At 35.6% G+C, this 72,089-nt stretch overlaps 4 protein-coding genes across 8 annotated transcripts; 3 read left to right on the top strand and 1 right to left on the bottom strand.

Annotated features, from left to right (window-relative positions):
• Positions 1-3,333: 3,333 nt before the first annotated feature.
• On the bottom strand, positions 3,334-8,776 carry CNX2 (cofactor of nitrate reductase and xanthine dehydrogenase 2). 3 transcript variants are annotated; one of them, XR_016300868.1, is made up of 8 exons: positions 8,418-8,570; positions 7,320-7,898; positions 6,581-6,748; positions 6,294-6,485; positions 5,683-5,751; positions 5,030-5,131; positions 4,862-4,942; positions 3,334-3,665 (listed from the first exon to the last, which is right to left on the bottom strand). XR_016300868.1 is itself a non-coding variant. In XM_089624291.1 (8 exons), exons 2-7 carry the CDS (start codon positions 8,481-8,483, stop codon positions 5,048-5,050), a joined length of 1,158 nt encoding a protein of 385 aa, XP_089480417.1. In that variant the 5' UTR covers positions 8,484-8,505; positions 8,646-8,776; the 3' UTR covers positions 4,619-4,942; positions 5,030-5,047. The 3 variants fall into 3 exon arrangements, 1 of the variants encoding a protein (XP_089480417.1); XR_016300867.1 differs by having other exon boundaries at positions 3,334-3,677; XM_089624291.1 differs by lacking the exon at positions 3,334-3,665 and adding an exon at positions 8,646-8,776 and having other exon boundaries at positions 4,619-4,942; positions 8,418-8,505.
• A 20,233-nt stretch (positions 8,777-29,009) lies between these two features.
• LOC149389257 (cold-regulated protein 28) lies at positions 29,010-32,294 on the top strand. Of its 3 annotated transcripts, none has more exons than XM_089621785.1 (5): positions 29,010-29,374; positions 30,510-30,659; positions 30,753-31,023; positions 31,661-31,744; positions 31,883-32,294. In XM_089621785.1, coding segments are annotated over exons 1-5 (648 nt in total). In that variant the 5' UTR covers positions 29,010-29,233; the 3' UTR covers positions 31,885-32,294. The 3 variants fall into 3 exon arrangements, with proteins under 3 accessions (XP_089477911.1, XP_089477909.1, XP_089477910.1); XM_089621783.1 differs by having other exon boundaries at positions 31,951-32,294; XM_089621784.1 differs by having other exon boundaries at positions 30,513-30,659; positions 31,951-32,294.
• Positions 32,295-34,785: 2,491 nt separating this feature from the next.
• LOC149389258 (uncharacterized) lies at positions 34,786-38,628 on the top strand. Its single transcript, XM_089622589.1, has 5 exons — positions 34,786-35,048; positions 35,882-35,995; positions 36,475-37,521; positions 37,828-38,490; positions 38,565-38,628. The coding sequence occupies exons 1-5, from the start codon at positions 34,786-34,788 to the stop codon at positions 38,626-38,628; spliced, it is 2,151 nt and encodes a 716-aa protein (XP_089478715.1).
• Positions 38,629-53,347: 14,719 nt separating this feature from the next.
• Positions 53,348-57,089, top strand: FUT11 (fucosyltransferase 11). Its single transcript, XM_089624107.1, has 7 exons — positions 53,348-53,924; positions 54,330-54,490; positions 54,973-55,214; positions 55,401-55,505; positions 55,672-55,828; positions 55,942-56,169; positions 56,545-57,089. Exons 1-7 carry the CDS (start codon positions 53,541-53,543, stop codon positions 56,798-56,800), a joined length of 1,533 nt encoding a protein of 510 aa, XP_089480233.1. The 5' UTR covers positions 53,348-53,540; the 3' UTR covers positions 56,801-57,089.
• Positions 57,090-72,089: the final 15,000 nt, after the last annotated feature.

A 72,089-nucleotide genomic window follows, 5' to 3' on the forward strand; every position in this document is an offset into this window, starting at 1 on the left:
CTATTTCTTTGGGAGAGGAAAAGTCAGAGTAAGATATATGCACAATGTTTTAAGTTTTAAAACTTGTATGGGGTAATATTTTTTTTTATCTTTACTTTCTCCCTCCTCTTTTACATTTGATCTCACAAAGAAATTTAGGTTTTCTTATTCCTCAACCACCATCCCCTTTCTAAGAGAAAATAGGATTTTCGTCATTTTCTCTAAACTATTAGTTTTGGAGTATTTAATGTCACTCTCGCCGATTTTCGGCTCTTCCATCTCGCTGGAATGTGCCTCCTCCGACGGCGTCATCCCAGTGGTTCTCTCTCTCTGCCTCATCTGCCTCTTCCGGCTTCATGTCCCATTCTATCCAACCCTTCCCCTGTGCATTGGTAGTGTTTGTTATTTTTTTGTGGTGAGTTTGTTTTTACGGATGATATTAGCTTTAAGATTATAAATAATTTTTATTTCTTAAAATAGTGTGCTTTATCTTTGATGTTAAGAGTCTTGGCCAATTTAGTTTATTATGCAATTAATTTGTTAAGATTTATTGTTTTATTCATTATGGTGATTTTTTTGTTCCGGAGATGATTTAGGTTGATATATATATATATATATATATATATATATTACTATTAGTTGGGGACGAATAATCTAGAGAAATTGTCTCAATTATCATCATTTGATAAGTTTTTTTTCAATTTCCCACAAAAATTGACATGATGTCAACAATTTTACCTTGTACAAATACAATTTTACCTTCAATATGTTGTCAACAATTGACATCTATTGTTGACATCTGTGAATTATGAGTTCTCTGTTTGTTGACATCTGTGAATTATGAGTTCTTTGTTTGTTGACATAGATATCAACAATCAACATCTATTGTTATCTATTGTTGATATCTATGTCAGCAATCGACATAAATTATTAACAAAAATTGTTGAGGATAAAATTGTATTTCTACAAATGGTTTAGTATTATTTTTTGTCAAATTAAGATTTTAATGGAAAATTGGAAGAAAAAAAACTTATAAAATGATGTGATAATTGAGGCAATTTATCAATGATCTATCCATTTTTTTTATTGCGTGAGAAAGGAGTCGCAAAAAAAAAAAAAAAAAAAAAAGGCCAAAATGGTGGGAGTCTATAAGTACCACGTGTAGAGCACTCATTGTTTACTATGTAAAATACTATAGGGACTATATCGTGGGCCCAGAATTCCTTTTATTTTATTACAAAAAACAAAAAAATATCGATTACATAAGTGGCCCAATCATGTACTAGTTTCCTTGATTAGGTGGGTTTTTGTTCCTTTCTAGTAATGGTATACTACTTTTTCTTCTTTGGTACTAAAGAATACTTGTTTTCTTATTTCTTTCCTTGCTTGTTTTGATTGAATCATTGAAACTCAAAACAATTTGTCGCCTCCAAATTATAGGGCTTAAGATAACAGGATTGATTAAATTAGTAAATTTTCCCAACTGCCCATGTATACGGATTAGTTACATCAACACAATCCATGCAAAAAAAAAAAAGTTACATCAAATTATAAAACAAATTGATATGGTGACACAATTTATTTTCATACGCTAATGCACCAATTCTGATTAATTCCGATAATTTATGATGAAATTTAATGTTTTCTCTAGTTTAAAATATATTACAAATTAATTTTTAAAAATTAATTTTAATGTGTTTATCGTAGATTGACGGACACCATCAAAGTCGAGAGAGAGTTTAAATGAGATATCAAAACGAAAACTTATATTCAAATACCTGAAGAGTATTTTGGTCTAAGAATAAATTAAAATTTTAATTTTCTATATTTTAAAAATAACAAATCTACCACTAATATTTATCTATTTATTAGGTCCACTCGATCTCTTGTATAGTCTCAAACAACGAAAACAATCATGTCACTTCAACTCAATATTCCTGTAACTTATATCGTTGTTGCTAAAATAACATTTGTGATTTTTGATATGGCTTTCAAATGGGTAGAGATTAATAATTGTTATACTTCCTTGTTTTGTGGCTACAAATATATCCGTTGTTCCATACAACCCCCAACGACAAAATAAATTGATTTATATCTAGGTTGCAAGCCAAATTTTATTTTATTTTATTTTTTCCAAATCCACAAAAGTTGGTTAAGGGATGACAATGTATCTAGACTTATCCATATCTAGACATCATATACAATTTGTATGTAATATATGATTGTATTAAAACGATGTTAGAGCACACATCTTGGTGTTTATTTGGTGATGATAGTAATAACAAGCTGATGACTACTCATGTTTGAACACTAAATGCATGTAGAAAAATAGATTAGTTACAAATTATGCTTGGGATGTGTATCAATGAATTGACCATGAATATCACTAAATAGATATAAAACGATATAAATACTAGAATAAACGTTTATTATAGTTTTTTTTAGAATATTTAACGCATTATTATTTAAACTCCCTTGTATATCATATGAGAGAAATGAATAAATATTTTTTTTAACAAAAAAACTATGACTCGAGTTTATGAACTCCAATTTCAACAAATCAAGCGCTTACGGAGAAAAGAATCCATAGACACTTTGCAATACTAATTGGGATTTCATGCAACATATATCGATTCGCTAAGAAGAAGTGGTTTATGCATGAACTTACTTGTGTGTCTATAATGATATTAGTTGTACACAATGGATTTGTGATGACTTTGAGCCAGGTACACTTCTTCATTGTGAGATATATATATATATATATATATATATATATATATATATATATATATATATATATATATATATATATATATATATATATATATTGGATCAAAGAAATTCCATTCAAAATAAAATGCTACTAATGAGCAAAATACAACGAAACAAAAAAATCGAAATAACTAAATTGACTAGACAAGCCGAAGGTAATGCCTGAGAACCACCGAGACAATCATGAAGGACTAGGTCTACTCAGGATTTGCCAAAACATCTCTTTGTCTCTCAAACAGAGATAAACTCTTACATAACCAAAGATGCCACTCACCCAAACAACCATCCATGAAATGCCTTCCAACCACTCACTGGAGGGCTACCTCCTCAAACCTGACCCTACAGATTAAGCAACCTGTCACGGCCGGAGCTCGAAATCATGAGGTCGGCAACCAATCCACCATCTTAAAAGTCATTTGGATAAAGTCATGAGGTCACGAAAATACACTCCTCGTACTATTTGCCCCTTGATTTATGACGATCACGAGGAGTGTATTTGTCCCTTGACTTTTGATGGTCACGAAAATACACTCATCGTACTATAAAATCGATCGAGTTATCATTCGATATCAATTTTTGTAACGTTTTGATCCTTCTGTGTATTTTGAGTCTAAACTATCAGTTAAATATGCACACTTTTATCACGTGCTAAAGTTAGGAAATTTTCATTAATGCCGTTAACATAATATTTAATGAAAATAAAATATGAAAGAAATAAATTAAAAAAAAAACAAAATGAATTAGAAAAAACTGCTCTCTCTCCTCTGAATCTCATAAGCTTCTCTCTCTCCTTCTTCATCATCTCTCTCTCTCTCTCTCTATCTCTCTATGATCGCCTGTCACTTCAACGTGAACCACTAGAAGCTTGTCGGACCGAATTTCCTCAAGATCTGCATTTTGATTCCCCTCCAAATCTGCACCAATAGCTTTGCCGGACCGTGAACAACCAAAAATAAGCAAGGGCTTTGATTCTTGTTGTGTAGATTGAAATACTTTAAAGCAAGGTGGTGAAGTAGATCTGTGATATATGAAATCCAACTATTTTTTGTGATTATATTGTCGTTGATCATGATGGTGATGGAATACGTTAATGGTGGTGATTGATTTAGCCGGTGGTGTAAAAAAATTGGAGATGGGAATGAAATATAATGACAAAGGTGAGGTTGGAGAATACCGTGGGAATTCTTACATGGGAGAAACAGAGACGGCGGAGGGGTAGTCGTGTGACGGGGGTTTTAATGAAAGTGATGGTGTGATGGAGAAGAAAATGGGTTGATAAAAAATGTTTTTTTTTCCCTTCAATTTTTTTGGTAAAATTATGAATTTATCCTAGCTTAGAAAATCACGTGACTAAACTTCGAGATACTTAACTGACGGATTCAACTCAAAATACACGGAATTGCCAAAATATTACAAAAACTAATATTGATGGGCCAAGTGATCTATTTTATCATACCAAAAGTGTATTTTCATGACCGCCAAATAGTTGGGTGGGCAAATATATCTTTTCTTTTTCTTTTTTAAATTGATTAAGTTGACAACCTATTATTTTCAATTAAATGTTTACATTTTGACAAGTTATCACTTTCAATTTTTCAAATATGACAAAATATAATCAGTTTCAATAACTCATTTAAATTATTATTTATTATACGGTTCATTTTTATTAATTTGGCATTATATTACCTGCCCCGACTATAGAGGGTTCATGGAAGACGTTGCAAATGATTTTTTTTTCTTCTTTCTTTCAGAATGGTCATCACTCATGACTCATCACATCCAATAATGCAAACAATTTATTTGCATCTTGTCACTAGTGGTGCCTCACCCTATAGTCGACGAAAAAACCAGATGACAAGAACTTGGCTGTCGTGTAAGGAAATTCTTATTGTTGTGTCAAAGTTTTCAAAATAAGAAGATAATCGATAGCATGAATATTATTTTGATATTTTAGAATTAGAACTTAAAAGAAACTGTTTTCAAAAACCAAAAAAAAAAAAAAAAAAAGTCTATGTATAGCTGACATTCGAGTAGTGCTTATGACAACAGTTCTTATATTCTTTGGAAGTGAAGGATAACTATAAATTACAGAGGCGAAAACAACATTTACCAGAAGTGCTTCACCAACAGTGAACTCGGAGCTATTCTTTATTAAGTTATGTAAGCTCAATATCCCAGATAACACCCGGGTCTGCAAAATATGGCAACCATATTAGTCTTGGAAAATAAATAAATTCATATCTTCGTTTGAATATCATGGAGAAAAAAATCTACTCACCCATTTGTGGACAACTGTTTAGCCGCCAATGTGTATCATAGGCCTGTTCGATGTCTTTGCAATCTCAAACATTCCAGCGTGTGAAGCTTTCTTCCTCTTCACCTGAGCCAAACGAAAATCGGAAGATTTTAACAATATTAGTATGAGTTTGATTTGCGAATTCTCAAGGGAGTTATCATATATAATGCGAAAACATAAATTCTATGCATTAAGAACTCAGAACTCGGAAAAATAAAATAAAAAACAGTTATATTATAGCAGACACATAATGCAAGGGACGATAATGCTAATAACTCACGCCAGCCAACTGATTTCAAGGCACGCGGTTCGTAAAAATAATTTTTAAAAGAAAACAAAAAATTGAGATTGTTGATTTTGGAATAATATTTACAGAAAAGATAAGCTACGATGACCGGTTAATTATTTTGACATTCAAATATGTCACAGCCGAAATTCTTTCATCTCAATAAGAATACAAAAATATGTCATGCCAAGTGCCAAAAAACGGCACGTTCATGCGGTTCACCTTATTACTACTATTATGTCCAGATAAATTCCAGATATCTTCATTGTATTTGACTGATCAAAATAATAATTTCAAAGAAAATGAAAATAGAAGCACAGTAATATAGAGGAAGTTTTGAGTGACCAACCGCTGCCCCAATTATTTCTCTTAGCTCATTATCATCAGCACCACGTCGAAGTGGGTCTCTTAAGCTAACCTGCAAAAATATGGGTGTGGGTTCAGCAATGGATACATATCATAGAAGCTTATGAATTGTGCTTAAGCTCCTCCTTTTTTTTAATCATCAAACCATTGCACTGTGAAACAGTACAGCTTTTCTTTTTTATTTAGATTTACTTTTTTTTTTTTTGGGATAAACGAGAGCAATTACAAATAGAAAGAAAAGAAAGGATGAGAAATTCGGAGAGACGAGAGGCTAATCACTAAAACATAGAGCTATATGTAGAGTGAAACTATTCAAACTTACAAACTAGACAGCCTAGTATGATTATTATACTAATTAGATTTTTTTTAATGCATCAAGAGACACAATAAAAATACCTAATCGAAAGCATACTTAAAAAATATGCGCGTTTCCAATATCCACGTTCATGTTATTAATATCATTAAGAAATCAACATTAGCGACATGGTGTCCGTACGATCCAAGAGATTTAAAAAACACAAAAGAAAGCACGCAATCACAAGAAGCTATTTACCAAGTTAAGAAGAATTGATGCAAGTGAGAAAGAGAAGTCACCTCTGAAGGGCCAAATAAGCAGACTTTGAAATTCCCATCAGCTAAAAGCCGCAATCTGTTGCAGCCAGCACAGAAATGCTCGGACATTGAAGTTATGAACGAAACTGCACCTTGATGCCCGTCTATTCGGAAATTCTTGGCTGTCTCCGAAGGGTGATCTTGATGCCTCTTCATACTTGGAAATCGTTTTGCCTGACATCGACGACAGTGATTTACTTTTAGCGTACCGAAAATATAACACGAGAAATTTACAAAAAAAAAGCATTTACCTTCCAGAGTTACCTTACCACTATATCCAACATTTCTGAATACGGTACGAGTTTTTTAACATTCCAAACGTTCCCATCAAACGGCATGAACTCGATGAAGCGGACATTGATCGGCCTGTCGCGCGTCATCTCCACAAAATCACATATCTCGTCGTCATTGAAACCCCGCATCACCACACAATTCACCTAAACACACCAAATTAAGGATAGATGAAGGGTAAATAAGTAACTTAAGTCATTAGGGTGGCTCATTGGAGTTATGAGAAAAGTAGACAAGTATATCATTTCATTGTTCTTAGTAGTAGAATAGTGTAAACAGAGAGCACGATTCACCTCTCAAATTGCGAACCAAGTTTATCAGTAGTATTCGTTATTTGTGTTTGGAAAACCCCCAGGTCGTATCAGTCTTTCCTTCCCTCGCGATTTCCTCACAGTTCACCATAATCCCACTTATTTATATACTCCCACACAGTAATGATAACTTCTAAACTATCCGAATTCCACCCTTTACCATTCTCTAATAGTTATTGTTTTCCTCTATTCCTATAAGGCTCCTTTTGAAACTAGAAAATAGCAACCGGAAAATAGGAGAAAAAGGAAAATGAAGTTTAACTAACGAGTATATTCAAACACAGTTTTCATTTTGTGACTTTTTCCTCTCATATTACACTGACTTCCAAACACAACATATACTTTTGATTTTCCCTTTAGCACGGAGCCTAAGATCGTAATCATAAAACAAGAAGAAGGGACATACTTTGACCGGATTGTAGCCGAGCTCGGCAGCAGCGTCGATCGACTCGAGAACCTTGTGGTGGCCTTTGCGCCTCGTGAGGAACTCGAACTTTGCCGGGACGAGCGTGTCGAGGCTGATGTTCAAAGCCGTGAGCCCGCACCGCTTCAGCCTCGGAAGCCTGGCCGCGAGGACTATCCCGTTCGTGGTGATCGCCAGCGTCTTCAAGCCTTCGAGCTCCGAGAGCCGCGAACAGATCTCCTCGATGTCTTTCCTTACGGTGGGCTCTCCCCCGGTCAACCGAATCTTGTCCACCCCGGAGCTCGTGAACAGCCTCGCGATCCGCACGATCTCGTCCCCACACAGGATTTGGGGCTTCGGACTGAGCTCCACCCCCTCGGCCGGCATACAGTACTGACACCGCAAGTTGCAACGCTCCGTCACCGAGATCCTCAGGTAACTGTGAAACCTCCCGAACGAGTCGACCAGCATTTCAGAACACGGCTTCGCGGTGGAAGTGGAATCTTCCGGAATCTTGGCCAAACAAGGGCCCTCATTTTCGATACTCCTGGGTGCTGTACTTAGCCCTCGTCGAGAGTTGGCCTAATCCAAGAAAATTCATTCACAGAGAAACAAAATATCATTCTTTTTTTTTCTCAATACTTTTCAGTACGTCAATAGCTAATTAGCAATCTAAGTCTATAGATTCTCCATCAATAAGCAGCGGATTCAGTAGAGCTCAAATATTGGTGAAAAGCCATATTTTCTTAACAATGTCTTCGTTATTTGATCTAATTGAGTTCCGTTAGATAGGAACAGCTTTGATGGAAAAAAAAAATTTAAAATAAAAAACACCACCATTAGAGATAGAACATCACGAAGTAGCGAACCTCGGAACAAGTAAAGTCAAGCTAACAAGAACAGCCACAACGAAATACGAACTTAAAGTCAAACGTCTACGAAAGCGCAGAGTTGACTCTGTTCTATTTACATTTTCTAAAGCAATCGAATACCTAGAAAACTTCACATAAAGTCATCTCTCGCTTCTCGTTGGCCATTGGATTTCACGGACCATTATTGAAGAAACGAACAGAGGAAGTACATTAACGAAACGAAACGTACCGATAGGTAATTGATCTTTGCGATGCGGAGAGTGGAGTCGGTAAATTTGGAGATATGGCGTCTCATAGTCGTAGATAATCGCCGAAACCTTTGAAAATACAGAGCAATATATACAAGCGCATACACTGAATATATGTAGAGAGAAAGAGAGAGTTAAGAAACTTAAAAAGACAAGAAGAAGTGTTTTGGGATACTAACAAATAGAAACGTTAAACTGAAACGACCCACCATTTGTAAAGATACAAAATATGATTTGGGCTCTTCTTCCTTCTTACAGCTATCGGCTTTATCAATATTTGGCCTGACACGTACTTCAGGGCAGGCGCCGCTAGGTGGAGGCTTGGGGCATATGCCCCCTCAACTTCTTGAATTTGATATTTTGTATTTTTGTTTTTGCTATTTAGTCCAATTTACATATATATAAAAATTCGGGAGTGAAAATATCAAGACTATCCTCGTGTTCAATCGAAATGCGAGATTTATCCCCTCTATATCTAGAAATATCAGACATATCCCTTTAGTTTAATATAAATGACATATAACTCCCCTAAAAAAATGTTATATTACAAATATCATCATTTTCATTTACTTTTTATAAAAAAAAAGTAATTTAAATTCCCCAAAAGACCCTTAATAGAATAAATATTTATTTACTATTTTATTAAAAAAAATAAAAATCTCTCTTTATATAAAAAAAAATCCTTAACTTTTTATGAAGACATTTTTTAATTTAATTTTTTTGTATATAGAATAGAAAATAAAAATTATTTCATTAAGGGTATTTTGGGGAGTTCAAATTTTTTTTTTTGTAAAAAATAAACGAAAAATGGTGATATTTGTAATATAACATTTTTTGGGGATGTATATGTCATTTATATTAAACTGAAGAGATATGTCTGATATTTCTAGAAATAGAATGGATAAATCTCGCATTTCGATTAAACACGAGGGATACCCTTGATATTTTCCCAATTCGGAATGCTACCTCTTGAAAGAATATTTTAGCTCGCTGATATCAATAGAGAAACTTGTTTCTAACCGTCCGAACCAAAAATTAAAATATTGATATCGATAGTGGTATCGAAGTTCTGATTTTACTAATATATCGACTACCGACTCATATATTGATGTGGAAATGGCCTTCAATAATCATTTTTCGTAATATTTTTTTAATATTAGCCGATGAACCTTTTATTTTTTTTATAAATAACCGTTTTAGTTTTTGAATTATTTCAATAATTATTGACCAAATGTCAATCAATGTTAACCAGATTTCAATAGTTGTTACAAGATTTCAATAAATGTTAACTAAATTTCAATAGTTATTGATCAAATTCAAAAATTGTTGACCAGGCTTTAATAACTGTTGACCGGATTTCATTAATTGTTGACCAAATTTCAAACATCAAAGGTATTTTTGTCCGAAGAAATAGGAAACGATTACTGCCTAAATGTTTTGAAAACGTGAGCGAGATATGAAAAGTGACACACGTTTTACGCTAATTATGTAATTTTTCTTAAATATATTGATATCCTATAAAAATATAATATCGACAACCTATTATACCGATAGTATTTTTCTGATATATCGGTTACCGATGGGTATACCGACAGATATCTTATAACAAAATATAATTGAGAAAACTCAAAACATGATTATATGTCTCCAAGTCCAAATCGTAAAAATAGTTCTCAAATGCTACATATTCTAGACAACAAATTAACTCATAGTACACACTACATATCATAAAATAGTTCTCAAATGCTATGAATTTCAAGAAGACAACAAGTTTAATTATAAACATGTAGTTTAATTTGTAAGATCAAAACACTAATAAATTAGAGAATGCAATTATTTTTCTTCAACAAACGTACGAGCCTTATAATTTTATGGGCCTAGGGTATTTTTTTAGTTACTAATTATAAATTGGCCATTATCAAGGATCAGAAAACATTACCAACGGTAACCTGTAAATAAGGGGTTCTATAGGTTTTTGTACCGTCCCTCTCAATTTTCCGATATACCAAGATATAAAGTCGATATTTTAAATCGTGGTCAAAACTCATAAGAAATTATAAGCTTAGTTAAACATGCAAATATTTTATTAGTTAAAAATTTCATCATAATCATAGTCTTTATATTGTTCATTATCCAAAGAGTTATCTGTAGGGTCGTCATCCAAGTCAATTACCCTTATTGCTTATACAGGTTTAATTTGTTATTATAATTTTATACTTGCAAATTAAAAAAGATAATCATCCTCATTGACTTTTTCTTAAAGTTCTTTCTTCTTCGTTTTATTTCACCTCTTCAATTGCTCACGCTGACCTTTCGTCATAAAAAACAATGATTGAAAATACTGTTACCGATGTCGTACTATAACAAACGTTTTCGGTATACCGAGATATACTAATAGTTTACCCGGTTATCCCGTAAAGAAAAGAGTAAATTGTACCGATGAATTTATCATTACCGACGAAATAAACTGATAAATACCGAATTTACCAAGAAATTTCCAGTGAACAAATAGTTATCTAAAAATATTTCTATATATTATATCTTAATAATAATACTATGATAACATTATATTATCAATGTCTAATATATTATATTTACATATTATTATTATTATCTAATCACATATAATATAATTTTTATGTTTCATGAATAATTATCAAATTTTTAACCAATTAAATATTTAAAATATCAATTTCCCTCCAGTAACGTTATATAGTTACATAATCAAGTGCACAATATTCCTCGATAATAACATTACTCAAGTCCCGCACTTTTTCAATTGCATAAGTTGCCCAAGTCGAGAACATCATTTTTTTCCTTCGAACAAATAACATCATTTCATTTAGTCTCTCTCTCTTTTCTCTTTCTCTTCTTCCTCAAATACGTATAACAAAATGTTTTAAACCACCATTGAAGAACACATTGAGATCTAAAAATTTAAATTTTATTTACAATTTTCGTACGTAAACAAGATGAAATGAACTTTAGAAGCTCGAAAAGTGTCTGAAAATCGAGGAATTGGACGTTTGCCGGGAACCAGTTTGCTTTTCGACCGGTTTATCCCGATTTCTCAATAATACCGGCATCTGTCCAAAACTCGATTTCCAATCGGTTCCTAACCGGTTTCCCGGTATTTCAATCCTTAATAAAAAACCGTGTCGTCAACAACCAAAGGATCAAATTCCCCGCCGTTGCTACTTTGTCGATTAGTTAATTCCTAGCGTCGATCTTTCAATCATTTATTAAACATGGTGAAAGCCAACTTGTTCATCCTCAAAGTATGTAGTTGATTCATCTTCTTCATATGAATTTGGTTGAAGATTCTCCAGTTACGACAAACTTGGATGTGGAAAAAATAAGGCTAAAACCATCTTCTATAGAGAACCCTATAATTTCATAAATGGAGTTCAAGTGATCTAGTTGTAACACTAGAGCACTATATTTGGTATAATTTTTCAACCAAATGAATAGTCTTACACCAAATTAACTTAAGCTATAGTTTTGGTGTAAAATCACATCAAATGTTTAACCATTATTATAATCTAATGAATTCATATCAAATAATTAAGGTGTATATATTTTAGATTAGACAAATAATAGGAGATAATTAAATTAAATTGAAATAATTATAGTAAAAGAATATTATAATGATATTCTCTTTGCTGTAAAATATAGTGGAGTATCATTGGAGTAAAATTAAAATATGGTGTAAAAACTACACTATATTTGGTATAAAAATCACACAAAAATAGTGTTAATATTAAAGAGAAAGTTTGAAGTTCCAATGCATCATTATTGAATTGGATCTATACCAACACTATAGATTAAGGTAAAAAGAATGTTATAGTTAGCAAAAAATTATATTGAGTTTAAAGTAATATGTATTAGTGTACACATATATATACCAGGATATATCGTTTCGTAGCATGTTTGAGTTGGTCTCATTGAAAACAACCTATTCTTCAAGTGAAAATCTTCAAGTTTATTATTAGATTTTAGAAAATTTGCATCGGGAATAAGCATATTCATGCATGCATTAAGATTAACCTTAACCTCTTTCTCAACAAAGAAATTAGGGTTATAATGAAGCTGTGGGTTCAAGTAGTAAGTCGCCATGTGCAACTTGTGATGTAATTGGCACTCCCATTTCGTATTTATGATATTCCAAATCTCTTTGTAGACAACTTCTCTATATTATTTACAGCAATACCCAAAGTCATGTTCTTTAAATTCATTCGCTATCTCTTGTTTGTCGTATTTATCTCATCATATATGAATCTCATTACTGAACATTACCGAACCCTTTCACCATTAACGATCATCAACACTTTAACAATAGGTGTTGTGGTCTTAAGAGCATAGCTTACTCATCGTCGAAAGATATCATCTTAAGAAATGATCTTCTTCAGTTTTTCCCATCATGTTTCTTTTCCGACGAGCTACATCCCATTCTATAAAAAGAAAACATGGTTTCTAAAAGTTGCATCGAGTCCTTAAATCTTTGCAAAGTTAAATAGGCAATGGAAAATCTTGTGGTCAAATGATTTATCTATCAATGAACTTTCTCATCAAACTCAATACCACGAGTAATTGCACATACACTTGGCCACACCTTTTGCTTTATGTATAACGTTTTGATGGTGCGGTAACTCTTCAAACTTCTCAACCATTGTATTAATACATAGAGATGTGCATGTCGTCCAATCAAGCCACTTCTCTCCATAAGCAGTTTTCCCATAATTTTATATGCACTGGCATTGTTAGTTATGACTTGGCATAAATTTTCTCTCTGCCTTCTTTGACAACGTCATCAAGCATCTTTGATGACTTTTTATTAATTGTTTGTTTAAGTAAAATTGGCTAGAGAGATGTGCTGATTTGGATGATAAAAATATGTTCCTTCCAAGCTTTTAGCAGCAAATATCTCAATTAATAAGAAATATTCAACAGTTTAATCGTTTTCAAATTCTCTTATTTCACTGCACTTTCTTTCTTTTATGTTCACAATCGCCTTAAACAAATATATACCTTTATAATTGTTATTAACATATATTAACTAATAATGCCATAGACATAGAAGATGTGAATTTTTAAAGGATTATTTTCTTTTGTGGGATTTTAAAATTTTGAATTTTTAAAAGTCATCCTTTCTATTTCACTTTATTTTTTATCCATTAAATTTTAAAAAAAAAATCCATATTTATAATTGGGCATACTAGATATCTAGCCCAAACAGCCCCCTATTTTAAAATTATAGCCCAACTATTTACATATTTAGGAAAATAGTCAATTTGTTATAATAACATTACAATATTCCAATAATACATTTAAGAGTTGTTATTATTAACTGTCAGAGTAAATATATTAACTGTCATCTCCGCCGTCTCCGGCGCAGGAATCGGAGTTTTCATCAAAATTTTAAATAGCGAAATCTCAACCCTAGCTTCAGATCCGAACGCCGCCGTTAACTGGATCGCCTTCAACGTTGCTCCATTCTCCGACGAAGTCTCGTTCGTGTACGTCAAAAACGAGGTCTTGACATTCGGCGACGAAGCTCTCAAATCTTAGCTTCTTCCGGCGATTTCAAAACTGGACCTGCGACCTTCAAACGGTGGGATCGGTGCAGTCGCGAGACTCGCTGATGTTCGAAATCGTTTCCAGAGGAGGATCGTCACGGTTAATCGAATTAACCTTCACAGTTAATCCGATTAACTATCACAGTTAATATGTAGAACTGGACTTGCGAAATTCAAACGGATGGATCGGTGCAACGCGAGACTCATCGATGTTCGAAATCGTTTTCAAAAGAGGTCTGTGACAGTTAATCGGATTAACTGTAACAGTTAATACGATTAACTGTCGAACGAAAAACCCTAAAATCTGAAATCGCACCTCCACAGCCGCGTGCGTCGGCCCCGCCTCCGCCGCCTTCAAGTTCGACACGTGATTCAACTCGGAATTCGGCGACCCGAGCGACAACCACGTTGGAATCACCGGTGTTGAGAACCGGTGCGAGCTTCTCCGGAAGGGACGTGAGGCGGTGGCGATCGAGTCCGAAGTTCCTTCTTCGGCGCCAACGACGGCGAAAATCCGGTGGATCACAAAGGAAGATTGTGGTATTGTGTTTGGGTGTGGGTGTGAGTGTGTTGTTTGTGTTTTTGGGTTTGGGTGTGGGTATGGGTGTGGGCAGTGACGGAGCAAGGATTTCAATCAAGGAGGGCAAATTTGAGAAATATTTTTTAGGAGGGGCATTATTGAAAAAAAAACTTACAAATTTGGGTAAAAAACATAATTATTAGTAAAATTTAGGGGTAAAATTATAAAAAAAATATAAAAATTTGGGATTAAAAAAATAATTTTCAAAAATTGAGGGGGGGCATTGGCCCACCCAGGCCCTCACCTGGCTCCGTCACTGGGTGTGGGTGTGGGTGTGGGTGTGGTGAGAGAATGATATTTTTGGGACTTTAATCAATGTTGATTATATTTTAAAATAAATTGATAATTTGACTATTATTTTAATCTCCCCTCTTAATAGAGGTTAGATACTAATAAATCTTTTTATAGTTTATAAAATTATTTTATTGAATATGGATGAGAGATTTCATCAAAATATTCATGATTGTTTCCGGTCTTGACACGGGCGGAATCAATAATTCAAGTTGAGAGAGCCGATGATAAATAATAGGAAATATCAAATTCACTAATTTCAATGAAACATAATGCATATGTAAACATATATTAATAATATATCAATAAATCAACTCCTTGCCATTTTGGAGCACGATATTTACAGTGTAAATGTCTATTTGTAACGGAAGATTCAATACTTTTTTTCTTTAAAGAATGAATTAATGGTTGATCCGTACATCTGAAAAAAAAATGTACTAAATATAAAAATGAAAGTGTAATTATTAGAATGCTTTTTACAAACCACTAAATAAATCATTAAATACATTTTTGAACTAATTTAAACAGATGTCAATTAGTCCATCCTAATTGATTTTATGAATTCGTTCTTTGTTCTACAAGAGACGTTTTTCTTCAAATGATATACAATATGGCGAAAACTAATGAAAAAATTACAATCTATATGATATTTCATTACTTTTAGAGCTGTTATCGACTTATTAAATATTAAATACATCTATATCAAATAGTCGAATGCCTACTTTCAATAAAATTATAGTCTAATTATTCAAATCTTAAGAAAATAGCTCACCTCGTGCATATGTATCATGTTGTATGGCGCATGCACTTTGTCTCAGTTTGAGCTATTTTATAATTGTTAGATAATCGAGCTAAAATTTTAACGTAATGAGTCTAAAATAGCTATATGCATAACTCTCAAAAAAAAAAAATTGAAGACCAACCTACGCAATAATATGCATGAGCTTAGGATACACAAATTTATGCCCCACCCGGCGAGAAACTCTATTTTGTGAACAAATATATTGTGTTGTAGAATAATAGAACTTTTGTTTAGCTCTTCGTTGGAAGCACAACTACAATACTCAAACACTAGAATAAAAAAATGATTTCTTTCTATTTTATTTATTACCTCCAAAGTCTACGAGTCTATTGACACTTTTTTTATCATTCTCTCACTTTGGTACATCGGAGTTCAACTATTCATTTACTTTATGATAAAGTGAAAAATAAAGTTGAATTTGAGACAATTCAAATATATTTGATCAAATCCCATTCTATTACGGAGTGTGTTGGAGATGACATTAACTCTCTCACGTGTATTCAAAGGAAAGTATATCACATGTTAGACTCCTTTTGACTTGAGGGCTCTTGAGTCTCAAGACAAACCATCGAAGAATAAAAGCGTGGATTATTATACTCCAATTAGTAGTTTTTTTTTATGAATTTGTAACTTATTTACCCTCTCTGTAATATCAATTGTAACACTTCACCTCTCGTTGTTTCAAATCGAGCTCATAGCATCAAAAATATCTAATATTTTTAAAAAATCATACTTATATACCTATTTTTTTTTCGGCGGCAAAAATACTTAAATGTTACGTTTTAGCTACACCGTAGACATACCTAGGCCGTCAAATTGGATGGAAAAATATGTGACAAAGCCTCAAATTTAATGAAAAATTAATATTTTTTATTAAAACTAATCAAATATTAATTATATATACAAAACAATTCAAGACAAAAAAATTCTCTCCTCATTAATATATAAAAGTTATTAATTTTTTTCTTAAAAATAATAAAAAATTAATTATATCATTTTATAATACAATTTTTTTTTAGTAATTTTCTTAAAACTAATTAAACATTTAACTATATAATTTAAAAAAAAATAGTAATTTTTCTTAAAAAGAATCAAACTAATTATATTATTTTACAATACAAAAGGTTTTACCACTAATTTTTCTTAAAAATAATTATACATTTATCATAATAGTGTTTTTTATCAATGAAGAGAGAATTTTTTTTTATTATAATTTTTTTTGGATTATAAAATGATATAATTAATTTTTATTAACTTTAAGAAAAATTAATGATTTTTGTATACTAATGAGGAGAATTTTTGTTTTCATTTTAATATTTTTTATTATAAAATTAAATAATTAATAGTCAATTAGTTTTAATTTTTTTTAATTAAATCTTAAGCTATCACATGTTTTTTCATTTAACTTGACGGCCTAGGTATATGCGATGCAATTAAAACATAACATCATGTATTTTTGCTGTAAAAAAAGTGTTAGCAATATTACAAATAATATTGATAGGAAATATAAGACAGTTACAAGGAAAAATATAAGAAAATCAACCGGAGAAGAAAACAGCAGGAAAACGGCAAAGAAAGAGTCGAGACCCGTTCGACGGTTTCCTTGAAGCTTTTTATCGCCCTCCCACGGGTGCTGGATTTCGTGAGCGAAAGCCTCCCAGGATACAACGACTTCAAGACGAGCAATGCACCACAAAACTCGGCTTCGGCGAACTGGAACCTGTGAGAAACTATCACCAAGACAAGAATATTTCTGGGAAAGAAGGGGCTCGAGAACAGTGGGGAAAAAATGGATTGCAAATTCTCTCTATATCCTGAATGAGTGTTGAAGCCTCTTTATATAGGGCCAAGGCTGTGAGGTTTGAAACTTAAAAAAAACGTCCAGCCATAAAGGCATTAACGCATGTTATTACACCCGGTAAATACACCGTTTCAAACCATGCAGAGCGTCCAACGTTTTTCAGCATTAATGTTATTATAACACAGCCATAATGCGCACTTAAAGCTCAAAACCGTAGGCTTTAATTCGTCCCTTCGTCCGGTCGAGCTCGTCCAGTCGAGCTCGTCCGACCTAGAATGACCTCGTCACCATTTCGTCTGGTCGAGCTCATCCAGTTCGCCTGGTCGAGCTCGCCCCCAGTCGAACTCGTCCAGTTCGCCTGGTCGAGCTCGCCCAAGTCGAACTTGTCCAGTTCGCCTGGTCGAGCTCGTCCAGTCGAACTGGAATAACGTTGTCACTTCAAGTACGTTGGCCTCGCACTGTCGAGCTGGAATGACTTCGTCAGTTCGTTCAGCCATTTCGTCACTTCAAGTATGATTGCGAATTCTCTCTATATCCTGAATGAGTGTTGAAGCCTCTTTATATAGGGCCAAGGCTGTGAGGTTTGAAACTTAAAAAAAACGTCCAGCCATAAAGGCATTAACGCATGTTATTACACCCGGTAAATACACCGTTTCAAACCATGCAGAGCGTCCAACGTTTTTCAGCATTAATGTTATTATAACACAGCCATAATGCGCACTTAAAGCTCAAAACCGTAGGCTTTAATTCGTCCCTTCGTCCGGTCGAGCTCGTCCAGTCGAGCTCGTCCGACCTAGAATGACCTCGTCACCATTTCGTCTGGTCGAGCTCATCCAGTTCGCCTGGTCGAGCTCGCCCCCAGTCGAACTCGTCCAGTTCGCCTGGTCGAGCTCGCCCAAGTCGAACTTGTCCAGTTCGCCTGGTCGAGCTCGTCCAGTCGAACTGGAATAACGTTGTCACTTCAAGTACGTTGGCCTCGCACTGTCGAGCTGGAATGACTTCGTCAGTTCGTTCAGCCATTTCGTCACTTCAAGTATGATTGCGAATTCTCTCTATATCCTGAATGAGTGTTGAAGCCTCTTTATATAGGGCCAAGGCTGTGAGGTTTGAAACTTAAAAAAAACGTCCAGCCATAAAGGCATTAACGCATGTTATTACACCCAGTAAATACACCGTTTCAAACCATGCAGAGCGTCCAACGTTTTTCAGCATTAATGGCATTATAACACAGCCATAATGCGCACTTAAAGCTCAAAACCGTAGGCTTTAATTCGTCCCTTCGTCCGGTCGAGCTCGTCCAGTCGAGCTCGTCCGACCTAGAATGACCTCGTCACCATTTCGTCTGGTCGAGCTCGCCCCCAGTCGAGCTCGTCCAGTTCGCCTGGTCGAGCTCGCCCAAGTCGAGCTTGTCCAGTTCGCCTGGTCGAGCTCGGCCAAGTCGAGCTCGTCCAGTCGAACTGGAATAACGTTGTCACTTCAAGTACGTTGGCCTCGCACTGTCGAGCTGGAATGACTTCGTCAGTTCGTTCAGCTCGACCTCGCCTAGTCGAGCTAGTCCAGTTCGACCTCGTCCAGTCGAGCTGGTTCAGTTCGACCTCTCCTAGTCGAGCTGATCCAGTTCGACCTCGTCCAGTCGAGCTGGTTCAGTTCGACCTCGCTAGTCGAGCTCGCCCGGTCGAGCTGAAATGACTTCGTCACTTCGTCCAGCTCGACCTATCTAGTCGAGCTGAATGACTTCGTCACTTCGTCCAGCTTGACCCAGCTCGTCAATTTCTCATTCAACTTAGGTCCGATTTTGGCAAACAAAATCAGCCATCCACATGTTAATAAATAAAATTTATTAACTTTATTCCTACAATCCCCCACATGAATGAAATTGAGACGACAATTATAAAGACACGACTCGATGTGGTGATAGATTCTACAGTCAATACCAGTATAGGATAGGTAGGCAAAGCCTTTGAACCTTCCCTCGAAAAGATATGCCATCTTTACTGACTACTCAGTAGACACGTTGTCCTTGAACTGTTAGCCGTTTTTGAATAAACGATAAACATATCCCCCACTGATATCTCCCTGACACAGGTTCTGTTCTCATGGTTATGTTCATTTTGGCCCTGAACATCAGCCTGGTTCTGCAAGAGTTTCTAAAGAATTAAGCTCAATTAATTCTCCTTCGAAGCGGCCCCACTTCTCTCTCACATAGGTAATTCTTTTGTCATGAGTAATCCCGCATTACTAGAATCATTAAAAGCTCTAAGCTAAACCTCGTACGGGAGTCACTGTTTAATATATAGGAATAGGACTAGGGGTTTTCCCCCACAGTGACCTCACAAAGCCATTGACAATTAGGTTGTCCCTTTGAACCAAGATCTTGGGATCTCCAGTCATCACGGTTGGGTTTCCTTTGCCTTGGCTTTATTTGCCATGGGCTTTAGCCCCATTCCTTTGGTTGTCTTCTCTACTTGGTCCCTATTTAACCCTTTGGTTAGCGGATCCGCAATGTTCTCTTTGGACCTAACATAGTCAATACTAATGACTCCAGATGAGAGAAGTTGTCTAATGGTATTATGTCGTCGACGAATATGTCTAGACTTACCATTATACATCACATTATGTGCCCTACCAATAGCAGATTGGTTATCACAATATAGACATATTGCAGGCATAGGTTTTGTCCAATTAGGAATATCCTCCACAAAGTTCCTTAGCCATTCGGCTTCTTCCCCACATTTATCCAATGCAACAAACTCAGATTCCATCGTGGATCTCGTTATCACAGTTTGTTTGGAGGATTTCCAAGATATAGCTGCACCTCCCAGAGTGAATACATAACCACTCGTGGCTTTTGAATCTTGAATATCAGATATCCAACTTGCATCAGTGTAACCTTCAATTACTTCAGGATATCTCGTGTAGTGTAGACCATAATCACGAGTGAATCGTAGATATCTCAATACTCTTACGATTGCTTTCCAGTGTTCAGCACTTGGATTACTCGTATATCGAGCTAGTCTACTCACGGTGTAGGCTAAATCCGGTCTCGTGCAACTCATCAAGTACATGAGACTGCCTATCACTCTAGCATATTCAATTTGGGAGAAGCTTTCACCTTTATTCTTAGACAAGTGTTGACTAATGTCTATGGGAGTTCTCGAGACTCCAGAATCGTCCTTTCCAAACTTGTCTAGAATTTTATCAACGTAGTGTGTTTGATCCAGTACAATCCCATTGGGTGTACGGGTAATCTTGATCCCCAGAATTACATCAGCAATTCCCAGATCTTTCATATCGAACCTTGAGTTCAATATATCTTTTGTGGATTGGACCATACGATCATTACTCCCCACTATGAGCGTGTCATCTACATATAAACATAGAATCACATACCCATGTTCAGTGGTTTTAATGTACACACATTTGTCACACTCGTTGATTTTAAACCCATTTGACATCATGACGTTGTCAAATTTCTCATGCCATTGCTTTGGGGCTTGTTTAAGGCCATAAAGCGACTTGACTAGTTTACAGACTTTATTTTCTTGTCCAGGTGCGATACAACCCTCAGGTTGATTCATATAGATCTCTTCTTCGAGATCTCCATTAAGAAAGGATGTTTTTACATCCATTTGATGAATTTCAAGATTGCGTAACGCAGCAACGGCAATTATCAATCTAATATAAGTTATTCTCGTCATGGGAGAATAAGTATCAAAGTAATCAACACCCTCTTGTTGTTTATACCCTTTGATTACCAGTCGAGCTTTATACTTATCAATTGAGCCATCGACTTTCATCTTCCTCGTAAAGATCCACCTAGATCCAAGCGTTTTACTTCCAGGAGGAAGATCAACCAACTCCCAAGTGTGGTTTTGCATGATAGAGTCTATTTCACTTCTTATGGCTTCTTTCCATAAGTGACCCTCAACAGAGTTCACAGCCTCTTTATAATTTAGAGGTGGAGCCTCCAGCATACAGGTGAAAAAATCAGAACCAAATGATTTTTCTACCCTCGCTCGCTTGCTTCGTATAAGTCCCTCAGACTCTATCTCTTCGTCGGACTCTTCATCATTACCTTGAGTTATTTCCTCAATATCCTCAAGAGAATGGTTTGATGAGCTCGGTTCATCTTCCTTAGACTTATAAGGAAATACATGTTCAAAGAACGAAGCATTTTTAGATTCCATAATCGAATCATTGTGTATATCGGGGTTTTTCGAGTCATACACAAGGAATCTATATGCATTACTATGGTGTGCATACCCAATGAAGATACAATCTACAGTTTTTGGTCTTATCTTCATTTTCTTAGGGGCGGGAGCCATTACTTTGGCCAAGCACCCCCACATTCGCAAGTATTTATAGGAAGGTTTCTTTCCTATAAATAGCTCATACGGAGACTTATCCTCCTTCTTTCGGGGTATCTTGTTCAGAAGATAATTTGCAGACAAGATCGCTTCCCCCCACATTTCTTGGGGTAACCCAGAACTTTACAACATCGCATTCATCATCTCCTTGAGAGTGCGATTCTTACGTTCGGCCACGCCGTTTGATTGAGGAGAATAAGGTGGAGTGACTTCGTGAATAATACCATGTTGTGCACACAAGGCACCAAAAGGTTCAACATATTCACCTCCTCGATCACTTCGCACTTTCTTAATCTTCTTATTAAGTTGATTCTCAACTTCCAATTTGTATACAACAAATTTCTCAATTGCTTCATCTTTGCTTTTAAGCAAATATACGTAACAATATTTTGTACAATCATCAATAAAAGTCACAAAATATTTATTACCACCTCTCGTGGGCATGAACTTTAAATCACATATATCGGTATGGATTAAGTTGAGAGATTCATTACTTCTTTCAACACTATGAAATGATGTTCTTGTGAGTTTTGCTTCAACACAAATTTCACATTTATGATTTGAGTCAATATTAAACTTTGGAATACATTCCAAATTAATCAACTTTCTCAGTGTGTCATAATTTACATGACCTAGTCTACCATGCCATAAATTAGACGATTCAATCATATACGCGGAAGAAGAAGCTTTATTCATATCTTTTGCCTTGATGGCCATTACATTCATTTTGACCATGCCATTCTTGACATAGCCCTTGCCCACATACATGCCATTCTTAGACAATACAAGCTTTTGAGACTCTAAAACCATCCTAAACCCATGGTTATCCAGCACAGTCCCAGAAATAAGATTCTTCCGCATATCAGGCACGTAGAGCACTTTGGTGAGCTTCAATTCCTTCCCAGAGGTCATCTTCAAGAAGACTTCACCTTCCCCCTTGACTTCAGAGGTGGCAGAGTTGCCCATGAACTACTTCTCTCCATCTCCTAGCAGCCCAAGGGTGGAGAAGGAGTTCTTGTCAGCGCAGATGTGGCGGGTTGCTCCAGTATCCAGCCACCACTCCTTCGGGTTAGAGTCAACCATGTTGACCTCGGAGACCACAGCGACGAGGAGGTCATTATCATCCTCCACAACATTGGGCTCCTTGTTCTTCTTCGGCTTTCTACAATCGACATCTCGGTGACTGACCTTGTTGCAATTGTAGCATTTACCAACAATCTTTTGTTGGCCCTTCTTCTTGAACGTCCCACTCTTGACTCCAAGCTTGTGGGCGTGCTTCTTCCCCTTCGAGTTCTCGCCATGTTCGACGACGTTAGCTCGCTCGGAGACGGTCCTTAGTCTCCTATCGGATCCTCGGTTGTCTTCCTCGATTCGGAGGCGAACAACCAAGTCCTCAAGACTCATCTCATTTCGCTTGTGCTTGAGGTAGTTCTTGAACTCCTTCCACCCCGGTGGCAACTTCTCTATCACGGAGGTAACTTGGAAAGACTCGCTAATGGTCATTCCCTCGGCTTGAACCTCATGAAAAATGAGTTGAAGCTCTTGGACTTGACTCACCACGGTCTTCGTGTCCACCATTTTGTACTCGAGGAAGCGACCCACAATATACTTCTTAGAGCCCGCATCCTCGGTTTTGTACTTGCGATCCAACGAATCCCATAGCTCTTTAGAAGAGACTTTAGAGCTATACACGTTGTATAAAGAGTCGGCGAGACAATTTAACACGTGGTTTCGACATAAATAGTCGGATTCGTTCCACCCCACATAGGCCCAAAGCATTTGTGGGTCGGCTTCACCCTCTCGAGGAGTGGCCGGAGGATCTTCGGTCAAGAACCGTGCAAGTCCGATGGTTGTAAAAAAGAAAACCATCTTTTGTTGCCAACGTTTGAAGTTGAGCCTGTCAAACTTCCCAGGCCTCTCGGCCGGCATCACCGTGGGAGACCCTCGAGCCACACTCATGGTTGGACCATCTAGTCCCAAACCAGCCATCGGTTGAACGAGACCCGCAGGTCCGTTCCCGACCGTAGCCGCCATCGAGCCTTGTCCCAAAGTCACAGGGATTTGGCCGATGTTAATCAAGTGGGCCGGGGTGTTCACCAAGGAGGGGTTCTCGGTGAGGCTCCCATCACCAGTCACATTCGTCGTGTCGTTAGGGTTAGACATAATTTTCTACAAAAGAAATCCACACGTCAGTAATCTTCAAAACAATCCGGAAAATAAATGAAAAATATCACTTATTTTCCCTTAACTTGCAACATGTCTAAAAGGTTAAAAAGCTTCAAGATTGTTAGCAATATTACAAATAATATTGATAGGAAATATAAGACAGTTACAAGGAAAAATATAAGAAAATCAACCGGAGAAGAAAACAGCAGGAAAATGGCAAAGAAAGAGTCGAGACCCGTTCGACGGTTTCCTTGAAGCTTTTTATCACCCTCCCACAGGTGCTGGATTTCGTGAGCGAAAGCCTCCCAGGATACAACGACTTCAAGACGAGCAATGCACCACAAAACTCGGCTTCGGCGAACTGGAACTTGTGAGAAACTATCACCAAGACAAGAATATTTCTGGGAAAGAAGGGGCTCGGGAACAGTGGGGAAAAATGGATTGCGAATTCTCTCTATATCCTGAATGAGTGTTGAAGCCTCTTTATATAGGGCCAAGGCTGTGAGGTTTGAAACTTAAAAAAAACGTCCAGCCATAAAGGCATTAACGCATGTTATTACACCCGGTAAATACACCGTTTCAAACCATGCAGAGCGTCCAACGTTTTTCAGCATTAATGGCATTATAACACAGCCATAATGCGCACTTAAAGCTCAAAACCGTAGGCTTTAATTCGTCCCTTCGTCCGGTCGAGCTCGTCCGGTCGAGCTCGTCCGACCTAGAATGACCTCGTCACCATTTCGTCTGGTCGAGCTCATCCAGTTCGCCTGGTCGAGCTCGCCCCCAGTCAAGCTCGTCCAGTTCGCCTGGTCGAGCTCGCCCAAGTCGAGCTTGTCCAGTTCGCCTGGTCGAGCTCGCCCAAGTCGAGCTCGTCCTGTCGAACTGGAATAACGTTGTCACTTCAAGTACGTTGGCCTCGCACTGTCGAGCTGGAATGACTTCGTCAGTGCGTTCAGCTCGACCTCGCCTAGTCGAGCTAGTCCAGTTCGACCTCGTCCAGTCGAGCTGGTTCAGTTCGACCTCTCCTAGTCGAGCTGATCCAGTTCGACCTCGTCCAGTCGAGCTGGTTCAGTTCGACCTCGCTAGTCGAGCTCGCCCGGTCGAGCTAAAATGACTTCGTCACTTCGTCCAACTCGACCTATCTAGTCGAGCTGAATGACTTCGTCACTTCGTCCAGCTCGACCCAGTTCGTCAATTTCTCATTCAACTTAGGTCCGATTTTGGCAAACAAAATCAGCCATCCACATGTTAATAAATAAAATTTATTAACTTTATTCCAACAAAAAGTATGTAAGTATGACTTTGGATTACTGCTATTAGCTCTTTTAAATCCTTTTTTTTTTTTTTTTTTTTCCTTTTAGGCTTATTAGTTTTTGAAAAATTTGGTCATTCCCTGTATTTTTTACCAAATCATCAATTAAATTAGCATGTGTTTGGCATGTGAATTTCTGAATAAGGTCAACTTTCTTATCTTGCAAAATATATATAAATGAATTCGATTGGGGCAAATTAAGTGTAACTAATTTAATGTGTTATTGCTTTCATATTACAAAGAGTAAAAGTGTAATTAATTTTTTTCCTTATTTTTTTTTTATCGACGGCTAGTACTAAAAATACTAAATACTAATTTCAAAACAGGCATCTAAAATATCTATTAGTAACCTATCAAATCCTAAGTCTCAGCAATTTGGCGAAAGCAGCCAAGCAATGAAACTTCAAAATCCAGCTAAGATATTTTCAGTACTTTTTAAAATATTGAATTGCCCCTTTGTTAGCTGGCTGATTCAAAAAATAATATAAACAAATCATAAACTAACCACCGTCTTAGTTATCATGGATTCCAATCAAAATCACATGGCATAATCTTAAAGAATATATATCGAATTACGTCAAAGTCGGATTTAATAAGCTGATTATTTAAATATCTCAAATCACGTTGTTCTGATTTTTGCCATTTACCAACCACTCGAAGCTCGATCCCCGATGTAAATTATCTTTCCCTGCCGCACTACAAGTCTATTCCGTCACGTTGCGTGTTTCTATCATTTCTGTCAGTATATACCGTTTTTTTTTTGTAGTGAGAATGAATTGGGTTTTCCATTATCCATTTTGACGCGCCGCTAGGTAGTGTTCGTTGTCGTTTGTACTCACGCGCTCAGCCAAATGTTATGGATTTTAAAGTTGGGAATATCGAGGTAGCTGGTTGGTTTAGTATTAATCTCATGCATATTTCGACAGAGAAATCATGGTTGTGTTTGATAGTTAACTCAAAAAGTTTTTGTTTTTTATTTTTTAATTTTTGTAGTTGTATTGAAAAATGATTTTGCAGTTGTTTTTAAAAAGCTGTTTGATACAGTTTTCATTTTTGTTTTTGAGAAATTGAAAAAACTGAAAAAAGTGTTTGGTATATTTTTTATTTTTGTTTTTGAAAAAATGAAAAGAGAAGATGAGGAGAAGGAGGAGAGAAGATAATTTTTTTTTTTTTTTTTTTTTTCAAAAATACATTTTATTTGTTTTCGGTTTTCTTTACTCTTTTACAAAACAACTTCACAATTTTTTGAAATTTTTTTTCTAAAAACTTAAACCAAACATGTTTTCAATTTTTGTTTTCAATTTTTTCCACTCAAAAACTGTTTTTGAGAGAAATACCAAACATGGCCATAGTTTCGAGCTTTTTGGGTTATAAAAATGCATATACTCTTATAAGTGGATGATTTATCATGTTTCATAATGTACATGTATTAAATAATGTAATATTAGTCACTAATATCACTTACACTTGCACTGTAATAATATATCTTATTAATCAATATTACCACATAAAAAAAGGAAAATCTAAGTTACATTAATTTTTCTGTTTTTTTTTTTAGATCACATTAGTTTTGAATTTCAAACAGCAAATATTATGTAGTTAACCTAACCATATTTAATTTTTGCAAAAAAAATATCTTAAGTTTACATATTTTACAAATCATCCCACTCTTTGTTTTATAGAATTTTAAAATATCAAGATGATCCTGTTCTACATGTAAATCAATAATAATATATTTTATTTTATTAATCAATCATAAACAAATTATTTTACTTTATAAAATCTGGAATGATTAGTATTGATTTAAATGACGAACAAGATCCTCTTGATATATTTTATACTATCAAGATGATCTTGATCGTCACTTTGTGTAAAAAAAAAATACTTTTATTATTTTATTATTATATTTTTTAATTTGTAGCTGGCGTATTTGTAAACTTAATTGCATGATATATCGATTTATTAGCAATATTTTATAATCATATATTCATATTAACAGTACCAGAAAAAATAATAATATGTGTTACCCACAATCGTAATTTTGTAAGCTATTAAATTAAGAATAAATTACATACAAAAAAAAAAAAAAAAAAAATTAAACTCTTGCTCGTGTCACAAAGTGCCTCAATTTTTTATTTTGTTTCATTACAAACGCTTACATTTTTTTTTTAGGAAACAAGTATTTAATATAAAATTTTAACTTGTATTAAAATTAGTCATTTCGTCTAAAACTTACTAGAAAATAGTTGTGTGACGCTCACGTGAGTTAAAAATTAAAAGTAAAATCATAAATTCATATTTTATTTCTTCTTCTTTTTCTTCTTCACATGTCATTTCCGATATCTTTCGAAAGCTGGCATAACTATTTTTAACTGTCGTAGAGAAGGATTCTCCGACGCTTTCGCCATAGAAAACAAGACGAGCAACAAAGGAAAGTATAATAAATAAATAAAATTAAACAAAAACCAAGAGAACCAACATGGACTCTAATAATGGGTCATTGTACACCTAACAAAAATTCAAGAATTAAAGTAACAAATACACAAACAAAAATAAAAAAATAAAAGACCACTTAGAGCCCACATATTCTGCAGCTAGAATATGGTGAAATAGGGTTCAATAGTACACAAAGAACTGATCTCACAAACATAATTAAAAGAACGCGTGATTACACTCTAATTAAACAAATGTGACATCGTATGCTATACTCACATTCATAAAACAAAAACAAACGTGATTCTTACTAAAATAAATATGGTTACTTTGACATAGAGATGGAAAAGATGGAAGAAGAAAGAGAATTGACAATTTGTAGTTTTTTAGAAGAATAAACCTAGAATCAAAACCCAAAGAAGATTGAAGAAGCGAAACTCTAGAATACAAGACTCTTCTTCTTCTTCGACGATGACCTGTGAGTGACAATTCGGTGGTTGATGTTGTGGAGATCAAAATTTGGCAAATGAGTCGTAAATATTTTTTTTTGACGGACCTCTCTCCACCTCTCTCTTTCGATTGCAAAGGAACTCGAGAGACGCCGGAGTTTGAGCCTAAAGATCGACATCTATCAAACGAGCGCTGAGCTCCACCACAAATAGTTAAGGACGAGGCCATTGTAATGAGGTCTTGTCTATCCCCGATATGACAAAGTCCGGGTTTTGTCTTTGAATTTTGTTGTTGTCAAATACGTTAAAATTTGTTAAATTTTAGACAAAATGAATAATTTTGAATTACTTAAAATTTAATAATAAACATTTATAAATGAAAAAAATAAATATATAAAAAAATATTGAAATTACACATAAATTAAGTTATATAAAATCTTCGAAATATCTTCGGCATATTCAATTGTAGCATAGCGCGCGTGGTGATCAGGGAATATGTCATGGTCAACTCCAAATCGCATTCAATTCTACGCCACCGAATAAAAAGATCTAACGACTAAAAACTAAATTTTTATCCACACCTTAAAAAAAAAATTTAATTAATTAAAATAAATAGAAAAAAGTAAAAGTGTGAGATAGAAGGAAAAAAGCGTGACTTTTGGGTCGGTCGAACCGCCGAGGAAGCAAAAAATATCTGCTTTGCGGCCCAAGATATTTATCGCTGCTGACATGGCAAAATATCTGATGAAACAGACACGTGTAAAAAGCGATGCCAAGTGGAGCCTTAATTGGGGGTAAAGAACAACACCAAAAACACCCGCTTTTTCTCTCTTTATTTCTCTCGGAGGGTTTTTCGTTCTCTGCTCAATTCTCGGACATTATTTTTTTTTATCACACGAAACAAACACGCCAAAGAAGGAAAAAGGAAATAAAGAAAGAACGAAAGAGCTTTTGTTCATCGTTGTTAGATATTTGGAATCTGGGAGAGAGAAGAGAGGAATCGTCACAGAGAATATTCCGATGCCGTCGTCAGTGGATCTCGCCGCCCAGCCGGCGGGCTGTTCCGGATGCGAGTTAAATCGGACCAACTCGGGCGAGTCAGCCATTACTCTTGACACCTCCAGTGATCGGTGGCTCCGATGCGATAACGGCGTTCTAGTGGTGAATTTTCATCTTTTCTTTTTGGATCATGTCTTATTTGAGAAATTCTAGGCTTCAATTTTTTTTCTTTTTTATTTAGTCCTTAACGCTTGATGATTTTTGCTTTCTTAATGCTCTGAAAGAGAAATGAAGTTTTGTTTCGTTTTTTTGTTTGGCTTTCTCGGATAAAGGTTTTTCCAAAGGTTATTAGGTCTGCTGTGTTTTATGCTTTGATATTTTTGTTTTTATTTCTGTAATTTTGAGCATACTATGTTTTCTTTTGCATAAAAATTAGGGGTGTTCATGAAAACAGCCAAATCGAAGAACTCATCATACAAACCAAACCGCACTCTTTTTTACGCCGTCCTATTAAAACCCGATGAAGTTTGGGTTGTAACCAAACCAAATCGCACTCTTATTTTCTTCCGATTTTTTTTTACTTTATATAATTTTGTCTCAAAATTTAACGAATCGAGAAGTTCGTTGCTGAAGGTAATCGGAGATACAGACTGTTTCCGACAATATTGAATTTGAGATATGCAGTGAAATTTTGAGATTTAATGACATGGTTGATTTTTTCTGTAGTATTATATCTTATTTGTGCTTTTCGAATTATCTTTTTGAGATTTGCTGATTATCCTGTTTTACTTCATCGGAAATTTCGAAATTATTGGAACTGAGAACGGAAAAAAATAACAAATAAGATTTTGGATCTTCATCCTTACCATTTTCAGACTTAAACGTTAATAGTTTTTAGAGGTGTAAAATTCAAACGCATTTCTGATTGCGGAACTGTTGGAATTTTTTTCTTACCTGGATCATGTGATGAACTTCAATAGAAAGATAAAAACATGACAAAGAGCACCTTGTTGCTGGCTTTGAGAAAATTTAGATACAATAACATGCTTACATGCTTGCGGAGTTATAAGGAGAAGAGAGAATGAGAAAGTACAAGATTCGTAATTTATGTGCATAGTAGAAAGTTAATTAAGATCTATGGATTTTGGTTTTCCTTAGTCGTCTTATTCTTATGCTAGTCTAATAAAATTGCAGCTAGGGTATAAAGCTAAATTCTTCTAATGGGATCAATTTGAGATGACATAGCCTGGTTTTCGTTTCATTTTGTTGATACTCTGTTTTTGTTGGTTTCACTTAGCAGGGTAAATCTACAGAGTGGACAAATGAGAAACATAGAATGTATCTTGATTCTTTGGAAGCATCATTTGTACAACAGTTATACCATTCGATGCACGCTGGTGGTATGGCCATGAAAATGAACTCTCCGACGCCTTTTTCTTCCGATAAGGTATATCAATTGTTTTATGCCCCTCCTCAATTAATGTTTTTTTTTGCCTTGGTGATCACTTTAAATTGTTGCTTACCGTGTTATATATTTCAGTTAACGAGGCTTGGAGATGAGCGCCAAAAGAAAATCAACTGTGGGACGAGTGAAACTGTGTCAGACAGCACAGCCGATTCTCGTGCAGCTTTTGAGAGCCTTCGGTTTCCGCATCGTTCGAATACAAGTAAATGCCATTCTGTGGTTTCTCCTGATGCTCAAGAACATACTTCAGTCAGAAATAGTGGAAGCCACTTCAGAGGGAAGCTAAAACGCTTGTATGAATCAACAAGAAGCTTGAACCATCGGGATTTAGTTTGCAGCACTGAAGGTAACTTCTCGATTCTGCTTTTTCTGAAGATCGTTTGATAGCTAATTCAATGTTTGGTTAACATACGTGCGGGGTTTTTATATCTCTGCATTTGGAGGCTTTCATGGTGGATAAGTATTGGTTTATTGCAGTCAAAAGGATGCATATTACGTTCATCCTTTCATTTCACATCCCGATTTCCGCATTCCATTTCTGTAATTTTGAAAAATCTTCTGTTTACAATTACTTCTCATTATCAGAGAGCCTTAATTCTAATATGATTTTAGAAGTAATTATATTTATACCGAATTTTCCTGCAACTCTAGCTTTTCTTCAAAATATTCCCATGTGTGTTCGTTTTGCTGTTTGAGAATTGAGCAGTTTTACTTTTCAATTAGTATTCCTTTTCTCTTTAATTTGAGTCATAACAAGACAATACTTTGATGTACTAAACTGAAAAAACTACAGTAGTGATATGCCTGAGGGATTAAAAGATATGGTCTTTGTTTTGGTAGTAGCTTTATCTATGATCTTGGTTCTGCTACCGCGATGTAATTTACTTTGTTTGGTCAGAGAGTAAAATTTGATCAGCAATTTTGAATAGTGACCGTATAAGACTTGGCTCAAGTTATTCATGCCGCGTTATGTCTGGTTTCAGAAGCTTCTGGTCAGAATTTTGACGACGATATCTGCCTAGGAAAGTTGAGCCACAAATCTATTGCAAAAAGGTTGAAGACAGCTTGTAAGTAATGGAATATCATAGTGGGTCACGTAGTTATATTAGCCCAAATCCTTATTACTTTTAGCAATATATAATTACATGGTTGAGACAAATCTTTTACTTTTTCTCATCCTTTTTCCAATTGTTACTCTCTAACAGAGAAGTACAAGGACGCCAGTGTACCTGCCGAGAAATCCACTTCATACAATTTTTTTAATTTTTTTTAGTTCAAGCCGACTGTTGAAGGTTCATGTGTCAAATCATCACTTATGATCGCCAAGAGTCGAGGCAAAGATTTTACGAGGAAGCGAAATTCTGGGATGAAATCTGCTTATGATCAACTTTCATGCAAGTTCATTTTGGAAAAAAAGAAGCTTGTATATATATAAATATATGTATGAAAGCTATATAACTGGGGTTGCAATTGATCTTATCACTGTGGTTTGAAGAATTGATAAGTCTTTGCTTTTCGTTTCTTGATTTTTTGTTTTTTGTTACTGAAATGTAATTTTGGACTTGAAAGCAATACCTCTGAACAGCTTAAGAATCAGATTCGTTTTCTATCTAGAAAGTTGTCGATGAAGAAAAGAAAATCTGGTTTCTATGTTCCTGACCGACCTTGTGTAATATTTGTCATTTTAAATTGTGAATCCTATCATGATTAATCACAAAAAAAAAAAAAAAATGTGATTAGTTTCAAATTTACCGACCCATGGTTGCGCTTCTGGATCATGAATGCCACAAGCTACTGAGATAATGACAAGACTACTTTTTTTTTTTTTTTTTTTTTTTTCATTATTGACATAAAATGACTTGGTTCCGAAAACTATGCGCGTTGAAATAACCAAGACAGCTATACTCCCTCCGTTCAATCATAAATTCAAGAATCTCACTCTTCTCTTTGTCCCCGGTCTCACAGCCACAGTTGCAATTGTTCTTGGTTGAACTTACAATTTCTTTCCATTTTTGTTTTGGAACGGGAATCCAACGGAATCAACAGTTCAGTTCCATTTCGGTTATATTCCAGCTTCGTAAATAATCCATTAGAAATCAAACAGCCCCAAAAATAGAGTAATTGAGGGTCCTAATTTTACAAATATATATATATATATATATATATATATATATATATATATATATTTTCTAAATTTATAACTAATTAAGTCATCTTAATCTTAACGTTTGGGATTTAGCCAACATTTAGAAAGTTATGGGAAAATAGCCAAATGTATGAGGTGACACTGTGATTAATGAGTTAAAATTTCAAAAGTGTCATGTAATTAGTTTAGTTGTTTTTCTATAGGTTCATCACTTTCTCTCTCTTTTGGCTTTGAATTCGTCACTCTCTCTCCTACTTTTTTTTCAAATTATTTTTTTTTTTCATCCAAACTTCAAAAATCCATATCTATCTCATATGAACTCGAGATTGAGTGATTCCAAATCCTACGGATTCGTGGCGGCGAGACCTTCAAAAATAGATACATTGTGTTGGATGAAAAATATTTTTTAATGTCATATATGTAGAAAAATCACGTTACTGCCTTAGATATGGAAATAACTGAAAATTTTCGGAAATCATCCGAAAATAAATGGAAATTTATTGAATATTTCTGGAAAATTCATTACAAACATACGTAAACAAAACACAATGGATCTATTTTTGAAGATCTCGGCGCTACGAATCCGTAGGTTTTGAAATCACTCAATTTCGAGTTCATATGAGATAGATATGATTTTTTGAAGTTTTTATGAAGAAAAAAAATGCATGAAAAAAGTAGAAGAGAGAAAGTGACGAATTCAAAACTAGAGAGAGAAAGTGACGAATTTAAAAAACTAAGGTCATAAAAGTAATTTTTATTAGTTATCACTTATGACACATAGGCTGTTTGACTATTTTTTCCAAAAGTTTGCAAATGTTGGCTATTTCCAAAACATGAATATTTTTGTTGGCTATTAAACTACAATACCCTACATGTTACCCTCAACAATTTTTCTCATAAATACATCTACTTAATACATCCACTCTTCTTCAAAAATCAATCTCCAACCTCTTTAGTACCTCTCAAATCCTCTTCAATCTCTCTAAAAGCCTCTCAATTTCTAAAGTTTTATGAAGTTATGATTATAAGTTTTTTAGTTTTAATCATTACTTTTAGGATTAATTCTTTTTTACCCCTGGACTCGTACCTGGATTTCATTTCACCTCCTGGACTCGGGATTGTTGCAGAACTAATCTCAGAACTTAGACACGTGTTACAACTTGCCATTTCCGTCAGTATTTGGACTTTAAGTTTAACTTTTTGATGACGTGACAATATTTTAAAGGGTATAAGAGTATTTTCTATTATTCTAAATACTTTTAATATTAAATATTATAATCAGATTAAATAATTAAATATTTCTCTCTCTCTCTCTCTCTCTCTCTCCCCTCTCTTCTTCTTCTTCTTCTTCTTCTTCTTTTCTTCTCTGCATTTTCTTCAATAATGAACAAAACCCATCAAACGATTCGAGTTTAATCACAACCTCAACAATAAAAAACAACCTGAATCCATAAAAACATCACAAAAATCCGAAAGCCCCAAATTTCAACATCATACAAGCGGTCAACACAGAGGAGACAAAAATGAACAAACCAATTCAATCAAACAACTCAGAATCATCATCGAAATCCATCAAAACACAACCATAAAACTCGGATTCCAACTCAAGAGAAAAGCCCCAATTCGAAACCCTAAATTAAAATCCAATTTGGGGAAAAATTATTTCTCACCTTGTTTGTGAAATCTCTCATCTTCCGTGCCCTTTTCCTCTGTTTCCGGCGTCCCTCCTCGGTAGGCGTCCCTTTCAGTTCGAACGGCGGATGGATTCAGAGCCTGGCCTTGGGAGCTCTGGACAACAGCTTCCTCGTCGGAAACTCGGGGGTTCAGGTGGTCAAGAACTTCAGCCACTGGATCCACGGCAAATGAGTGTTCGTCGATTACGATCGGGGAAGCTTCAGCGCGGGCCTGAAGCTCGTCCACTCGACCCCGAAGAAGGCTCTGCTCATGAAGGCCGAGACAAACATGCTTCTCATGAGCCCCATCACGGAAGGAAAACCCCAACAACTTGACATCGAGACTAGGAAGATCGTGACGGAATGGAAGTTCGAGAAGGACGGGACCAATATCTCCACGAGAGACATCGCCAACGACAGCAAAGGATCTCAGCTCGACCCAGCTGGCTCGACGTTCCTGGGGCTCGACGACAACCGCCTCTGCCGGTGGGACATGAGAGACCGCCACGGGATCGTCCAGAACCTCGAGGACACCGGACCGAGGAGGGAATTGTTTGATGAGTTTTGTTCATTATTGAAGAAAAGAAAAAAAATGCAGTGAAGAAAAGAAGAAGAGAGAGAGAGAGAGAGAGAGAGAGAGAGAGAGAGAGAGAGAGAGAGAGAGAGAGAGAGAGAGAGAGAGAGATATTTAATTATTTAATCTGATAATAATATTTAAATATTAAAAGTATTTAGAATAATAGAAAATACTCTTATACCCTTTAAAATATTGCCACGTCATCAAAAAGTTAAACTTAACGTCCAAATACTGACGGAAGTGGCAAGTTGTAACACGTGTCTAAGTTCTGAGATTAGTTCTGCAACAATCCCGAGTCCAGGGGGTGAAATGAAATCGAGGTACGAGTCCAGGGGGTAAAAAAGGAATTAATTCTAACTTTTATTATATAACATATTTGTAATGTTAGTAATTATAATCAATCTTCTCAAAAACGGTTAGGTTTGTCTCAATTCGGACATTTCCCCAAAAGTTTAAGGTTCTTATGACTTTTTTAGGATTTACTAATCGAAGCACAACGGCTCCCAAACCTAGCCCACCATTCAATGAATACTTCATTGGTACGTGGGCCAAGAAAATGCATTTCGACGGTCAGGGGCGGACCCACATAGTCAACGGGGGTGGCCCGGGCCACTCCCATTTTTCAGAAATTAATAATTTTTTAATTAGTTAAAAGTTAAATATAAATAAAAAAATAATTATAATACACTAATAATAGTAAAAAAGACCAAAAAGTCGGAGTCAGTTGCTATTTAAATGAGAAAAACCCTATTCTTTGATTGTTTTTTTATTCAGAATAAATTTCTTTTTTAATCTTCCTGCGTCACAGCCACACTGCTCTGCCTTCTAAAGTCTGCCGCCTGGTCTCTGCCACACTGCTCTCCCTGCCACACAGCTCTCCCTGCCACTTTGCTCTCCCTGCCACACAACTCCCGCAAATAAGGTAATTTTTTTTTCTTTTACTCATTTAATTCTTTGTATATTATATTGCTTGAGTAAAAAAATAAAGAAAAGTCAATACTCACTTACGTACACTACCTAGGTAAAGCAATTCACTTTATTTTATCTATTCATCTATTGTACTCAATAATTTTACATATCCTGACATAATTAGTCCCGCAAAGCAATTCACTTGAACAAATTAGTCACGCAAAGCAATTGCTTTTACATATCCTGACATAATTTTTTTTTTATTTCTCTTAGCTTCAAGCGAATTTGAGGATATGTACATGTGTATATTATTTTTATTCAATATATTTTTTCTAATTCATTATTTTTTATTCAATATATATTTTTTTAATTCATTATTTTTTTTCAGATGAAAACACCCACAATTCATTCGTTCTTCAAAAGAAAAAATATTGAATCTTCATCTTCAGATAGTCAATTACAGTCTGAGGATCATGCTTCAAAATTACAAAGAGTTGAAGTTGTTGCCGAATTTGATATCGATAAATTAGAACGTGATCCAGGTTTACGACCACAAATATGGAAGTATCCACTCGATAAGCGTGACGAAGTTCGAAGAGCTTATATTAAGTATGGACCATATCAGCCTATACTTTCTATGTATCCAAAATCAGGTGAAAAACATTCTCGAAGTTTTCAGCCATCTATGTTTACCCGCTTTTCACCATGGTTGGAATATTCTCCTGCAATAGATGCTATATTTTGTCTACCGTGCTTCTTATTTCATAAAGAAGATGGACCATCAGGATCCAATGCATTCACTGTTAATGGGTTTCGGACGTGGAGTAAAGTGGAAGGGAAAAATTGTTCACTGGTGGCACATGTTGGAAAGGATCATAATTCTCCTCATCAAAAGGCACAACATGCCTTGTCAGATCTCTTGAATCAGTCTGCTCATATTCCAAACAGGTTTGGAAATTTTATATCTCAAGATATAATAGATAATAGACTTCGTCTTAAAACCTCCATTGAAGTAGCTAAGTGGCTTGCATACCAGGCATGCGCATTTAGAGGTCATGATGAGTCTAGCACATCAAGAAATCGCGGAAACTTTTTAGAATTGTTGAGATATTCTGCAGCTTTAAATGATGATGTAGCAAACGTTTTGGATAAAGCTCCACGAAACGCGTCGTATACATCACTGAAGATACAAAAGCAAATATTACATGTCTTGGCAAGTAAAGCAAAAAAGTATATCCGGGAAGAGATTGATTGTGCGAAGTATTGTATAATTGTGGACGAAGCTAGAGATGAATCTAAAAGGGAGCAAATGTCACTTGTATTGAGATTTGTTGGCAAGGATGGTTGCATAAAAGAGCGCTTTTTTGGTTTACTTCATGTCAAAGATACTAAAGCATTGACTTTGAAAGATGGTATTTTCTCGATGCTCACTCGTTATGGTCTTGATGTGCAATCTATACGAGGGCAAGGTTATGATGGTGCAAGTAACATGCGTGGAGAATGGAATGGTTTGCAAGCCTTAGTTTCAAATCAATGCCCGTATGCTTATTATGTTCATTGTTTTGCCCATCGCCTGCAATTATCACTAGTTGCGGCGTCCAAGGAAATTTATCATGTGAGTTTTTTCTTTACTAAGCTTAATTTTATTGTCAATATTGTGAGTGCATCATGTAAGCGTAACGATCAACTTAAAGATGCTCATGCCTCAAATATTGCCTATTTGCTTAATATGGAGGAGCTTGAAAGTGGGAAAGGCCTTAACCAGATAGGTTCTTTGCAAAGACCGGGTGATACACGTTGGACTTCTCACTTTAAATCAATTTCTAGTATGATTAAAATGTTTAGTGCAACATGTGAAGTGTTATTAAACATCATTGATGATGGAACTACTCATAACCAACGTGGTGAAGCATGTTCAGCTTACGAGACAATGACTTCTTATTACTTTGTCTTCATTATGCATCTGATGAAAGAAATTCTAGAGATCACTAGCATGCTTTGCAATGCTTTGCAGATTCAATCTCAAGATATTTTAAATGCAATGCAGCTTGTTTCATCAACTAAGTCACTCCTTCAGAAACTTAGAGATGATGGGTGGAGCAATTTGGTTGAAAAAGTGAGATCGTTTTGTGGAAGTGTCAATATAGAAGTGCCTAATTTTAGTGCTTTTCATGTTGCACGGAGGGGAATGGCTTGTGACATTACAGTGGAGCATTATTATAAAGCTGATATATTCTATACAGTGATAGACTCTCAGCTGCAAGAATTGAATAGCAGATTTAATGATAATACAGTGGAGTTGATGATTCTCAGTTCAGCTTTAGATCCGAAAGAGATGCGCGCATCATTAAGAGGTGATGATATATGTAAACTTGTGCAGAAATTTTACTCAGAAGATTTTGCGGAATATGAGATGACATTGTTGCATATGGAGCTTCAACATTTTGATCAGGTTCGACAACTTCCAGATTTCATATCATTGACAACGATTTCTGATCTATGTCAATGGTTGGTGAAAACAAGAAAATCGGAAATATTTCCTTTGGTGTATAAAGTGATAACTCTTATTCTCACACTTCCAGTTTCTACTGCTACTACCGAACGTTCTTTTTCAGCGATGAAGATAGTGAAGACTGCACTTCGTAACAAGATGGAAGATGATTTTTTGTCGGATTGTTTGCTCATTAATATTGAGAAAGAAATTGTTGAGATGTTTAGCATAGATTCAATAATAGATGATTTTCGTGATATGGAATCAAGACGCTCTTTATTTTAATTAAATTATGTATTAGGATACATTTTTTTATGATATTTAATTTATATAATTTTTTTTTCTTGGCCACCCTCAACTTCAATTCCTAGTTCCGCCCCTGTCGACGGTCATCTCCAAGAGGCATACAAATCCCAACATCTTAGCGTGGTGGAGACAACACAAAAGAATGTTCCCCTTTGGCAAGTATTAGGGGTGCTCATGAAAGCCGTCAAACCGAACAACCCGATCATCCAAACCAAATCGCACTCATTTTTAAACCGCCCCATTAAAATCTGATACAATTTGGGTTGTAACTAACCCAAACCGCAATTGTTTCGGGTTGGTTTGGTTTTTTATAATCATGAGATTGAGTTGAACCAAACCAACCCGATGATGTTAATCTTTTAATTTTTTAAGATTACAAATATTTTATATAATACTATTGTTAAAAAAAATCATCTTTTTAGTAATATTATAATTAAATAAAAAAACTCAGCATTGTACTTTATTATTTGCGAATACATGAAGATTTGTTAATTAAAGTTTATGCGTAATTTTATTTTAATATGTAAGCTTTTTAAAGATAAGTAAAATTTTGATTTTATTTGACATTAACGTACTAGATATAATATACATATATGATTTTCATTCGAGCTATAAAGTCATTTGTCGAGAATTATAATAAAAAAAAACCAACCCAAACCAACCTGATTATTTTTTGGTTGGTTTGGTTTGATTTTACCTTTAATCGGGTTGGTTTGAGTTTTAAAATTAAAAGATTAGTTGTAGCGGTTTATGTTGATAATACATGAAGAAAAAACCGACTACGTACCCCAATCCGATTACACCCCTAGCAAGTATGACTCGTGATATTCTTACGATTTTTGTCTAAACCATCTTCTTAATGGCCTAATTTTGTATATGTAGATGCATTATCAACGTCGAGACTTTAACAGTGATAAAAGAATGAATTCAACAATTAAGATGAGCCCAAGAGACATTCGTCAATATCGACCTTGTAAATTATTTTGAAGTTGATTTCTCAAATGTAAACATGAACTATTAGTTTTCTTTCATCCTTTCAATTTGTCTTGTAATTTTGTTATTTTTTGTGACTTACTAAATAATTTTCAATGAGATATATAGGAACTGTATTCTCTATTGAGATTTTTTATTGAGTTTGCTCGAAAAGGTTTTTAACGATATATTTTTATATGTATTCTTGTTCATTATTTAACATTTGCATTTTATCTCAACATAAAAAAAAATACATAAAAAAACTGGAACCAATAATTTACAGTTTGTTCTATGAAATTATGGTTTTCGGATTTTATGGGGCTCGTGCAACAAATGAACGAAAAACATTCATCCCATTGAGAATCGGTATTCCAAAATGGACGGAACATAATTATACTTTTGTCCATATGCATGGATTGATAGGTTGAGCTAGGCAGGGATCACACCGGCATAAAACTTAAAATTTTATTTTAAATTTTTTTCAAATTTTACATTTTTACCTAAAAATTATATGATTTTTCATATGCGCTCTCTTTAAATAAATTTTTTTAATCAAATTTGTTTCCGTGATTGTAATCCTGACTCCACTGCCCTGTATTAGTCTGAAAGCATTTAATTAAGAAATGAAGTTCGTTAACCATTACAAATACTGACTTCACTTTGATTTAAAATATCCTATTGAAAAGAAAGTAACCTTCGCTTTGATTTAAAATAAATATTATGAACTATCAATTGTTAATGGCTCAGATCTTTTTCTTAAAGTTTGATTGGCTATTCCATTAATCTTCTTATATATTAGAACTTAGCAGCAATTTTGGAAGAGAATCTTCCCCCTAAAAGTGGAGATGTGTTGACGCTTCCCACTTTCTTCCACGTTTGATCTCGGGAAACGAACCTAGACGCCCATATTGTATCTATCTATGCATGTATGTCACGTCATTCTTGTGAAATATTTAGATTCCATTTCACATTGAATACAAAGTTCCACAGCGTATTAAGGTCATGTTTACCAATTACCTACGTATGGTGATGCGTGATGTAAAAGGAAATATCATATTTGGCAATTTATTTTTGTTGGGGGTTAAAAATAAGGGAGTAAATTTATGCGGTTATATTTGTGAAAATAATTTGCTGATATGATAATTGCTTTCTCATGTGATTTCATAGTGCCATATGTTTTTCTTCACAATCTCAAACTATAGTGATTTCATGAGATTTAGAGAATGTTAGGAATCCCACCGAAAGTGAATGAGAACTAACAAGAGCTTATAAAGGTCATGGGTTCCTCTCATTACTAATTGGTTTTGACATGGAACCCCATGATACTTTCACATGGTATCAGAGCTCATTAAGCCCAAACGGGTATCCGATCCAATCGTTGGGATTCGGTCCAAGATGAGCGAACGCAAAGAGCCGCCATCTTGAGGGGGCGTGTTAGGAATCCCACATCGAAAGTGAATGGGAACTAACAAGAGCTTATAAAGGTCATGAGTTACTCCTCTCATTACCAATTGGTTTTGAGATGAAACCCTATGATACTTTCACAGAGAAAAATATCCACATTTTTGTTGAAATAATTTATATTACGTACACGCATTAGCGTAAATTTATGCGGTTATATTTGGGGAAATAATTTGCTGATATGATAATTGCTTTCTCATGTGATTTCATAGTGCCATATGTTTTTCTTCACAATCTCAAACCATAGTGATTTCATGAGATTTAGAGAATAATATCTGTTAACCGCGTTTTTGGGTTTACACTAAGAACCGTCCGTGGTTCGATCTAGGGCCGGACCCTATGACCGCACGTAGGTTGGGTTTGGTGAAGTTCTTCTCTTCTTGTCGTATTCATGCTATTCAGATCTTCGGGTCTTCGAGTGTCCGGGTCTTCGGATCTTCGAGTCTCCGGGTCTTTGGATCGTCTATGTTTTCCGTGTTCTTCGCCGGGTCTTTGAATCATTGCACCTTCACCTAACCACAAATGAAACGTGAATCTAGAGGGACGCGGAGGGTTTTCCCTCAGCGCGCTCTCCGACGCTCAACATTAGTCGTGTTGTATTGCGTTTTTGGTAAACGATTTGTACTTGTCTCTATGTTTTCTAGAGAGAGAAAGTGGTGGTGTGATTTTTGTAGAGTTTTGACAAGTTGAGAGAAACTTACTTTGTGTTGTGAATGAGTGAGGTATTTATAGGGACCAAGGAGTTTGGTGAAAAGTACTTGATTAGGTGGTGGAGATGACCGGGTGGTCTTGGCCGAGTGAAGACGGCCGGGTGGTCTTGGCCGATTGAAGACAACCGGGTGTTCTTGACCGAGTGAAGATAACCGGGTGATTTTGGCCGAGTGAAGATGGCCGGGTGGTCTTGGCCGGGTGAAGACAACCGGGTGATTTTGGCCGAGTGAAGATGACCGGGTGGTCTTGGCCGGGTGAAGATGACCGGGTGGTCTTGGCCGAGTGAAGATGACCGGATGGTCTTGGCCGGGTGAAGATGACCGGGTGGTCTTGGCCGAGTGAAGATGACCAGGTGGTCTTGGCCGGGTGAAGATGACCGGGTGGTCTTGACCGGGTGAAGATGACCGGGTGATCTTGGCCGGGTGAAGATGGCCGGATGGTCTTGACCGGGTGAAGATGGCCGGATGGTCTTCTTTTTTGGCCGGCCGGGTGGTCATTTTATTTGGCCGACCGGGTGGTCATTTTTGTGGCTTTGTCTTGAAGATTTGTCAAGAAGTCTAGCTTGAAAACATTCTTTGAGAGTCTTTTGAAAGACGTTTCATGAGTGTTGACTCGGAGCTTGGTGCGTGAGTTTTCTTGTGGGCTTGTGCCTTGTGTATGGACTTGATGTATCATATTTTGCTCTCGGGGTGTTATTTATACCATGTGAAAATAACGACATAACAATATCCACATTTGTTGAAATAATTTATATTACGTACACGCATTAGTGTACAACATTATAAAATTAGACTTATTAGTTGAGAAGTTACATATATAGATATGTTTTTACACTATGGACTAAAGATGCTCTTTGACCTCCGATACTTTATTTTTACATTACATATTCCATTTTGATGCTCGTTCTATCTTATTGCGTCACTCTTTCACTCAAAAGTCCAATTACCTTGTCAAAATCTATTTTCGAATTTAAAGTTTAAGTTTTACATTGGCATTTTTTCTTCTTCCCTATTTTCATATATTAGTGATGGATGTTAAAGGCTATGGAAGAACACAATAAAATTCATGGAATTACAATGTAATTCATAAGAAGTTGTCAAATCCCATCGTAATTAGCGACGGATTTTAATTAAAATTTTATTGTGTTCATTCATAATCTTTAACATCCATCAAAGATATCTATAAAAAAAAAAACAATTTTCAAATAGAACTGGAATATGATTATTAGATTATTGGATTATTGGAAGTGAATGAGAGACAAAATGAGATAGAGGTAAACAAAAAAAAAAGTTGAAAAAAAATATATGAAGAATCGAAGTAAAATGATATTTTAGTCTAAATGACAAAGATATGTGTATATTTATAACTTGTCAATTAGTGAATCTAGTGTAACTGAAATTATTGAATCTATTTTTACATACAAATAGCTCTAGTTGTTCTATTTTATAACATGCATAACACCAATAAATAAAAACACCGAACAAGTTTGTACAATGATAAATAAGATATTATGTTGAAAATTCTTCAAAACTATAATCGAATGGTAGCATTTTGTAAGTTTTGTTGACTAGAAGATGATAGTAAGATGATAGTACATAAGTTTCCAGCAAATCAATGTCGCTTTTATCATACATTCAAAATTTAATTAAGAGATTAATTCAAATACCAAAGAAAAATTTGAGAAACCAAGTTTAATGTTATTTCACATTTGAAAAACAAGTTCCATGTTGAACACTTTAGGAAAATCAAATTTGGAGGTAGGTAAAACGTCCAAAATACATTTGTTAAAAAACTTCGAAACGATTACAAAGATAAATGCATAAACTTCAAAATCACTGGAAAATAAAAGCAAAACCTTATAAACAATAAAAAAAAAATGCAAAAATCACGAAATCACAAGTACCAGAATAATCTACTTTTGAAGATTTTGCGTTCATGTTTATATTGATTTTGAAAGTTTTACCTTCATTTTCTAATGATTTCAAAGTTTTTGCATTCATCTTTTAATTGTTTTGAAGTTTTTTAACAATGATATTTTGGATGTTTTACCTGCTAAAAAATTTGGTTTTCCTAAAGTGTTTAACACGACGTTGGTTTTCAAATGTGAGGTAACATTAAACTTGGTTTCTCAAGTTTTTCCATACCAAATGACCATCGGCCACAAAAATAGGATGGTTAAATGTCTGTAGAGCCAAAACTTCAATATAAAAATACAACGGGACCCAAAAAAATGGCAACTTCATATTTAGATAAATTAAAAAATAGCGGGATAAATTCATGAAACACGTAAAAAAAAAAAGCTACTACGACAACAACAAAATATTTTACAAAGAAAAATCCTTGATTCGATAGGAGGGCAGGAAATGAAAACAACAAGGCGCCGACTACATATAGGAATCCTGACTTTAGCGGCGCGAGCCTCCCACAAGCAAATGCGTGCGCCGCGCAGTTGCCTCTGTCATTCGCGCGCTTGTATATTCATGCGCGCGCAAGGCCTTCCGCGTGCGTCTTGCCTCCGCCAAATCCTAATTTTAAGGCTCTTTTCAGCACTCCAACCACTGTAAATACCCCTATCCTAAGACGAAAAAAGGTACACAATTCTCTCTCGACACAATCATTCGATTTCAAAGTCGTGAAAGCTGTTGAGGACCTTTCGCATTTGATTTCAGTCTGATCAAGCTCGATTCTCTCAAAATATTCTCAAAGAATAACAGTGCCCCTACCTCACTCATAGCAATTAGACTAATGCTGAGCGTCGGAACGCGCGTCAAAGGCCGCACCCCTTTAAGCTTCTTCTTCTTCTTCTTCTTCTTCTTCTTCTTCCTATTATTACTCTCAAGTCTCAGCGACGAACGAAGAATGTTCTTGAGCTAGGCGAGGGAACTCGTGACTTTTAAGTTTCTACAAACTCGGTTCAGGTGCGGTCACTTGGTCCGGCCTTGGGTCGACCCGTCCGAAGCCTTCGATGTTGTCCGATTTTCAAGGACAATATTTGATGCTAGAAAGAGGGGATTTCCCGACTTATAACAACCCGAAACATCTTCCAATCTTCTTTTTTTCCTCTTTCTGAGAGATCTAATTTTTTCTCAAACTTGAGATAACATGAACAATCGGATTCCCGACAAATTTGAGCGATGAGCAAATTCACAAGCGGAAAGCGCCAGACTTAACCTGCATTGACTTGACGCAGAGGAATCAAGACTCACTTCTGAACGAGATCGCATGCCCGATTCCAGAGCAAAGTCAGCGAGAATTTCGCATTGTTGAGCTTGAAGAAATCGTTCATTGACTGGCAGACCACCTCGCGAGACAAAAGAAACGTTAAAGTCACTATCGAGGGACTCCTCATCCCAGCAGGCATGTTCACAGCCTCACGTATTCGGGGGCTCTGAGGATGAACATACATACGTTTATGCGAACAAGGAAGAGGGTGATCAGACCTACTATCGCTCATACGAGAGCAACAACACTCCCAACCCCGACATTGAGAAAGGTGCCGACATGCGTGCCGTTCGGTGTGAATCCCTAAGTCCCACAACTTTTGTCACAAACATCTCGCTCCTACTCAGGGACACAGATGATATGGACGTAGACCACGGCCCGTGGATGCACTAATGCCATAAATTTACAACAATGAAACGGCAATCGAGAACTATCCCCTTGCCACACATGCGAGTTGAGAAAGCCCTTCAACGTTGTCGAAGGAGTCCGGGAAACCGGCTTTCTCCTGAAAATGGGGCCATGTCGACAATGGCCGGACTCAACCGAAACAAAACCGCTCCACCCTTTACAACCCCATAGGCTAGGTCTTCAAGGAAAAATGGCAAGATGCCCCCTCGTCCAGACCGGTCTCCCTGCAACACATGCAGGCATGTCCGAGCTCTCGACTCGTGCAGAAAAATATGTCCCTAGAAGACTTCATTCAAACCAAAAAATTCCACGACGACCGTCGAGGAAGACTCTGACAATCGCGACTCGCAAAGAGAAAAAGAAAAACTTGATAATAGCTCTCACCACTTGCGGGACAAAAACCTTAGCTAACGGCTAAGTTTTACGGTTATGCAAACTTCACGCTGCTAAGCATAGGGCCAGAAGTGATCTCGTGCGGTAGCTTGTAAGTCGTGCGCTACTCTATCCCGCGATGAGGCTTCTTGTCCCAAAGTGACTAAGCGATTGCGCTTCTTGACCTAAATGCTTAAGCGATCCCGTGCGGTAGCTTGTACGCCTTGCGCTACTCTATCCCGCCGCTTTTTGTCTCAAAGTGACTAAGCGATTGCGCTTCTTGGCTCAACTGCATAAGCGATCATGTTGGGTAGCTTGTACGCCCTTGTGCTACTCAACCCGCGATGACGCTTCTCTTCTTAGAGTGACTAAGTGATTGCGCTTCTTGGCCCAATTGCGTAAGCGATCCAGTTGGGTAGTTTGTACGCCTTGTGCTACTCTATCCCGCGATGACTTAAGACGTCCCGAGTAGTGCACCAAAGATGTCTCACCTAGGCACACCTAAGATGTTGGTGACGAACGAATGGGGTTATCGGACACAAACGATTGCTCCGACACAACTGGTCGGTGAATCACGTAGGATATCAGACACGAATAATTTCTCTAATACCACTTGTTGGGAAAGGTAAGTAGGTATCAGACACGAACAATCACTCTAATACCACTTGTTGGAGAAACACGAGCGGTAACGGACACGAACAATCGCTCCAATACCTCTTGTTGTAATTATATGCTCATCTTGATAACCATATACTTGCGGAATAAATTAATTACACTAACAAGAGCTAATTAAATGTATGATTATCAAACAAGATCTAGATTTACTTTATTAATTAAATAATGAAAGAATTTAAACATGTCAAGCAACCAATAGAAACAAAGAACAATGTTTATAGAGAACTTAAGGATTGGGCTCACGAGCAGAAACTTCAAGCTTTCTCAATCCGTCTTCAAATACCTTGATCTCATTCTTCTAGCTTTCAGATCCTCGTCTTTGAACGCATTGATCTCATTCTTCAAGCTTTCAGATCCTCGTCTTTGAACGCATTGATCTCCTTCTTCAAGCTTCCAGATCTTCGTACTCTTCTTGATGACACCGTAGTCTTCCGAAACGTAATCTCAGGACGAATAAAGAAATACGGTGTAGGACCACACTCTTTAATCTCACACGATCAAGAAACAAATGTTGTTTCAAGATCTCACTCTTATTTTCTAAGAACAGAATAGAGCAATTCCAAGGGGTAGAGAGAAAGAGAGAGAATCGGCCACACACTATGTTGGACGAAAATTTTGGCTTTCCGAAGCTTGAATTTTCTCTTCTCATGAACCCCCTATTTATAGTAGTGCAAATAATATATTATTGGTAGTTTCCAAAATATATTATTTCATTTTATTGTGTTCACACTAGTGAATCAAAGCTTGGCTATTGGATCTCATCTCATGAATCCTACTTTCTCTCTTAGTCGTCAGATTAATATCTATGAGATTTTATTTTCTGTTTAAATACAAATATTTAATTATGAGAGAATAAAGGATATATCTTATTTCCTTTTAAATATTATTCTCTTATAATATTCATGAGAGAAAATAAATGACAATATCTTATTTCTTTTTTAATATTATTCTCACCTAATATTCATGAGAGAGAATAAATGACAATATTTTATTTCCTTTTAAATATTTTTCTCTCTCCTTTATTCAAACAACTAAAGAGAAAATATTGATAACTACCAATATGACATGGATGAATTTTATGGCACACGGCCAAGGGGTTTTGGCGCAAATCCCCATGCCCGAAACCCTAAAATTCGTCCACCTCATTTCGTGCAAGGCCAAATTAATTAAAACTCATTTAATTATTTATTTACTTGGTCTAACAATAAACAAATAAGTAATTGATTAATTATTTACTTGATCAAACAATAAATAATTAATACTACCATAAATAATTATTTAATTCTACAAATACCCATATTTCAGAATTGATGTTGTCAATCACAATTACAACTACTGAGATTATAATAATGAAACACATTATTATTAGAGGTTCTTTATTCGTCTTGTCGAAGTCGAATCGGAGACTATGGACCTAGTAATAGAAGCTTAACAAATCCGATGAAAAGACGAAAAAAGTCATTTCTCTTTTCCACATCGATTTGTCTAATCTTGGTCAGACTCCACCTAGGTACGCCAAGACTGAACTCTCTTTTATACTAGAATTATATTTACTCATCGTGGCAAGTGTCCACTGATCTAGTCAGTATGTGATCAAGATCCTCCAGGTTCAACCCGTATCGAGATAGGTCAATTAATCCGTTATACCTTTCTTGATACATATATATCCCAAGCACTGTTCCTTCCCTATCGAAAGATTCTTCCGAACGTACATACTTCGGAAGTGCCGACAATCTATCGGTTCTGGAATCAACCCTTAGGTGAGTGAACATTGACCTTCTTTCAGGAAGGCTGGATTCCGTATCTGTCAACCATTTCACACTCGAATCATGCTTCGAAACTTCCAAGACATAAGCTGTGATTAGCATGATAGTAGCCTTTTAGCGAATGAGTCAAAGAGCTCGGTAACATGATACATTCCATTGTCCATGATCACTTCGGAATTTAGATCAAGTCTCACTGTGACCATCATAGCGACCCCAGATAGTGTGTCGTAACGGTACTTAAACGACACATCTACAACAAAAGTCTGTCTAGGTCGTACACTTACCACAAGTGTAGAATGCTCGCACGTCATAATCAACATTCACTAGTGTTCCGCATATATGACTTTAGATACAGCTGTCCAGGCATATATCAGTCATCAACCATGTTTTAGCAACATCGTTCGAACTCAGGTGCCCAGCACGTGACTCAGTTTAATATAGAGGCTATGGATGATAGTTGTTATTGATTATGATATTCAGACCTATACCCATTAATCATATGATGATAATAAAGTAAACCATTATTCTATTTAGTAATAATTTATTTATCATCTCTCGTGGGCAAGAATTCATAACAAAAGATGTATCACCTAAGACGCACCGAGTGGCGTACCTAGGACGACACCTCGAGTGGTACACCCAAAGACGCCCCACAAGGCGCACAAAAGACGCTTAACTTAGGCGTACTAAAGACTCCTCATCTAGACGCACAAAAGACGCTTCACCTAGGAGTACTAAAGACTCATCATCTATGTGCACAAAAGACATCTCACAAGGCGCACCTATGACAGCTCATCTGGGTGCACCTAAGAAGCCTCACCTAGGCGCACCAAAGACGCCTCACCTAGGCGCACCTAAGACGCCCCACGAAGTGCACTAAAAATGTCTTATCTAGGCGTACCAAAGACGCCCCGAGAGGCGAAATAAAGACTATCCTTCGAGATACAATCAAAGCAACAACTGTTGAATAAACCAACACATGGTTTACTGAGAAAGCAATGCGATGTATCAAAGACATCCAAGTGATGCATTGAAAACACCTACAATCAAAGACACGTCTGCTAAAGAACAAAGATTCAAGAGAGCCAAGTTCTCTCAAACAACCGAGAAGATTTTGAAGTTCGCTCAGTCCTCCAAGCAACAAACTTGGGGGCTAATATTGTCGGTTGTTCTCAGAAAATAAAAATAAAAATAAATTTGTCGCAACTTGTGACGAATTCTGCATAAAAAAGCCCAACGAGCAGAGCTACAAAAAGCCCCAACAAAGATCACGAAGGCATAAAGCTAAAAAGAAATGGGCCGCACACAAACTAGCGCATCGGCATACGCGCCACGGTAGCGCGTAGCGTGGTCACCTACGTGCGCCGCACAGGAACATGCGCGCGCCGCGTCGTTACTTATACCTGTTGCGAGACATGCTGACAAGTGCGCACACTTGTATTTTCATGCGTGCACGCAAGGCTTTCCACGTGTGCCTTGCCTCTGCCAAATCCTACTTTTAAGGCTCTTTTCAGCCTTCCAACCACTACGAATACCCCTATCCTCAGAGGAAAAAATGTACTTCTCTCGATACAATCACTCGATTCTACAGTCTTGAAACACTGTCGAGGAAAATCCACACTTGATTTCACTCCGATCGAGTTTGATTCTCTCAAATATTCTAAAAGAATAACGGCGTCCTACCTCATTCATAGAAATCAGACTAATGTTGAGCGTCAGAGCGCGCATCAGAGGCACCGCCTCTGTGTCATTCTAAGCTTATTTTCTTCTTATTCTTCTTACTCCCAAGTCTCCGTGACGAACGAAGAACATTCTTGAGCTAAGGGAAGGAACTCGAGACTTCCGAGTTTCTACAAACCCGGCTCGAGCGCGGCTACTTGGTTCGACCTTGGGTCGACCCGTCCGAAGTCTTCGACGTTGTCCGATTTTCAACGACAACATATAGTATATACCTACAAATATAAACAATATGTCAATAATTTTTTGGTGGGGTATTTACTACAATTTTCTCAATTTATAAATGTATTTACACTTTTTTATTGTTGTAAAAAAATGTATATATAAAGAATTAATGACATAAATATCTCTGAACTGCAACACTTGTAACAATGTGCCTCTCGTAATATAAAAACTCAATCTTTGCTCATTAATATCATGATTTGTGTCATTACACCCATTCCACCTATTATGAGGTCAAAACGTCAGTTAAATATGCATGCTCTTATCACGTGATAGTCAAAATAATGGTATTTTCGTAAATTTTAAACCTTTCATTCCCTTTATTTTTTTCTTTAATTATCATCAATTAAAAAAGTATATTTCCCCAACTATGCTGTCTTCTCCACTTGACCCAGCTCTCAAAGTGCATATGAAATTCAAACGCAAAACTCATCGGAGATTCTCAACAAACCTCTCAAAAATCCAGATTCACACTATTCTCACCAACCAACCTACCAACCAAACTCAACACCCCATAAACATTGTCCCAAATAAAAAATTGGCGGTGGTGACGACGAAGTCGATGATCGACCTGTGCTCGAGCTCGGACATATGGACGCGGAGCTGAAAGTGTCGGAGGTGGCGTTGTTCAACGTGGACCTGGTGGCGGTGATGACGGAGAACACGATCGACATCTCCCTCCCAGACGCGAATTTCCCATAAAGCAAAGAAGAAGCCCTCCTTCGTTGGCGAATCCTGGATTTCAGTTTCGGATTCACAGCTTTGCTATTTCCTTTGACTTCAGACCTAGTCTCTCTCCGTGCGAGATTTTGATTCCTTGGAACCAAAACGACCTCGCTGAAAGGTAATCGACTCTTTGCCAAAGCCTAGACCTCATGGATTTTTCATATTTAATGATATTCGGTAATGGGTTAGAGGCGTTGATGGTGGGGATGTTGCCACGATTTCCGTGGTGGCTGAGATTCTCTCCACTTTTTCGCAGTGGTGAACTCTCCACTTCTCTTTTTATATATGTTTTTATTATTCGGCTCTGATGACTGTAATTTTATTATTTTTGTTATGAAATTGGAGTCCAAGGATTGAAGCTTTGGGGCTATCGATTTGGGATAAGCTTTTTAATGTTTTTAAAAAACAATAAATTATATTAATAAATAGTATAAACAGAAAATTGGCTGCTTAAGCCACGAAATGTGTAGCAATTTAAAATTGGCCAACCTTTCGTTAATATGCTGTAAATAGCCATATTGCTTACGTGGCAGCTTATTAATTAAATTAGGTTTACACTTTTGCCCTTATTTAATTCGCAGAAACCAGGGAAGTTTTCAAAATTTGAAATTTGAAATTTCCTGCAGATTTTGAAAATTAATAGCCCATTTATTGTTATGTTTTTGGAAGTTTTTAGCGTTGACTTTAGGTAATTAGTATCTATTTTTGTGGCAATTTATATGTATAAACTCTGTAAATATATTCTTCATTTATTGATATTATTTTGTCTTCCATATATTCATAATTTTCAGAATTTTCGTGCTCAAAATATTTCCAGAATTTTTTTTCAGTTCAAATACACGATTATACTGTAAATATGCTTTGTATTTGCAGTGAATATACTGTAAATATGCTTTGTATTTACAGTGATTATACTGTAAATAAGCTTCATATTTACACGAATGTACTGTAAATATGATTTCTATTTACACGAACATACTGAAAAAAAAAATTGTTCTTCGCGGAGTCCATAATATCGATCGGGACCTTTGGACGCAGATTCTTCTATTCTCAGAAAATTCAAACAGGGAGCACGAGAGAAAAAAAAAAAATCAATCTCTTGAAATCCGACGGTTCTCTTTGATGAATATCTTCTCAATTTGATGAATTTTTACGGGAAATACCTTCTCAATTTGATGAATTCTGACGGTCCTCTTTGATTCCAGCCGAACTCCTCGTCAATCTCTTCTCGGCAACTCCCGGCGACTCCCCGGTCCGAGCGCGCGCGGGTTTTGGGTCTGCTCATGACGGGGGTGTTTGGTGGTGGTCCGGTCGAGCGTTCTCTTCTTCCTCGAGCTCTCACTCCCTCGATCTCTCTCTCTCTCTCTCTCTCTCTCTCTCTCTCGGCTCTCTTTCATCTTTTTTTTTTAAACTATAAATGTGAGCGGTCGTGGTTAAGTGTGAACGCAGCTACACGGTTATAATTACCTCCTTGATATTCGCGAGCATTAATAACCAAATATTTGACTTGATTACGTGTAAATAGCCAATAGAAACTGGGCGGGAAAACAAAATGGTAGTCTAGTCATATTTTGGCCGTAAATAAATCCTCCTGGCTATTTACCATCTATTAACAAAATGTGGGCTAAAAATAAATTGTCTATTTTCAGGAGACTATATAGCTTAATTACTCTAATATAAATGGTAATTTGATATGTTTTCAGTTAATGAGACACGTCGGAAAAACATGCATAATTAATTGACCGATTGCGTTCAAAACAGACGGACGGGGTGTAATGACATGATTCATGATATTGAGGTGGATCGAGTTTTTATATCATAAAAAGTAAGTTGTTACAAGTGCACATTTATTCATATATAAATGACTCTTTTGACATTTTCACAAATTCACATAAATGACTCTTTTTCGACATTTTCACAAACTCACCGCACCCTAGCCTGTTAAGAGTTATGACCAAGAAATATGTCCATACCGTTGTTGATGGCTCGGATAAGATATAACTATAAATTAGAATAATTTCAATTAATTATAAGTTCATAAATAAATACATCACCATTGACCACCCAACCCAAATGGCTAGAAAATTTAATTAATTAATTAATTATCTTTGAAAAATGGGTGCCCATATGGATACCCGGCCGTCCTACTCCTACTCAAACCAACTCAATCTGCTCTGCTAGCTTTTTTTTTTTTTTTTGTTCTTGTATTTATTTTTCCTAACACAAAAATAAATATAATAGAATAGAATATTCAATATTCAATGTCAAAATTTTGATAAAACAAAATGTTTAATCATTTATAAGTCCCCACTACTCCACCACAACAATTCTCCGTAGACTTTTTTTTTCTTCCTTCAGCTTCTTCTTAGACCAGAGAGCTCAATTCAATTCATATCCATGGCGATATTACAGTTATAAAAAAGGGGAAAATTAAAATTCTGAAAGAAAAGAAGAACAAACGATCGACCGGAAGCGATTTTGATCCATAGATGGGGATTTTCGGAGGTCAGAGAGGGGGTTCCAGAGCGAACCAGGAAGGTCCGGCGATACCAGTGTCGACCTCGAACTCTTCGTCTTCGAAGAGGAAGTGGACGAATCTGATGCCACTCCTAGTCGCCATAGTCGTTATCACCGAGATCGCCTTCCTCGGGCGCCTCGACGTGACCAAAAACTCCGCCGTGGTCGATTCCTTCGCCGAACTCTTCAACCGGAACCACCAACCGGTCGACGAGACGACGGCGCGTGTGCGCATGGATTTGGCGAGCCTTAGCTCAGAGCTCGAAGGCTGCGAAGCGTGGTTGGAGAGAGAGGACTCGGTCCAATACGAGAGGGATTTCGATAAACAACCTATTTTGGTTTCTGGTGCCGATCAGGTATTTCATCGTTATTTATTTTAGTCTTTTCGTCGTTGTGCTGTTATGAATTAAGATTCTGTTTTTGGTATCTTTATGATAAATTTTATGCATAGTAATTACCGGTCTATTTAGCACAGATTTTAGTAATATGATTTTGGTAAGTCTTAGACTCACACTTTTTTGATTGGTACTTTGGCAAGTCTTGTTCAAATGTTCTAGGAAAAATAAAGTAAGAATGTATCAGATTACAACCCATCAGTAATATTTGTTTGTGGCTTATCCACTTTCAACTTTTTAACGATCATGCCAAATGAATAATCTTTAGCGAAATTCAGTTAGGTATGTCTTATTTATTTCTTAGCATAGCATCATTGAGTTATTCTTTCAAAGAGAGAATGTGAATTTCATAATATTCTTTCTTAGGAGTGGAATACCTGTGGTGTTGGATGTCAATTCGGGTACGATAACGGCAAAAAACCCGATGCTGCGTTTGGCGTACCACAACCTAAAGGAACGGCCAGCGTTCTTCGGTCCATGGAATCGGCTCAGTACTATTCCGAGAACGATCTTGCTACGGCACGAGGGTGGGTAAGCAAAATCTGATATTGTTTTGTTTGGATAAAATTTATACCTAAAAGAAACCCTTTATTTTCCCTCTTTTAATATGAAGAAAATCCGTTGTCATTTTACCATCTAATATAGCTCATGATTTTGAATTCATTAATATTGAACTACGATGAAATCACTTATTATTCTTCTACGAAAAAGACAAGTATGCATGCCATGTATTGGCGCCAGATAATGTATTGCTAAATACCCATGCAATTTGTAAGCAATTTTATTCTATCTACAATGTTTCCTTGTCAATAAGGTTGATCATTTAAGATTTACTTGGTACTTTTTCATATGCGAAAAAATGGATACGTAGCATTTTTGTGTTATTTTTCGCTTCTCCGAACGTCCTTTTGATTTTCTACTTGAACTTTCTAGCACCTGATACTAGATGCCGAAAAAGAAAAAGAAAATAACCTCAAAATATCTAAATTTTAACATTTTGGTGTATCAGGAAGGGATATCATATAGTAATGACCACAAGTCTCTCATCAGACGTTCCTGTGGGATACTTCTCATGGGCCGAGTATGATATCATGGCACCAGTGTTGCCAAAAACCGAGAAAGCCCTTGCGGCCGCGTTTATTTCCAACTGTGGTGCTCGAAACTTTCGATTGCAAGCTCTCGAAGCGCTTGAAAAAGCAAATGTCAAAATAGATTCTTATGGGGGTTGCCACAGAAACCGAAATGAAAAAGGTAAAAGTTCTTGCACGCTCTGCGACGTGTTTAGCTCTGTGGTATCGATCATGAAAATGAAGTTGATTTAAATCGACAATGACATTATGAACTTGCTTTCACTATAATACCTTTTACAATTATTTTTTAGCAAATGATCAGGTAGAAATTAGTCATTAAGGTTTTCTGCTGTGCTGTATCTTGCAGTGGACAAAGTACAAGCTCTGCGGCACTATAAGTTCAGTTTGGCTTTCGAAAATTCCAATGAGGAGGATTATGTAACAGAGAAATTCTTCCAATCTCTTGTTGCCGGTATGAAATCTCTCTCTCTCTCTCTCTCTCTCAATCTGTTTTTGACTGATATTCTTTATTTTGAGAAACTATAAGTCATGTAATTCTTGGCCATTGGGTTGGAGAAAAAAAAAGTGTTTCCAAAAATTACAAGATTAAGTTATTATATCTATCATGTTCCTTTCAGGATCGGTGCCGATTGTTATCGGTCCTCCTAATATTCAAGAATTCGCCCCTGCTCCCGGTTCAATTTTGTATATTAAGGAGCTAAGTGATATTGACTCTGTTGCAAAGACCATGAAATACCTTTCAGAAAATCCTGAAGCATATAATCAGACACTAAGGCAAGTGGATTTTTTTTCTAGGGAACAATTGAAAATACAGTTGTTTCTTCGCTATAATTAACATTGATATCCACTTCACTTTCTAATTACGATTTTGCCATTGCTTTTTTTAGGTGGAAGTATGAGGGTCCATCCGATTCTTTCAAGGCACTCGTAGATATGGCAGCGGTACATTCATCGTGCCGACTCTGCATTCACCTGGCGACTAAAATACGAGCCGAGGAAGAGAAGAGGCCGGGATTCAAGAACCGACCGTGCAAGTGCACTAGAGGTTCGAACTCCGTTCATCATTTGTACGTACGAGAAAGAGGAAGGTTCGAGATGGAATCTATTTTCTTAAGGTAACTAACTACCCTTCAATCTTCTTCCTAAACATACCCTTTTTTTTAAAAGGTTTGATAGTATGCCAAGAGATGATAGTTCAGCAATGCTTCTGAGTCACAATGACTGTTCAATTTGAGTTGCCAAAATTTGCAATGAATGTCGTTATCAGATAGGACATTAGGCGATGAAATACTTAATTAATCATAAAAAGACGGGATTATTAAAATTGAAAGTTGTTAATCTATATAGGCATGGAGGTTGAAAATAATCAAACTCGAAAGGAAAGATGTAGTAGTTTCGTTAATGCTTAGTCTCGACTTACTTGATTATCTTGTATTTTCTTACCGCTTATCAAAGGAATTTGAAGGTTCTTATCGGTTTTTGTTTGGCAGGTCGGGAAATTTGACTTTGGAAGCATTGGAAAACGCGGTTGTGGCAAAATTCAAGTCTCTGAGACATGTCCCGGTTTGGAAGAAGGAGAGACCGGAGAGTATAAGAGGAGGAGATGAGCTCAAAGTGTACAGAATATATCCGGCGGGGATGACTCAGAGGCAAGCCCTTTACACCTTTCGATTCAAAGGGGACGCCCATTTTAGGTCCCATGTCGAAGCCAATCCCTGTGCCAACTTCGAAGTCATATTCGTCTGACAACATAAAGGTCATTTAACTTTTGCATTATTTTGGCTATACGACTTTTGGGTGATCAAGGAATGACGATTTCGGCGGCAGTTTGGTAGCATGACACGGAATTGAGGCGATTTCGTATTGAGACATTTATGTTTTTGACATCTTTCTGTTCATTTTTTTTTCAAATGCTTTGTTTGTCGTAGAACATGTATTTTGTGTTACATGATGAAACTGTTAGATTAGTGATAAGAAATCACATTTATAATATTTATGGTGCCTTACAGTTACAAGTTACAATTCAGTTTGTCGACATAGCTGGCCCTGATATTTTTTTTTTTTAAATGTCGACCTCAGGTTCAAATTTAGTTGGAGAAATTCTTTCTTTGAATTTTTTATATTTGTTTTCTTAAAGAATCTCCAACTCACATAATTTTGGTATGAGAAATGATGTTTATAGTGTGAGTTTTGCTCTAACCCACTATTTTTTGCATCAAAATAGTGTAAAAAATAGTGTGGTGAATAGTGTATCACAAAATTTGGTGTTGCACTATTTACTCAAACCATTTTGGTACAATAAAAATTTTAATTGCAAATTAATCCCCAAACAAAAAGTAATTTATAATTTTGACCATATTTAAATAATTTATAAAAATAAATTACTTTAACCATAATTAAAAAAAGAGTAAATAAGATAACATTAATAAAATACATAGCATTATTAAACACAATACATACCAAATAAAATACACACCAATTATACTAATAAAAATACAAGCCCAATAAAAATTAAATTTAACACACGACATAATAGAAATAAAAAAGTACAAGTGCATGCATAATAAAATAAAAACACAAATTGCTTGAAAAAAACTATTAATAGTATGAGATGCAAATTAAACTTACTTATGAAATGTAGTGTTTATGTAATCTTTATTCTATAAATGTTATCCCAAAATATATTTGTTTTAAGGGTGATTTTTTTAAATTTAATATTACTATAAATTAATTTGATATTGTTGATATAGAAAAATAATATAATATTTAATAATATTATTATTAACATAAAAAATTAATAGATGAGTTGATATGCAATTGATATGAAGTAATATTAAGAAGTATAAAAAGATAATATTCTTTTTTAGTGTTGGATTTGGTGTTTTGGGTTGGAGATGAAAACAATATTTGATGTGACAATTGCACCAATTTTTGGTGTAAAAATTATACTAATTTGATATTATGGGTTGGAGATGTTCTTAATAGTCTGATTGATATTTTATTTTTCTTTTGGTAATTTTCATTTGGGTGGTGTGGTCAGAAGAATTTCTCAATAAGGACTCTTGTAGCATGTTTAATGTAGAATTAATGGCCCATTTTCATTATAATTACTTGTTGTTTTTTTTTGGTGGAAAAAGCTTAAAGCATTTAAATCATATAAAAAAGACTTTTAAATGAGATTTTTACCATCATTTAAATTCTGCTCTATAGGTAAATTAAACCCATTAAAAATGATGACCATTTATTTATACAAGTATTTGTTGCAACTAGTCAATTTTTTTTTACCTCATTTTAAGGATTTATCCCAAGTTTTATTTTATTTGAGAAATAGCTCACCAGACTGAAGTTAATTAAATTAACTTAACAATTAATTAAATTAACTTCGTGTGGGCTATTTTCGACGTGGTGGACTATTTTCTTAATAAAAAGAAACTTTGACTATTTTTTAAAAGCATGGTGGACTATTGAACTATTGTCGTAATCGTCTCTTATTTATAATTGTTACCATCTAACATTTATCGTTTATTCTATTAAATGCAATTACATGCCCATTATCGTTTATCTTATTTAGTCTTCCACTATTGGTTTTTTTTAATGGATTTTTTTTGGGAACTTTGATCATTTATTTCTTTTGACTCATTAGCTTGAAGTTTGGTAAGACATAAATAAAGTAGAGCAATCTTGTCTCTTTTCAAATCCATCTCTGCAATCTTCATCCAAAAATTATTCCGAGAGCATTTGCACGCTTATAGATGGATGCAAAGAGATGCATCGACCTAAAAACGTATTCTGCAACATTCGGCGACGATTCCGTTCAACTCCAACGTTCGTGTGGGCTATTTCACTGTTTAGCTCCGAATGTATGAACACTCTATCAATCGTGAAGGAACAAATCCTAATGCGAGTGATTATCAACAATGGGCCTTAGAATATAAAAATGTCTTATGAGTTAGAATTTGACATCGAACAACTTCAATGCTTTTAATTTTTTTTTTATAACAAAACCACCTTAGTTAAATTATTAATATTCATAATTTAATTATATAAATTTAAATAATTTTACTTAAATAAATCTATAAAATTGTATTTATCTTGCCTAACCAAATAATAAACACGACTAAATTATTAAATAAATTTAATAAATGATTTTCAACAATAATATTTGTACGACCGAACGCCAAATTATTTAAGATCCAATTTATATGACACTTACAGAACATCTATTTGTAAATTTTTTTATTTGAATTGTCTTTTTTTATGTATCTTCCGAACACCATTTCAATTATCCCGCTGGAATGGTCTGTTTGAATGATCAATTTATAATGATCTAGTTTGAATGAAATGAGCAATTTGAATACTCCGCCAAACAAACATTGGCCTATAACTACATACAATTCAGAGCCATGTTTTGTGGCTGTGGGTTTCGTTGAAAAGAAAGTGACATAATTGTCTTTTTTTCAAAAAATTTATCCACATCATTATTGTTCTTTTTGTTTATATATTGAAAAATTTCACGACTCTCATGAATTTAATCGAAACACGGCATTTATTCCATTGATTTCTAGAAATATCAAGACCAACTCTTAGCATCACTAGTAATATCAATCATATACTTTAAAACGCGCTTATGTTGGAATCGATCTAGGGTTTAAGAAAAAGTTTAACGCTTCGGTAAGCGGCGGAATTTTTAAAAAAAAAATTTTACAAGTAAAACTGTTTTTACTAACCTAGACAAAGAGCAATTACATATAAATAAAACTATTATGAGCATAGAAGTTTACTGACCTTTTTAGACGCTTGAACGTTGAGAAGCTTTTGGAAAAAGGTTGCAACGTTCGTCTCCCCTCGCAGCACGTCTCTCTTCCTTCCTCGGCAACTCGAGCAACCACGAAAGTTTCTATCACTAAATCACTCGAGAGAAAATGAATTAGTGTATGGGCACTTTTAAACACTACGACTTAAGAACGAGTCTTGAAGTCGCAGAGCTAAACACTAGGTCAAATGAGGACCTAGGTGCCAAAACAAAAAATCGAAAATTAACTAGAGAGAGAGAGAGAGGATCGGCCGAGCTAGAGAGAGAAGCTCTCAAATCTCTAGAACTTGGGATGAATGAAAAGTGTGGAATGAGGCTCCTATTTATAGGAGAGGTCTCACCTTCAATAAGGTAGTTTCCTCTTCTATAGAATATCACATATTCATGAGCCAATTTCCTCTTTTCCTTCTTGAGACACACGGCCAAACAAGCTTTCTAGAAGCCTTGATTTGTTTCCTATTTTGTTCCTTCTCTAGGTTGGCCGAATTTCCTTATGGCATGCATAGGAAATTTGTTTCCTCTTTTTCTTTTGGCAAGTATCTTGATACATTTATGCACAAAATATTCTACCTTTCTCTCTTTATGTTGGGCGGCCAAACATTCTCTAGAAGGAGCTTCTAGAAGCTTCTTCATTTGTTCATGACAACATGAGAAAGGCATATTAAGAATTTTCATTAAAATTCTTATGAAATGAAATTAATCCACAAGGCCCAATTAAAACAATTTTGGCCGAGTGGATGAATGTCATCAAATGACCATGTCAAAAAATTTATTGACATTCATTTCATCCTATGTCTCAAAAGACAAAAATACCCTTTTGACAATTTTCGTTCTTGTTTTGACTTAGCTTCCAGTTTAACTATTCCTACACGATGTGATTCGTGACAGTGACCTCATGGATCCAAATGAACAAAGCTTGAGCTAAATACTTGGACTCAAAACTTCACAAACATTTTCCAAGTTTTAGCTTAATGTCAACTGACTTCACTAAAGAGTTGACACTGAAAATCTCTCGGTTCAAATGAATTTATTTTCTACTCAAGAATTCAACCTAATTGTAATGAGTGGATCCACAGAATATTATCAGTGTTTACCCTTCATGAATATCCTCAGCTAGTCGGGATTTACAAAATTACCATTTTACCCTTCTAGCTATTATTTCCTCAACTCCTTTGTCGCTTGTGAATAAGTTAGAAACAATGTATTGATGAGGAGCTAACAAGTCACATTGTTTCATCCAAAAGAGTCAAGACTCAATTTGGACACTGCCCAGTTCATTTATTCACATTCCAACGAACAAAGCATGATGTGATATACATTGCATTTCAGCAATCTTGTACATGAATTCCATATCTACGAGATCTTCACAAAGTTACTCATGACATTCTCACAACTTAGTATTTCACCAATAGGCCTTGTTCGGAATCACATAGTGAGTCCGAACTCTGACTTTCTCAAATGAGAATACGTAAGGTGGGAAATGGCATGTCTCATTTCAGGATTAAGGTAAGCACGATGCAATTCATACGTAGTGACTTCGAGACATAAGAGGTTAAATGGTTTGTTCTTATCTTGTCTCTAGAAGTGCACTGGTCAATTCAGTACCTTCGGAAGATACCTAGAAGAACTATAGAGTCTCCAACTCTCAATGCCTCAAAACCAGACATCATAGATTCTTCTAACAATCATACTGAGGTCAATAGTCATTTGACCCTTAGATTGCGAATGTATCGTTTTAAGCAAACTATGAAGAGTTTGTTCATGCAAATCTACATTTGTCTCTCCGTAAGTTGTTTAGTTTGTTTATGGACTAAAGACTAATGTTTTATCATAAAGCTTCAAACAGACAATGAGGAATGAATGAACGTTTCAACTTTTTATTAATGAATAAGCAATTACAAGCAAGAGTCTTCATGAGACTTTATTACATCAAATGTACAATATAAAGATTACAACTCTTCTTGTGGGCACCATTGACAACAGCTTACCCATCAAAATCTTCTCAGAGTTTCGTTGACTTTAAAAAAAAAACTAAAAGTTGATCAACGGCGCAAAAAACGTATTGCGATATTTCCTTACGCAAGTGCGAGTCGATCCCACAAAGACTTTACTTAACCGAACCTTAACTAACTAGCAAGAAATTGATCTTAAGAATAGCCCCAAAAACGTAACTAACATCAAAATTCTCCCTTAGTCCCCGGGAACGACACCCAAAAACTTGTTGCAATATTTCCGTACGCAAGTGCACGTAGTCGCTCAAGTAATATATTTCGTAAGTACAAGTCGATCCCACGAGGAATTTGCTTAACCGAAACTTAACTATCTAGTAACGAATTGAACTTAAGAATAGCAAGGTGATTATCAACTAAATTGCAGAAAATAAATAAACAAGCAAATTAAATACGGGTGAACGGGTATAAGGAAAGCAAGGGCAACAGCTTCGCTAATCACATTTTCGTAATATTATGGTCGGGTTCCTAGAACTATGCACGATTTTTCGGTTCTCTCTCTTCACTAATCATACTCACATAATATTATCGCTAAATCTCTCTCAAGAATCTAACAACCTATGTTACCAGATTTTGATCTCTCAATCTCAAACTCTAAAAATACGACAAACATTACAAACGGGAGCGTTCACACGACTCCTAGGCTATCTCTAGCCCATGAATGTACTACAGTGAAATAATTCTTATGCACAATTGTTAATTCTCTCTCAAGCAACTAAACAATCCGAGAACTCATGAACGAGGTAGATACTCTCATACAAGCATTAAACATATAATTAATTCAAGCGATAGAGAAGATTGTTAGCCATATTGCTAATAATAGGCGGGAAATAATAGACAAATTGTATAAGTTAATGTAATAAAATAATCATCAACGAAACTAATAAAATATATGCAGACAAGGGTACACAATAAATAAACTAAACTACCGAACTGGATATCACCAAGAAACCGATAAAGGAAGTGAAATGGAGAACACGTCGAGGCTTGTTCGACAATTTTCTTAAAGCATTATTTCTCTCCCACCAGGTGTTGGAATAAGGTGAGCAACAGCCTCCAAGGATACAACGACGTACGAGAAAAACAAAGCACCAACTTGTTCAAATACGGCGAACTTGAACGCATGTCAGAATACTACAACCTACACCGAGAGTATTGAGGGGAAAAAAGGAAAAGTATTTCGTGTGTTTTTTCAGCCATAAGCTCTTGGATTTTTCTTCTTATGCTTGAATGAGAGACAATGCTGACTTATATAGGCAAGCCTAAAACCGTTTTCTCATATCTTTAAGGTGCATTGATACTCGTAGGTTACAAACCATTAAGCATAAAAACGTTCGGCCATAATGGTATGATTGTGCATGATAATATCAATGTTAGGAATATTGTCCACTAGAAGATGATGATTACTAAATAAGATAAGAAGTTACTTTATTAGCATCATATCATTAGTGGGTTGATGTCTCATAACATTCAGAATCAATAATAACTATCATCCATAGTCTATGTATCAAACTGAATCGCATGCTGGGCAACTAAAACTTGGTCGATGACTGATATGTGCCTGGAAAGTCTTATCTAAAGTCATATATGTGAAACACAAGTGAAGGTTGATCACTTAGTGGGAGCATTCTGCACTTGTGGTAAGTGTACGATCCGGGCAGACCCTGCATGTAGATGTGTCATTTAAGGACCGTTACGACACACTAGCCAGGGTCACAAATGATGGTCATAGTGACGCTTGATCTTAATCCTGAAGTGATCATGGACTTCTAGGTCGTGTTACCGGGTTCTTTGATTCATCACGTTAAAGGCCAATGAAGGTTGAATAAATGGATGTTTTGAGAGCTCAGGACATGATTGTAGAAGAAAGTGGTTTACAGATACGGAATCTAGCCTTCCTAAAAGAAGGTTAATGTTCTCTCACCTAAGGGTTGATTCCAGAACCGATTAATTGTGCACACTTCCGAAGTTGGCTTACGTTCGGTTGAATCTTTCGCTGGGAAAGCAACGATGCTTATGGCTTATATGTAACGAGAAAGGTATAACGGAACAAATTGACCTATCTCGATACGAGCAGAACCTGGAGGGTCATGATCACGTACTGATTAAATAAGTAGACACTCGTTACGATGAGTAAATAGAATTCTATTAAAGGAGATTTCAGTCTTAGCTTACGCGATGGAGTATTGACTAAGATTAGACGAATCGATCGAAAAAGAGAAATGACTTTTTTTTGTCTTTTTGATCGGATTTGTTAAGCTTCTACTACTAGGTCCATCGTCCCCGATTCGGCTTCGATGAAGGCGGATAAGAACGTTAATATAATAGTATGTATTATTATTATAATCTCACTTGCTGTAATAATGATTAACATCATTAAATTCCAAAAACGATATTTTGGGAATTAAATAAATATTTATAGTAAAGCTGTTTATTTATTGTTAGATCAAGTAAATAAACTTATTGTTTATTGTTGGACAAGTAAATAAGTGTTTAATGAGCTTAAATCTATTGGGCCTTGAAAAAGCCAAAAAAATTGCATACCCCCTACGGTGTTGGACGTTTTTTGCACTAGTGTGATAACTAGTATTTTTCTGTTTTTCTGTTCCTAAAATATAGGAGAATAAATAGGAGATATATTTTCCTATATTCTGTCCTAATTTTAGGCTAAATATTAGGAGGATATTTAGGAGAATATCTATGAGAATATAATTTCCTAGATTTTCTCAACAGAAAATATTTTATACTGTTGTATAAAATAAAATCCTAGATATTGATTTGATGGATGAGGGGAAAAATAGGATTCACTTGTTGAGATCCAAGGGCTGAGATTTAATCCACTAGTGTGAGTACAATAAAAGGAAATAATATCTTTTAGAATATTCTGGAATATTCTATAAAGATACCTTTTAAACTGCTATAAATAGAGGGCTGATGTGAAGCAAAATTTAATCGAATGAGCCGAGGAATTTTGTGACCTCTCTCTCTCCTTGAGTTGGTCCATTCTTCCTCATCTTCTTCCCCTCTGAATTGCTTCAATTCCATTCTTAGAAATAAGAGAGAAAGATCGGAAACACCCCGTTTCCAGATCTAGTGAGATATAACGAAGCCCACTCTTTTGTCTTATCTTTCTCGAAGATTACGTTTCAGAAGACTTTGGTGTCATCACATCGAGTCCTTGAATGAGGAGTTCCAGATCTGATCGTGTGGAGACTTGTATGTTCAAGACGAAGACAGATTGTGAAAGCTTTTGGTTCGTGAGCCAAAAACTGTAAGTTTTCTTAAAATCGTCTTTTATCTGATATGGTTGCTATGAAGTTTCTTATGATTAATTAATTAAGTAATTTGGATATTGTTTAATAACCATGTTAACAATTAGCTCTTGTTGGCGTAATTATTATTTTCCGCATTTAATTGGTTATTTAAGGTGCATTATCAACAACAATCAGCTCATTAGTGCACTTAACATCCCATAAAAAACATACAAAACGTTTTTAATAAATGAAGGAAAATAACTGGTCCAAAAAGTAGACCACAACACATTCAAATTCCTTCAGAATTTTGATGTTTTTCAACACACTTTGTGCGTCAATTTCTCATTCATCTTAGCTCAAATTTAGGCAAATAAACACCCAGTTTTATGCCTCTCGCAACGAGGAATAAGAATCTGTCAAGCTTTTCAGTTTCGATGAGTGGACCCACTCGAATATTTGCCACAAATAAGTCAATAACTTGATATTGAATTCTCTTTAATATCGATCAACACATAGTTTTCCAAAATAGATGAACAAAAAAATATTTCAATTAAAATATAATGAATCCACAACCATATTCAAGCAAAACTAAGCCATCACCCGGGTTCAGTTCATGGCGTCGATTGAAACTGAAAAGCAAAATAAACAAAATCAATCCATGAAAATTAAATTAATACAAAGCATAATAAACATGAAAGTTTCAGAAATAAAGAGAAGAAGGAAAAAAAAACTCTGAATCGATGGTGGTGGCGACAGTGACAGTGATAAACAGATCTTCTTCTTCGGTTATCCCTGTCTCCCAATTAGCCAAACAACAAAAATAAATCCTAAAATAAACAAAGCTTTCTGTTTTTAGAGGCTCTAAGTCGTATATGTAGGTATATAAGGTGTTTTCGGAGCTATATGTGCCCTTGGAATGGACCCGATAGTTAAATACGGGCTAAAATTACGAAATTCAAGTTTGTTGATTTGGGCATTCGCGCGGCGCGCGGTACTATAATTCATCAGCGTGCACTCGTGCTTCGAATGGTCATGACTCCTAGCTCTAATGTCTGATTTTTGCAGATAAATATAGTTGGAAAGCTAAGAAAATATTTATCCAATGATGGGTATAATTCATCCAAAATATTCAATAAAAAATCTCAAAATCATGCAGAATAGGGCGTCGTGTTTCTTGTTTTGCTATAAGTTGCTCAAACGTGTCTGAATCGTCTTAAATTCTCCGACTACGTCATGTTTCTTGGTAAGAGTGTTTTTGTTTTAGTTATGGTTTAACTTCCTATTCATATATAGTTTACTAATTTAATTCATATTTATAAGCCAAAGGATTAAAGAGGAAGAAATCTCCAACTATTAAATTAATGGATCAAGAGACGTCACATGCCAATCAAAGTACAGATCTAGACAATGTATGTGTTGATATGTTATTTACATAGTAAAATCATTTTTATTTATTTATTTTCCCTAACATTTTATATTTTAGGATATACCGTGCAAACTTGCTATCAAATCAACAAATAACATTATTGCGTCTGGAAGAGTGACCAGAAACTATAGTTAAAATGATAAGATACACGATGTTATGTTAGGAGAACTCAATTATCGTGTGGAGTTCACACGAGTATGGGAAAGATGTGAAGAATTACCACTACCTATACCGGTTGGTGACGAGCTAACTACTTAAACTTATGTCGCATGGCCAAAAGCTCTTGTTTTATTTAATGAAACATTGCATGAGACAAATAATCATAAAGTGGCCTTGAAGATCAGTTACAGCCTCAGCATTTTGAAAATATTGGCATGATCCTATTGGTAGATTACTCTAATGCTATTGCAATGTTGGCAACATTAACAAAAATTTGGAAGCAAGTTAGTTTGTGGGATGAATATGATTCGACTGTCTTGTTATTTGATTCTACCATATTAGATTTTTTATTTAGTCTCAAGTTATTCAAAGATGACATCGACCATTTTTGCCACATGATCATCCGCCGTAATAGTAATCTATAAATTACTAACTCTTCATGAGTAATTAATTTTTTTGTCTATTGCACTTTCATTTATTTTTTAACTTTTCAAGTATATTCACAAATTGATCCAAAAATAAGGAAAACAAGACAAGTTTTTACTGATGATCTTTCACGATTTGCTTCACGTCTCTGTAATCGAGTTAATATGATTTTTAACCTTGCCAAAAGAGTAAAGGAAGTCAACGTCGGTCAAGTACTCATTGCTCCTTGGAATGTTGGGTTAAGCGTCATTGACTTCATTCTAATTCTAATTTCAATTGAGAACATATACAAATACATGCTAAAAATATATTGGAATCATTGGGTGCTATTTATCATCGATGTTCATTCGAAAATAACTTACTACTTGGATCCGCTTCAAATAAAATTATTGCATGATGTCAAACTTATTTTAAATGAGTAAGTAATTAATATAAAATTTAAAATAAAACTGGTTTGGTTTACTATGGTTGTCACAAAAAATCATTAAAACTATTTGACGACCATTAATAACGGTCATAAAATCTATTAATCATAAAAGCTCTCTTATGACTATCAAATACTTGGTTTTACGACTCACTTTAAGAGTCATAATATCACATAGTCATAAAAAGCATTTTACGACTGTTAAAATGTAGATTTTATGACTTTTATCCATAGTCGTAAAATCCAACGGTCGTATTTTATGATTGTACAAAACTTTTAATGAATGTGGCTTCTATGACTTGCATAGCAACAGTCATATTATGTCTTTTACGACTGTTATAAACATTCATTAATGGCTCTTTTTTAGTTGTTCGAATTGAACATTTTATCCTTAATAAATAGAAAATTTGAGAAATAAAGCTTAATGTTAACTCACATTTAAAAACCAAACTTCATGTTGAGCTTTTTAGAAAAATTAAGCTTTTGAATAATTTATTTTTGAAGTTTTTCCTTCATTCTTTTGAATATCGAATATAAAAATTATCATTGAGAAACTATATATTAATATTTTAATCCTGCATATGTCTTTCGCAGTATCCGTACGCATCAGATTGACCCATACTAAGTCCTTATTGTACTTGCAAAATTATAAGAGCTATTGGCAGCATAAATACCTAATATTTTTAATTTGATACCCTTTAATATTTTTAATTTTTTTTATGGCAAAAATATTTAAGTTAGTGTTTAGCATTATCGTTACTACCGGTCCGTTAAAATTACACGTAGATGACTCAATTCAATTTTTTTTTTAAATAATTAAAAAAAAAACTCATATGGTCTCTCCCGAGTCTCTTCTCGTTCCACTTCTTCTCCACCATTTCAAGCCAAAAAAAAAAAATGTTCTCTCCACCATAAACACCTTCAAAATTAGCTGTGATAAAAGAGAAAAGTAACCAAAGTCATTGTAAATACCGGAGCTTTTCAATTTCCAATTAATTTGTTTTTTTTCAATTCTCTCTGATTGATGGTATAGAGGGAAACTTGATCAGAAAACAATGTTATCTGAATTTGGAAGAAGGCCGACGCTGGCGACACGGAGGGTTCGTTCGACGACGAGTTCGAGAATGAGATATGGATGTTGCTGCAGGATCAGCGCCTCCGACGGTGGAGAGATCGCTCAGCGCCGTCAGAGGGCTTTTCGGAGGTGAGGAGTTCTGGCTGCCACGGCGGCGGCGTTCCCGGAGTTCTCGTCGGAAGAGGAGCTCCGGCCTAATCCGGCGATGTGGCTTGATCGGCTTGCCGGGTTTCGGCCTCTCGGGAATAAGCAGAAGAGCCCCGCCGAGATTTTCAGGTGGATTCTTTGTTGTCGAAGATTTGTTTCATTTGTTTTGTTGAATTTTGGAGCTAGCTTTCATTATTGGACTGTGAATGAGATCAGTAGAGGAAGGGTTATGCTTCTTCTGTGACTATGAAGGTGGATTATGCTGGGGAAACAAATTTTTTTTTTTTTTTTTGCTTGAAATGGTGGAGAAGAAGACGAAGGGGAAGAGAGAGAGATCATATACTCATATGGGATTTTTTTAATTATTTAAAAAAATTGCATAAGTCATCTACGTGTGATTTTAATAAACTGGTAGTGTTGAAAAAAAAAAGTAAAAATATTAAAATGTATTAGATCGAAAAGATTGAGTATTTATGGGGTCAATGACTCAAATTATAATTATAGTGTATATTAAAGAAATCTTAGAGGCAAAGAAAACAGAAAAAGATTCTCAAGAGCAGATCCAGTGAACCAAATTACGGACTGGAAGGTTCGTAGGGAAAAATATGATTAATTTAAAATAGAAAAGAAAAGAAAAGAAATAAAAAAAGTCAGAAAGGAAGGGCTGGTAAAGAGCGAATTCGCGGCGATTCGAGGATGGGATTTGGCGTTCTTTATTCTTAATTTAATTTAGTGTAATATGTTTATTTTTATTATAGATGTATATATTAATCCGAGTCACAAGCACACCAACACGTATGATGTGTATATAATAATAATAATAATAATATAAGTACTTTATTGACATTGTGATGTTTGAGTTTGAGATGGGTCAAAAGGAGTGGCTTTTGGCGAATTGGGATGGATGGAATGAACTTTGCTTCTTCTGCTTCCGACTTTCACGTCACTACTTGCCTTTTTTTAGTTATTAACTCATCGCATCTATGAATGAATGCGATTATTTTGTTACAATTTAGAATCAATTTGATTTTTAAGTTATTATTAGAAGCAGATATTTTTCCTATGTTTTCTGTTTCTATTAAATGCTCACTACTTGCCTTTTTAGTTAAAACTTATAACTCATCGCATCTATGAATGAATGCGATCATTTTTCGATAAAAAAAATGCGATTATTTTGTTACAATTTAGAACTAATTTGCTTCTGAGTTATTATTAGAAGCAAATATTTTTTTGGGTGTCTATGTTTTCTGTTTCTATTAAAAACCATCATGTCAATATTTTGTGGTGTTTGAACTTTCATAAAAAAAAAAAATCACAAAGGTTCTGAATTGTATTCCTTTGAAATTTAGTTATTAAAGCTTTGTATTACAGATTTGTTATATTATTTATCTAAGTGGAAATATTTTTAATAATATATTGGCATAAATGTATAAACCTCTAGGTTTGTGTGCCATAAAATTTAATTTTTCACAACGAATTATAATCTGATAATATATATATATATATATATATATATATATATAAAATAGCTCAATGTTTTTCTAATAAATAATGGGCACACGTATATCTCGTAATAAAGTAAAATGAAATCTCAATAAATTTATGATTCAAATTAGAATTGGATGAAACTTGAAAGTATATCATAACTCTTGATTAATAGAGTATAGATCACACTAAAATTGGCTACTATAAAAAAATCTTAAATGTTAGTGAATGAACTCAAGAGTTCGAGACCCACAAATCATGGAAAAAAAGGGTTCAAGAGTTTACGCTGTCAAAAAACTAATAAAAAGCTTGAACTAAGAATCCGAATGATGACTAATTGATCTTAGAAACACAAAATTAACATAATATCGTGGACAAAACATCAAAGCTTTCACAACTAATTAAATGCAAGGTCCAAATATCAATGATAAAACTCACAATTTCAAGAAAATAAAAACTTATTATTAATTTTAAAACTACCATCATTTCTATGAAGTCCAGCACAAGAAACAATAAGAAACACCACCAACGCATGAGCGGTTGCAGCGGAATGGGCCAAGGAGACGGGAGGAAAACATGACCGCGATGTCGCGAGGATCAAAGATGGAGGCATTGAAAGTGAGAGCAAAGAGGCGAGAGACGTAAGATTTACCTTCTCTCTCTCCAATACGCTTATTCTTTTTTTGCTTCCTACGCCACTCTCTAAATCTCTCATATTTTTTTGAGAAATGGCCCCATTTGCCACCAATTTTATAATTTTTTCCCACTTTCCACCAAAAGACTAATTTTTCCCAAAATGCCACCGAGATGTCAACGTTGTTGACATCTCATAGTGAAGTGCAAAAATAGATGTCAACATTGTTGACATAGATGGTAGGGATGACATTTTTACCCGAAACCCGTTAGCCCGTCCGTTACCCGATCTTAACGGGTCGGGTAATACCCGTTCAAAATGAGTTAACGGGCTAACGGGTATTACCCGTTAGTATTTTAGCGGGTACGGGTCGGATAGCGAAAATGTTAAATCCGCCCCGTTAACCCGCTAACCCGCCCGTTAATTATTTTTATGGAAAAAAATTAGATATTTTTTTTAAGAAAACATTAGATTACATCATAATGAGTAGGTTGTTGTTTTGATTCTTATTAAAAATTATTTTTATTTTTATTTTTTTTAAACGGGTTAACGGGTTAGCGGGTGCTCAACTTTGGCACCCGTCACCCGGCGGGTATACCCGTTACCCGCGCCCGTTGGGAAAACTGGGTTAACGGGTATTTTAATAGGCGGGTACGGGTACCGGTATTGGTGTACCCGCTAAAACCCGTACCCGTTGCCATTCCTAATAGATGGTGACATTTTGGGAAAAATTAGTCTTTTGGTGGAAAGTGGGAAAAAATTATAAAATTGGTGGCAAATGGGGCAATTTCTCCTTTTTTTTTTCTTTTCAAAACTTCAAAAATCTATATCTTCCTTATATGAACTCGGAAATGAGTGATTAGATGTCATATGGATTCGTGGCGACGAGAACTTTAAGAATATACCTATTGTGTTGGCTGAAAGTTCGTGTCTACTACCGTGTAATTCTGCCAAAGAAGAAGTCCTCCTACTGGTTCATTTTTTCGACTTCAAGGGTTTACAAAACCAAAAGCTTCGATTTTGAAATTGTTCAGCCATGGCCGGCGAACCACGACGACGAGGGATCGAGAGCGGCCAATGTCACGTCATCGTCTTCGGTGAATGTGAGAGACCACACGAGGGAGTTTTGAACCACTTTCTAGGTGTGGCTCACGGTCTTAGGTCGGCCCAGTCTTCATCGTCG

Source organism: Urtica dioica, chromosome 8 (genome assembly GCF_054948205.1).
Source record: "Urtica dioica subsp. dioica isolate 48M chromosome 8, U.dioica_male_clone48M_v1_H2, whole genome shotgun sequence".
NCBI classification, from domain to species: Eukaryota; Viridiplantae; Streptophyta; class Magnoliopsida; order Rosales; family Urticaceae; genus Urtica; species Urtica dioica.

Excerpts from the sequence above, each read along its gene's own strand:
- CNX2 (XM_089624291.1), bottom strand. The coding sequence starts at position 8,483 with ATGAGACGCCATATCTCCAAATTTACCGACTCCACTCTCCGCATCGCA. Across the intron at positions 6,749-7,319 it reads TCGGCTACAATCCGGTCAAA|GTGAATTGTGTGGTGATGCG; the intron begins GTATGTCCCTTC and ends TGGTGTGTTTAG. Across the intron at positions 5,752-6,293 it reads GCTTATTTGGCCCTTCAGAG|GTTAGCTTAAGAGACCCACT; the intron begins GTGACTTCTCTT and ends ATATTTTTGCAG.
- FUT11 (XM_089624107.1), top strand. The coding sequence starts at position 53,541 with ATGGGGATTTTCGGAGGTCAGAGAGGGGGTTCCAGAGCGAACCAGGAA. Across the intron at positions 53,925-54,329 it reads TGGTTTCTGGTGCCGATCAG|GAGTGGAATACCTGTGGTGT; the intron begins GTATTTCATCGT and ends ATTCTTTCTTAG. Across the intron at positions 55,506-55,671 it reads CTTCCAATCTCTTGTTGCCG|GATCGGTGCCGATTGTTATC; the intron begins GTATGAAATCTC and ends TGTTCCTTTCAG.
- LOC149389257 (XM_089621783.1), top strand. The coding sequence starts at position 29,234 with ATGCCGTCGTCAGTGGATCTCGCCGCCCAGCCGGCGGGCTGTTCCGGA. Across the intron at positions 29,375-30,509 it reads GCGATAACGGCGTTCTAGTG|CAGGGTAAATCTACAGAGTG; the intron begins GTGAATTTTCAT and ends GGTTTCACTTAG. Across the intron at positions 30,660-30,752 it reads CGCCTTTTTCTTCCGATAAG|TTAACGAGGCTTGGAGATGA; the intron begins GTATATCAATTG and ends TATATATTTCAG.
- LOC149389258 (XM_089622589.1), top strand. The coding sequence starts at position 34,786 with ATGCTTCTCATGAGCCCCATCACGGAAGGAAAACCCCAACAACTTGAC. Across the intron at positions 35,049-35,881 it reads ACCGGACCGAGGAGGGAATT|CCACACTGCTCTGCCTTCTA; the intron begins GTTTGATGAGTT and ends CCTGCGTCACAG. Across the intron at positions 35,996-36,474 it reads ACACAACTCCCGCAAATAAG|AGTTGAAGTTGTTGCCGAAT; the intron begins GTAATTTTTTTT and ends AAAATTACAAAG.